At 44.6% G+C, this 60,013-nt stretch overlaps 1 protein-coding gene across 2 annotated transcripts; it reads right to left on the bottom strand.

The window, feature by feature from the left end:
• Nucleotides 1-1,804: 1,804 nt before the first annotated feature.
• On the bottom strand, nt 1,805-33,275 carry LOC119383407 (troponin T, skeletal muscle). Of its 2 annotated transcripts, none has more exons than XM_037651518.2 (12): nt 33,064-33,275; nt 25,445-25,493; nt 23,832-23,948; nt 21,438-21,524; nt 19,501-19,689; nt 18,459-18,680; nt 17,394-17,464; nt 16,227-16,248; nt 14,608-14,688; nt 11,636-11,758; nt 8,588-8,843; nt 1,805-2,000 (listed from the first exon to the last, which is right to left on the bottom strand). In XM_037651518.2, the coding sequence occupies exons 2-11, from the start codon at nt 25,469-25,471 to the stop codon at nt 8,607-8,609; spliced, it is 1,176 nt and encodes a 391-aa protein (XP_037507446.1). In that variant the 5' UTR covers nt 25,472-25,493; nt 33,064-33,275; the 3' UTR covers nt 1,805-2,000; nt 8,588-8,606. The 2 variants fall into 2 exon arrangements, with proteins under 2 accessions (XP_037507446.1, XP_037507445.1); XM_037651517.2 differs by lacking the exon at nt 14,608-14,688 and adding an exon at nt 14,306-14,386 and having other exon boundaries at nt 33,064-33,273.
• Between the last annotated feature and the right edge of the window lie 26,738 nt (nt 33,276-60,013).

Below are 60,013 nucleotides of genomic sequence, written 5' to 3' on the forward strand. Positions count from 1 at the left end.
CCCTGTCTCGTGTCTTCCCCTGCGCTGTAACCGCAATTTTGAAATGGAATACGAACTAGCCCGTACTCACACCTTGCTTCTCTAACGCTATCGCGTTAAAAACTCCACAGGTGGGTATGCGCCTCACGAATTGGAGAAGCCCCACTACCGAGTACAGCAGGTGCGAGCGTTAAACGAAAACTTGGTCATCGCGGGGGAAGGCGACGAAGGCAGTGCTCAACTTCTTGAAGGCATCAGACCTGCACCGGCGGTTATAGACTAACGACGTTATAGCATGACTGTGAGATGTGTGTGACTTTTTGTGCGTGCGTGCTCTCCTCCTATCCCTCTCTCTCTCTATCTTTATATCTCCCCCATCCCTTCCGCCAGTGTAGGGTAGCATACCGGTCCTTCTAGACTGGTTAACATCCCTGCCTTTCCTTTCTCTCCTTCTCCTCCTCCTCCTGCTCGGCGAAGTGGAGCACGTGAAACACGTGAAAGAGAGACAGAGTGAAAGAGAGAGAGAGAAAGAAAAAGAATGAAAGAGAATAATAGAGAGAAATAAAGGGAATGTAGACATAAATAGCTGGAAAGATGTAGGAAGAAACATACACAACAAAGACAAAGAAGGAGAGAAATAAAGAAAGAGGGAGAAAGAACCAGAGAGAGAGAGAGAGAGAAAGAAAGGGCAGAAAGAAGAATGAAGATTGGAATAGAGAGAAAGAAAAAGAAATAGAAAGAAACGGATACAAAAAAAAGATATACAAGAAACAGAGAGAAGAAAGGAAGAAAAAAGAGAGAGAAACCGGAAAGGCCACCAATCAGCGCTCGTCCTTCAGGCTTTGCGTCACTTGTGCGAAGCTGCCAAGATTTGATTTTTCTATAAATGAGGTGCCCTTGGCGTGGACTCTGTCTGCTGCCAAGATTTATTGTAATAAGGCGGCCATGCATGTCCGAAAGAGAGACGGCTCTTATAAAATGCATCGCCGATACGTCCAGCTGCCTAAACAGCCCAGCAATGATTGCTGGGCGTTATTGCAGCAACGTTTATTCACCCCTGTTTGAGCGAAATATGGAACTTCTGAATTTCTAAGCTCCGCTGTAATCAAAGGATAACACATATTATCAGTGCTGACACAAAGCTTTGAGAGATAGTCGTCTGAATAGCCCGATATGAAACACACTTCGTTACATGAAGCGTCACTCGGTAGTAAACGAAAGCTGCGCGTTTTGAGAACGAATATTCGGAAACTGTTCAAAGTGTCTAAGCGGACGAGAGACAGAGGGATGGAACTTAGTAACACGTAGTAATATTTTTTATTGTGTCTACTTTTATAAGTTAATACTGATCAATCTCATTGGTCAATCTCATCAACCAACTTTGCCTAACGATTTGTTCTGCAAATAACATTTCCTTTATCAGCTCATCCACCCCCAATTCTGATATCTGCCAAGGACAGGACCCTTCTTGAAAAAGTGTTGGTAACTTGCAATCTTTGAACAAAACAAACTCTATATATGAAGTGAGTTCGCTTCTCTTTCTTCCTTTTTTTTATTGTAATCCATCTTTGAACAAACGTGAACAACATGTGTATGTTGAAACAGAAATAACGAAGCATGCCTTCAATCTTTAACACCAGAAAGATGGGCAGCTCGAAACATTCAGAGTAGTAGTAAGAAAAAAAAACAAAGAAAACGTCGCAGTGGAGTTGTTTTCTCTAAAAAACAAGCGAAAGAAAAAAATTGGGGTGCCAGTACAGTGCGAGCATTCGTTCATCGTGCTCGGTGGGGGTCACGTAACTGGGGTACTTATTCATTTAAAATGCAGATATGTGGCAACTTTATTATTTGGTAGTGGAGTGTTCGGAAAGTCGTCGTGATATCGTCTACATGCTTCCACGGTTGGGCGTAGCACTCCACATTTTTTTTATTATTTTTATAATAGTTTCAACTTTGCCGCTTGTATTTAAATAAGAGGTTTCGTCGATGGCCGTGGCGATGTCTTGGGTAAGGCAGGAGCTCTGGTAAAAAAGAGACAAAAATAGAAAATTAACGTGAGTCAGTGAGTCAAACAGCCACTTAACGGATACATTCGTAATCTCTAGAAAATCTGCGTGCATTATTTGTGGATATAGTACCATAAATATCTCGTTGGACTCAGCAATCGGCGCCGTGAAATAGGTCACTTGCTGCGTTATTCGGCGCATTATTCATTAGCGCATTCAATGGACATTATTCGGCTCCCTGTAAATTCGGAACTTATAATTACATATTAAGTATAGTCAAGCTTTATGAATACACGGAGGAATGAGCCAATCAGAAATTAGGATGCTCCTGTAGTACAATACATCAGGCTAAAACACTTCGTAAGAGGCGGTTCAAGTCTCTGTGCCAGACATATTGAAGTCGTGTGGCCAATAGCAAGCAACCCTAATCAAACGCACGGTAGAGGTCAGCTTTGTTGCGTGGGTTGAAGGGTAGCAGCAGTAAAATGCAATTTATAGATTCGCCAAAGTACTGTACCGCTTATAGGAATGACTTACTGATCTCCTAAGCTCCGATCAGTTTTCACAATCGTTCGCCATATCACCAGACAGGCGGTTCCTAATCTAAGCCTTCAGGACATGTCTGCACTCAAGAAGTGCTGGAAATAGGCTTACGTAGCTCCACTCTTTTGTATGTATTTGTCAATACACTTTCATATATACTGCCATACGTCATACGTACATTCGGTCGAAGTTACAATATCGAAGGATTTGGCGTAGGTGTCCTGACATTCAAAAGCATTAGTTCTTACTCTGCTCATGAAAAATGTATCGAATAATAACGATGCTCCGGGTCTGTCTTCACAATAATATTGGACCGATGCTCACAACCATGCAATACGCTCGCATCCTTGACTCCCTCCCTTGAGCTTCATCCACTTTTTCTGAGAAGATGTAAAGCAATCGACGGGTACTCTTAGTCCCCAAAACCCAACCTAATGTCGCGTTCATTTACATACTGCGTCTTTCGGCAGTTGTATCCGTATTTATATTAAGCCCACGTTTCGACAGCTTCAAGTTTTCTCGCAGTTTTACTTTTTTTTCTCCGTGCCTACGACCTTTCCACGCGAAAAATATTAGTAATAAATCGCACGTTGGACACCCTCCACTTGATGGCCCTAATGTGACCGCAGGTCACACGTAGTGGCTTTTCAGCGCCAATGTTACTCTATCAAAACATAATTTCAGGGCCAATGAAGTCAATGCTAGAAGGCAACTGCGAACTTTGTTTTAGGGGAAAAAAAAGAGCTTGCTTGAAGATGTGCGACGCCGGAGGTAATTAGAAAACTCGCCTGAAGAGTGAGCCTACAGGCCACTTTTGCTGCTCCTGTCACCTCAGCGTTTTTTGTTCCTCTTTCCTTTTTTTTTTTTGGTTCTACCTTGTTATGCTTGTACGCCTCCTACGTCGAGCGAAGGTTGTTCAATTAGCTTGAACTACCCGCTATCGCTCCACATTTCGAGGCAAGCTCAAGTGAGCGCGTTTAAAAGTTTTGACAGGGACCTGTTCAACGTTCATTAGGCTTTATGGCCGTGCCCAGCCAGCGCCCACGATATATATATTTAACCCCCCGAACCCCTGGCAGGCATCAAGTAGCCCGGGACGAGTGGCATAATTAAATCCTCCCCTTCGAAGGAGCTAATTTTTTTTGCCTTTGTCGGAAGTGAGAGTTTTTTAAGGGGTAATAAAATTCCTGGTCGTCCTATTCAAAAAAAAAAGAACAAAATAATGCAGATATACGGCCTAGAAACGCGAGACTCTCATTCGATCCCTTTCTTACTTACGACGTACGGGTATGGTAAGTTTCGTAAAACCCGATGAACAACGGAGCCGCGCTGCTGTTTTATATGTATATTTTTGCTTAAAGGAGGGTATTTAGCCTCTTGTTTCGTGTTTGTGCTCCTCTCTACGTCAACTCATCGGCACGTGTAACGATGAGAGTTATTACCCTATCTTGATTTTCAAGCTGAGCTTGTTAGGTTGAACGTTACGAGCCTGCTAAGTTTTCCCTTAGTGTGTGTATAAGCTTTGCGCTAGTTGAATGTGAGGGCTTGACGTAGTACCTATGTCTATCACGTTATGATTACGCGTCTTAATTTGTTTACATGAGCTAGATGAGAATCATAATCTCGAGAACATCAAAAGCTGTTTCCTCCGTATTTAAGAAAAACATCGGAGCTCGCTGCATTAGTCTATATCGTTGCCGGAATGTTGTGACACGCCAGAGCCATATTAAAATGCCGCTCCATAGATTTTTCTACAATGTTTACTAGAGGTAACTCTGGTGCTGCGATCCTTCGGCCACCACGGGAATGTTAGGTAGTACATGGATTTGCCTAGTTTTCGTGCTTGCGGCTTCGAAGGCACTTATGGCTTTGTTTGTTATTGTGTTTTGGCTTTTGTTTCGGGTTTGAAAGATGACTAGTTGTGAACCTCGTGAGCAGCTTCGAATTAGACAGCCTTAAAGAGTCGAGGCGGTGAAGTGGAACTGCTGATTTTTTGCTGAACTTCGTCTTGCGACAAAGCGGCTGTAGGCCACACGGAGCATCACGGAGTCGAAAGAACATAGCTTAGGCAAACCCATATACTACCTATCATTCCCACGCTACGTGAAGCGCTATGCGTCGAAGCTCCCATAGACACTAGCGCCAGATTTCCCTCTAGAGTACTATTATGAAACTATATGATTATCGCGGTTTGTCTTGTATAACCAAAGTGGTATGGAGGTAGGTAATATGTGCCGCTTGATGGTCGGAAACACGGCGCTTAGCGACGCGATAACTCATCGCAGAGATTACTGCGTAATACCGTGGTCCTGCTTGAGGAAACACCAATTTTTGCCACATGGGTATGGCTTCGGACCGTCTGTTACTGTTCAGTGAATAATACAGCAATCAAGCATGATTCGGCGCTGGAACACTGAGTATTCTTTCACAAACTCTTGTTTCTTCTGCATTAAACGTTTGCGTAACTTCCCTGGTTGTGAATGAAAGCGTGGAACTAGTTAAAAGCTCGATTTCGCGCCCGCGGATGTACACTCATCTAACTTTTAAGTGTCACAGTAGCCTTTGTAAGTTTGCAAGTTGTGTTCCCGGGAAGTGTCGCATTTAGCTAAAGTATGGATGTAGGTAAGGTCGAAGGCTGGGTCACTTGGTACATAACGCTGGAAGAATAAACCAGTCAAAAAGACGATGAACACAGGAGTTGTGTGCGCCACTTCTCTCCTGTCCACGTCGTCTTATTGACTGGTTTATTCTTCCAGCGTTATGGATTTAGGGTGGCGTCGAAAGCTTTTACAATTTTTCTCTTTGACACTTAACGTTCACTAGAAAAAAAAAAGGTCTTCTGGTTAGACCGTTAACCGTTTCGCTCAGTTCTAGTGTAAGCGCAGAAGAAGAAAAGCTGGCCTAATTTAGGATGCGGTAAACTCTTTGTACTATTTAATTAAACATGTTCTGTGCATCAATCCTCGTTACACCGCACACAGGCAAACGCTCACGATTACATTAGGTCTGTTATGTCGACAGGCCACTTTCGGAGCAGACAATGCGTGGTAACTTGTTTCTGGGTTAATACGTGGCGAAGCCATTGTGGCACAAAGAAATATACAAATATGAAACACAGAACGCAAGAATACAAGGTTTCAGTAAGACTGAGCTAGAATGCCGGTATATGCGGTCGTCGCATCGGAAGTTGATTAAAACTCTGTTGATTTTACATTAGACTGGCTTGTTAGGGAGGTGGTGATAGCGAAGGTGTTTCTCATCGCCTACACCTTTTTTTTTTTTTCACACGTGCCGTCAAATGAAACGCGTACAGCGGAGCACGTGGTCCAAGCAATAGCTATAATATAGTGCGCGCCATCCAGTCATCGCCATTGACGGGCGCGCACATTCGGTTTGGCAGCGCTGCGCAATCCTCCTTTTGTGCGATATGTTCGTTAGGTGGCATGGGATGATTTCATAACATTTTAACTCTGGTATTCTTAATCTAGATTCAGAGCATCAAGAAACACTGTTGAATCAAACGGGCAAAAAAACAATGTAAGCGCGTAGCCATTGACGCAATGACCCCGAAGGCGGTTCCCAGATTTACCTTCTTTCATCGATCGTCGGCCCACAAGGCAGTTAAAGCACTTTTGTGCATTTCCTTTTTTTTTTCGCTCCCCCCCTCTCTCTGTCTCTCCCATCTTTCCACTCCCCTTCCCTTTCCCCCGACGTAGGGTAGCCAACCGCACTGCTGTCTGGTTAACCTACCTGCCTTCTCCCTTTGGTATTCCCTTCCTTCCTTCACTTCTTTTTTTTTTATGAAACTGTCGCGCAAGCTCGGCTGCTGCCTAGCACATTAGAGTTCATCAAATCCCCAGAAGACTTCGCCACAATCGCTTCGTCCTGCTTCCTGAATACCTTTTTCGGCCATTTTCTTACCGGTGCCCTTTCACCTTCTCCCTTTTTTTACCGTTTTTTATGCATTTGTATGCTTATAAAGCTAGTAATATGCACTGATTGATGAATGTGGTTTAACATCTCAACGTCTGCGCTGTACGAGATGTGCCGGGCAGTCGTAAGATATACGATGCTTTAATTTTAGAGACCGGGTCGGTTTCTTAATGCGCGGTTGAATCTAAGTGCCACGAAGTCTTTGCATTCCGCGCTCGTTGTAATGCAGCGGCAGACCGTTGTGGGCCCCGAGCCCATTCTGGACGGTAGGCTTACTCCTTAAGCTGGAACGTCTCCTTCATCCTTAAGCTGTCTCTCAGCTACTGCAGCGAGATGAGAGCGCTTTATCCCCCCTTACTTGTGGCTTAATGGCCACATATACACGCTAGGGGTTGGCCTAGATTGGGTAGTTCAAAAGAAAATTAGGAATGTGAAACAGGGGAAGAAGTTTTTGTAGAGATGAATATTAAACGCTGCAGGGCTGTTTGGTTCGAGGTTATTTACCGAAATTTTGCCGCAGCAAGATACATGTTGCATCCGTCATGCCTTGTCTGCTGCACCACAATTTCAGTAAACAGATCGCATTTACCACAGAGCCGTACCTGCCCGTACGGCTCTGTTTTAGTGTTGCAAGCAGATGCATGCCATGCTATACGGACATGTCAACGGTTGCTATCGCAACGCTCGACTCTACTACTGCAAGCAGGCCTCTGCTACTGTGACGCGGCTAGCTATGAGCGCTGGATACATGATAACAGATTACACAAGACACCTGCTTCACTTTATACACACCGGCCTTACGGCACAAGTGTTACACATATATATACGCACAAAGTATTCTGACTTAAGGGCAAGTCTATAACGCAATGATAAAAAAAAGTTGAGAGGAGACACATTATAGCCAAACGACAAAACACAGGGAGTATCAATTTTTAAAAATGAAGGGAAAGTAGGAAGAGAGAGAGATTTATTATGGTGTAAAAGCTTAGTGGTTGGTCTGAGTTAATGTTCTGACCTGCTACTCAGTGTAGGGTAGATATAATGGTTGTTAGGAGGGAGAGTGAGATTGGGTACAGTACAAGGATGAAGATGAGTGCGGTGAATAAACTTAGACAGCCGAAGACACAGAGTCTCAAATCTAGACGGCTCTTGTCCAAGAACTTGTTTATAGCGTTTAAAACATCGCACCAACGACAAGGGTCTAACCAAGGTCCCAGTAGAACGTTCCGACAAATATGCCGTCAACTATCCGTCACTGCACAGCATGTCGCTGCTGGGAGACGCAGAAGACGTGTTTTTGTTGTCGCGTGGATATCGCGTTCCTCACAGTCCGGACTGTCTGCACTCCGATAAGGCGTACGTAGAGCCAAGCGAACGTCACATCTAAATATTTTGGTAGAATGAAAACGATTTATCAAGGCCAGATTTTTACAATTTTAGTGTACCGTTGAACATACAACAAACTCATAGATAACAGCGTAAACCGTCCTGTTGATACGCTTGATTGTAAAAACACACTGTTGGCAGCCTCACTTTTTCGTAGTTTATTAGTACCCGCATATAGAAAACTGGGCAACAGTAAGGCTGACTGCCACATCGATAAGGCCGACCGTCACGAAACCGTAGTATGTAACCTAGAGAATATTTCCCTTGGAGGTGGTTTCGCTTGGTGATGGAGTCAAACTTTTTTTATTTTCTTTTTTTTAATCAAAATTTTAGTAAATTTTTTTATCTAATTTATCGATTTTGGCAGGCAGGGCACAGATATATTTTTTTAATTTAAATTTCATTTATTTTTCGCCCAACTCCACTTTAACGTAATGTCACAATCATCCTTTGTATTCCAGCGTTAGCATATGGGGACAAAACATATTGGCGACTTGAAACCGACTTGAAATAGGGGCAATACTCCAGCATGTAGTGATGTCACAATTTCGAGTGGATTTTAAGGCATGGCGTCGGCTAGCTTCATCCCACTTCGCCAATATGTTTTGTCCACCTATGTGGACACTGGGATGCAAAGCGTTAAGATGATTGTACCGCCCATTTCCCCATAGATACCTACGCGTATTGCACGAACGAACAACGCGCGAGGTCTACAAGAATGTAAACTCGTCGGTATATACCTTTGGTTTAGAGGAAGGTCTATTCTTCCTCCTCTTCCTCCTCCTCCTCTTCCTCTTCCTCCTCCTCTTCTTCCTCGTCTTCTTCTTCCTCCTCTTCTTCCTCCTCCTCTTCCTCTTCTTCTTCCTGCTGCGGCGGAGGGGCGGGCTTGGGTGCCGGGGGCGCGGGCTTGGGCGGTTCGATGGGCTTGGGTGGCTCGAACACGGGCTCCAACTCCTCGTCGTCGTCCTCTTCCTCCACGCGGCGGCTGCGGCTCACCTGCGATAAGAAGAACGGATGCATGTCTTAACATTTCGCCGTGTTTATCGAACCAAAATAAAAGATACACAATTTAACTGAAAATGAATTATCGAGTTTTGCTTGCGAAAACCGCAACGCCACCAGTGAGGCACCCGTAGAGGGGTATTCCTGAGTAATTTTTACTCCCCACCCAGGGTTCTTTAACGTGCATTGAAATCTAAGTAAACAGGCGCTTTTCCAGTTTTGCTTCCATCAAAATGCACCCTTTGTTGACTGGAATCCAACTCACACCCTCGAGTTTAGCAGCTCTACACGTCAGCTGCTAAGCTATATACAAAGAGGATATGGCTTGTAACTCTGCGATATGAATTAAGCAATATATCACCGGTCTCCAAACAAAAAGTGGGTCTTATTTAAACATCACGTTTCTAAGCGAAAATTGTCTCGTTTCTCAGAAATTAGAGGGCAGAAAACTATGTACTGGGGTGTAGCGACCTCTGGTATTCCTTTGTGATGTTTGCCTTTCTTTCTTTCTTTCTTTCTTTCTTTCTTTCTTTCTTTCTTTCTTTCTTTCTTTCTTTCTTTCTTTCTTTCTTTCTTTCTTTCTTTCTTTCTTTCTTTCTTTCTTTCTTTCTTTCTTTCTTTCTTTCTTTCTTTCTTTCTTTCTTTCTTTCTTTTGCTTAGATGAAATGCATCCTCAGTTGCCCTTGGAATGGGGTTCATCGTAACGCGGCTACGTAAGCACAACACGAAAGGAACACTGCTTTTGTATATTTCTCCCTGTCGCCCTACAAATCATTCCTATATAATATGATTGTCCAGTCAACGTACGTCTGCGGCCTCGTCAACTTCGTTGTAAATAGTTGCTCGCTTCGTGTGTTTCGTTATTTACAGTACCTATCCTGTTTGTGCTGCCACTAACTGCTACGTATACGTTATCAATGTATTCCTGCCGCTGTTGTTCGGTACTGTCTTGCGTGCCTGTTTTCATACAGTAGGCGTGCGCGATAGAAAAGTTTAGTTTCGTTACGCACTCCACACCATGATAAATGCGGCTAATTAGCCTAACGAGCATCCTGTAGTAATTGTTTCACGCTCCCACGGCTGTTCGGCAAGTGCTGCGCGAAATGCTGTTGCATTATGAATCAATAGTTCAACCTTGATTAGCTCCGCATACAATACTGTAGGAAGAAAGAGGCCATTCCTATTCAAAAGCCTTCGTTTCGTGTGCGAACATGGTAAAACTGACGACAGAGAGTAGGGTTTTGCTATAAAATATTCAAGTATGCGCCTCTACTGCGTAACAGACAGTAGCAAGAACGGACCGGAACTAGTTGATTGCCGATCTTTGTTACAAAATTAACTTATCTTTCGAAATGCAATGCGAATCTTCCCTCCAACCTTTTAAGCCTTGGCAGTGAGAGAAATGCGCGAATACGCGATGTTAAGAAAACCCACAGGCTGTGCAATGGTGTCATTCGTTGCGTGGTTTGATCAAGACATTCGAACAGGAAATTTATACCCTGAATGCTAGTATTGCGCTCAACTAAATAATCTGCACTTCCCGCCCTAGAACTTGAAGCTGTGTCGATAACGCTTGGTTTTAATCAAGTGCCATTTTGCTTTGGATAGGAACGGGACCTACTGGGCTCGTCGAAATATCGAACCTCACTTCAGACATAGAATACTTTCGTCTGTACCCTCTGTCAAGAATAGGGCCGAGAGATGGAGACATATTATGGGATAGACGATGTTTTAAGAGGGATAAAGAGGCAAGGCCACCAGCGACAGCGACAACACCCACGTGACGTCACGTATTCTGCTAACCCGCTAAATCTAATACGCCAATGAGGCCGACTTTGACAAAGATAGGTACACTAATCGGAACGACGGTCAACCGGTCGAAGGCTGTTTACCCCGATTTGTGTAACATTCGACCCTTACAAACCTCTCTCTCTGTGCTTGCGCTTACAAAGAGCGACAGGTGCTTGACCTTCGTATTACGAAACTTCCTTCAACTCGGCGTTCCGAAAAATAGGACGGCGCCACCTCTTAGTAACGTTTTTCGTAATTTGCCGAGATTTAGTTTCCTAATCGGGATACGTAAGCGTGCTCTTGCATGTGCTGCAATTAATACATTCTTCTCAAGGAACTTCTACACGCTAGCAATAGATCCGCTTCGGCAGTGAGACAATACACAAAGTTAACCTAAGGACTACACCAGGTCCAGGGCACACGAATGCCGACGTGCGACTGCCTTTACCAGACATTCATTTGAAGGAGTAGGTTCGTTTAATGCTTCCAAACCATTACAAAGGGCTCAGGCATACTTCTTCAACGTCATCAGCCACAGCATCAACAAAGTGCACATAATTCCTTACAGATCTGTAGCGGGTACCACGCTTCTTCGCCGAATGACGAATAATAGCATAGTGGATGCTTCCCTACTTCACAAGCACAGCGGGGAAGCTTATTCCCCTACTTCACAAAAATTATGATGATTTATGGCGTAGTGGGTACCTTGCAAGTGTACCTGTATTAGTTGCCTCAAGAGAGCTTACAACGGGCTCTACGGAAGGGCCACTCTTCTAGCTTTCGCTGTGACTGCGCTGCATGTTCCGCGCAGGCCTGGTGTTTTTTTTTTTTTTCTTTTTCCATTGTGTAATTGTGTTCAAACCGGATTATGACGCTCGTAATGAAGAAGGGCGTCTGGTTTAAATGTATGTTTGATGTCGTTGTACGACTCGGCCGTAAAATAGTGTCTTTGTCAAGAAGAATGATACATCGGAGATCGCGTTTGTCGAACGTACCTGCTTGTTCTTCGGGTTCTCAGGGTCCCACTTGGGCAGACCGCCACGACCGGACTCCTTGAAGCTCATCATCTTCTCTTCCCACTGCTTCTCTGACTCGGCGTCAATCATGGCCTCCAAGCCCTACGATGTGGTATGGGAGAACGCCAAAGATCACATTACACCAAACAATTCGAATACATGGAATGTGCCCAAATTTACAAAACTTCTTTTTGCGTCTCCTCCTTGTTCAGCCGCCTTTGCTAGTGATGTGTGCCACATCGTGATTTTTTTTACACATGATGAACTAGTAAATGTCTAATGACGCGCACACCATCTGTTCTTTTTCACTGAGCTCACTGACACGCAGAATTTCTTGACGGAACACATCTTAGTTTCTTTCGAGTGGGTTGATTTATCTGCAGTATCGGCTTCGACGATGGCTTTGCTGAACAAAAAGTAATGAGAACGGTCTTCATCAAATGTGTTAGCCGCCTATCAATATATTATTCAACTTTTTCTATTGCAGCAACTTTAGCACGCTGACGCTGTCAGCGTGAAAAAAAAAGCGCATTAAAGAGAACATTACTGAAACTCAGTGTAACGAAAGTTCCCTGATACTCGCGTAACATGGCGGCACTTACCCTTACCTACGACATTAACGTTCGCTATATACGAACTGATTCCACTACGGTGAATTTGACGAGACTGCAGTTATGGTACATTCTTTTAACGCTTTGCACCTTAACACTCTTTCTAAAAAATTATCGCTAAGCTATATATATTCCTGTATTAAGCGAATTACTACAAAACTGAGCATTCAGACTATACTTCGGTGACGGAGATGCATTCGAAGAACTTCTTAAAATCTATATCGTTATTTCTTTCGAGTCATAAACGCGAACGTTACGTACGCTACAAACTGCATTGTGTACATACATACAGCTACATAGGTACAAGTACTGCATACTATGAATATGTCCGATTTTTCCATTTTAAACGTGATAGTTCACGTTGCTAAATCATCCGAAAAAAACAAATGCTTCGCGTCATATAGCAAAACACAGAGAAGCATCGGCATTCGTGCCAGTTGAAGAAAGGAAGAACGAGAACTTTCACATAAAACACAATAAAATCATGCAAGGGAGGAGAAATATTCAAATAAACGTGGCTTGAAGCTCGACTGCCAGCAAAACATGCAACGCGGCCGAGGGGTTTTGCAGCAAGCAATGTGTAGTTCACAGCCATGCGCACATTCTTTCATGCAGTTGTTTGTTGTTATCATTTTAAGTGAAACACAAATTAAGCGACGTTCTTTGCTGTGATATCTTTTGGGTCGTCTATTTCTTTTTGTTGACATTTTTTTTTACTATAAGCCGCACTGATAGGCCGAGATTCCTACTCGGTTTTGAAGCCAGGCTTATGAAAGTTAGCAAAATTGAACTTTTCTTTTGTTTGGTTCTAAGTGCGTTATTTCATTTTGGCAACTTTCTTTCTCTGTGATATCGACACGTAGGTACATCTCTATTCATCAAGGGCAAAGAATCATCAGAGAAAAAAAATGTAAATACTAATAATTGTCGGGGTTTTACGTGCCAAAACCACAATATGACTGTGAGGTACGCCATAGTGGAGGGCTGCGGAAATTTTGACCATCTGGTATTGTTAAACGTGCGGCTGTATCTAAGTACACGGGCCTCAAGCATTTTGCCTCCATCGAAATGCGGCCAGTGCGGCAGAGGTTCGATCCCGCGACATTCCGCCCAGCAGTCGAGCACCATAACCACTGGACCACCTCGGCGGGTCGGATAAAATTTTTGCTAATGACATTTCATCTCTAGGATACGCACAAGGCCTCATCGTCTTCAGGTGTCATGTATGAGTATTTTTTAGTAAGGCTTGTAAATCCTCCGGCAAGTTCAAGCACGTGAAGCTGTTAATCTCTAGGAAGTCTCTCTTAAGACTGTGCAGTGGTTAGCCTTGAGTCATTTATGCGCTATGGTTTAAGTCTGGTTCGGTACAGTTTAGAAGGTTCTGGATGAGTTAAAATTTACGGCAAAGAGAAGCTGCAGGCAACTGCCTTTTTTCGAGGTTTTGAAGGCTCTTCGACAACCGATACTCGCTTTAGATACGCAAAAGTATTTCATTCATGTCGAATTTCCGTCTGCATGAGAAAGGTTACATGCCACCTGCATGCCTCGTGCTTAACGTAGTCTTCATTTTTGTTCAGTCAAATTTCTCGATCGTGTTGTGACTCGAAAGTTGTTCCAATAATGCTTGCTGCCATGATGACAGACGTCAGATCTGGCTGCTCTTAATGTTTTACACTTTCAACGAAGGTTTCTTTGAGGAAGCTGTTGAGCAGTGGTGACTGTCAAAAGCACGACTTCATGACAGTCATGCAACATAGGCATAGCTTCCCAGTATTGTTTCCCACTATTTCACTGATATTGATTCTACTTAAATGACGCGAACGCCATGGCCAGTACTGTTAGTCGTCTGCGGCCATTCGGCTCAAATGAAATTTTTTTTCATGGCCTTAACAGGCACGAAGTAGAAATGCAGCTTCTCGTTTTCCAGTGTTAATTTTCAAATGGATGGCAATAAATGTCCGTTTGTTACTGGGGTCGCGGCTAGTGTGAAGCGAAGGGGTCAAGAAGTGCGCGTCCCTTCTTATAGAATCGAACGTACGCCAGAGAAGAGTTCACGCTTGTCGGTGAAGGTGCGGCGATCCGTCCTACGCTCGTACTTGCTGGCCACCTGAATCTTGGGCTGTTGCCACCACACGACGGGGCAGCGAGCACGGAGACGGGCACAGGCGACAGCACACATCGCAACATTGTGCGAACGTTGACGGGAGTACACGTGGGATGGCGGGGGAGTCGAGGACAGAGAAAGAGAGAGAGAGAGAAAGGAGGAGAAGGAGAGAGAGAGAAAGAAGAGAGAAAAGACGACATGGTGAGCGAGGCAATGGTCCACGTAGCTCTACTCACACCATCGTACAGCTCCCGCTTGTCCTCGAAGGACCGTCTGTCCAGTCTCCGCTCGTACTTGCTCGACACCTGGATCTTGGGCTACCGTTCGCGCATTTCAGTAAATGCCCTTTACATCATCGACGTCAAATTTCCCTACTTACACTTTCATTTAAATAAACTTTTTATTCGGGAATTAACCGATTCACTCAAATTTTCTGAAAAAATGTTTACACGTCACATCACTGAATATTTTTTTCCTGTTTTTCTAGGAAATTGATATTATTGGGAATGAGTCAGGTCACATCTCTTATTGCACATTTTAGGTGAGTTTGAATGCTCTTATTAATATTCGTTCTTATTCTGCTTGTTCACGTTCTTTTTATTTGGTCCACTACTTCCACACATTGCTCTTTTCATTAGTTAGCATTACTATTGACATATGTATTTACTTGCTTATACAGAATCAAATTAATTATTATTAATATTATGCACATGTCCGTCCTTTTCCTGTGTTTGAACAATTAGCCTTTTCATGTAATCACAGGAGCTCCTCTTTGCAGTTTTTTTTTATCAGAGCTCTGAGACCTCATGCTCTAATATTCCTACATCGTAACACTGGCATGATTTGAAATAAGCATTTTGACGTTACGTCCGTTCTATCGATAAAACTTCAGCCACGGTTAAAGGAAGTGTTTCTTTCGGCACGCAGTGCCTTTGAAGTAACCCCCGCATTTCCCGGCCATTGCCAGTCTTTGCGAGTCGTGTTCTTCTGCCCATGCAAATAAGCGACTGCGAGCGAAGCCTCACGACATTTAAACGTGTCAATCTCTATGCGACGGACCGTAAGCCTGTCACTTTTTCACGGAGCGGCGACCGAGCTCTTTTCAACTTCGGGTCGCTGTATATGTGGAGTGGCGATCGTTGAACATCTTCTTGCATGTTTTCCGCTACCTGCCTTGCCCTACTGTGTACTTTGACTCTTTGAGTCAAGTGCTCATGAACACTTCAGTTGATTATGGCCGAACCTTCTAATGCGAAAATCTCTCACACATATTGCAACTTTCTTACTCTCAAGAAAGAAAATGGTCTTAAAGTTTTCTTTTCCTTCTGCAAAGCAGTCCTTTTCATACCTTCTGTGCAAAATTAGCAGCTTTACTTTTTCTTAAATCAAATACGTACGGACATCCATATTGAATTTTTAATAAGCAAGAGTAATTTTTATTTCTCAACAGCGATGTGGCAGTATTCGAAGCCAAAATCTTTTATCAAACGTCATTCATCTGTAAACAAGAATCTATTGGCGCTTTTGAGAGAATATACCAAAACTGTGCCTGAAAGGGGCTTGAGAAATACTGCGTTTGCTATATATACTAGTTGGAAACCTAGCGCGGGTTGCGTTCGCGATAGATGTCTGTTTTGCCAAGTTTTAGCTGGAACGTCATACAGCTCAGCATATCAGTACATATAGAACTTGATATAACGATAAAGTAAGCTTGTAACTAGCTTTTTTTTAAGTATTCATACCAAGCGTGACTTCTGCGACAAAGCTGTGGTGTTTAATTTTCTTTTGAGGATGCTTCTTACGTTCTTAAGAATATTATTACTATCTACAAAAATAAGAAGCATTGAAAACTTACCGGGTGCTTGCCCTGCAGAGCTCTGAAATGCAAATGAAGTTGTGCATAAGGTATTGAAGTTGGTTTTGTATTTCAAATACAAGATATTTCTAAGATATATCGAAATACACGCACGTACGTGGGCATGATGTACGTATAGCGCATAGTCGGCTGCTACTCGGATCCCGGCTTCGAATGGGCTGAGTTGTACTAATGTGAGCCCTGATGCCAAATTACGTGTTAACTTTATGTTGTTACCTCGAAACGATAAAATCACTGCGGGAACCGTAATCGCGACATGAACTCTCATTACACAAAGAATTGTTGAGAATTTAACTCCCTAATTGTTCCTTAATGACACATTCTAATTCACTTGAGAACCTACGAGGACGCGCCGTCCAATTTTAGTGCGCTCTGCTCTAGTTCGTTGGAATTAAGACTTCTGTCAATAGCAAACTAACAGGGCGAAAAAACGAGAGACAGAAGAAGAAAACGACACAGGACAAGCGCAGTTTTCTTTTTCTGTCTCTCGTTTTTTCGCGTTGTAAATTTACTATGAACGCTTACCAACTAGCCTGGCCTAGCACTCTTTTGAACTTCTGTCAAGTCGTTCAACAGAAGTAATGGGATTATTTGCGAGCCTATTCCCGCCCACTACCACCTGTCTGGTTTCCCGTTTCACCTCGAAACAAAGATCACGGAAAAAGAAATTCATCCTCTGGAGAGGGTCATCTCACACAGATCTGAAGCGTATACAGTAAGTGAGTAGTTATCCTCGGCGTCACGTTAACAGTAGCCACTGAGCTCGGAAGTGCAGATATCATTTTTTAACGCTTAGCGTGCCGTGATGGTTGTCTTTGTCACGACAGAGCAAATGAATAATGTTATTGTGGTGGTCAGACAAAGTGTTCATTTACTGTAATTTCGATGCGGCAAAAGTCGACTAAAAGGCAGACGAGGGGCCAGAGACATCTGTTGTCTTTCGCCATTTTGCTGCGCCGCATTTCTACGCATTAGCCAGGCACCAACTAACCCAGCAACGTTTTATTGGAATGCTGTTCTCTTACAGCAAGTGTGTTTTTTATGCGTGTATGGAGAATGCTCTCGCTTAGCTTTAGCCATCGCATATTGGCGCACTCAAGCTATTTTCGTCGTGTTGTACAGCAAACTGAGCTGCAAGGCACTTACTCGGGGTCGAGACCCTTCTTGAGCGCCCTGCTCCTGTTGATTTGCCGCTGACGCTCGGCCAGTTCCTTCAGCTGCATGAAGAGAAGTAAGCAAGTGGTTTTGAAATTGCGTGAATTGTAGTGTTCCTACATTTCTCAGCTAAACACTCGAGGTTTCATCGAATTCACGCGCTTCACTTTTTTAGTTATGCTGCAAAAGGGCCTGCACCTCATCTTCATAAGCGGTTGGCTCTGTTTTGTAATTTTATTCACGAGAACGCGTTGTATCGATAGGGACTAAGATATTCAATTGAGTAAATAGCAAATGAAAGTTTAGTCACTTCGTGTGTTGTGCGCGTACTCACAAAGATCTTCGTTCGTAAGTGCACGGTGCCTGCCGCCGGCCTGCCGCCTTCGCTAAGTATACGTTCCTAATTGTTCTTTATCTGACACATGCTACTCTAACAACTTCTAGCGTGAGTAAATCTTATTGCGACAACAATCATGTGTATCTAGGAGAGTCTTTGTAACTGTCTTCACTATTACAAGTTATTTTAAACAGTACAGGGAAGCAAGAAGTAATATTATCTCTTTAGTTGGGCTAAACTTTCAGTTTAAGCACAGATATTACAAAGGTACCGACATTACCTACGACGGCTTCTTCTTAATAATCCTCAATCACATGAATATTGAACAATTTCTTGCCAACTTTGGCATTATGTGCCGTATTCATACCTTCAGTACCATCCCTAAATCATATAGTCCTACAAGTGAGTAACTTTTATAAAAATGTCAAAAGTGGTCGAAAATTCAAGTCGAAGTCGCGTAAGAGGTAACAACTGTTGCCCTAACGAAGGAAGGTATCCCTGTTTCTGGGCTCAAACAAATCGTGTACGGCCACTGATGTTTGGACACTTCCATCTCCATAAATCTGCTCGCACATGTCCTGCTCTGTTTTGAAAGTTGTAGGTTGCGCACACAGGAAGCAGTAACTTGTCTGTGAAATGCCTAGCTTCCAGTAAGTGTGCCTTTCCATGCGATGATGCAGTAAAGAAGCTGCGAAGGGGGTAAAGTGCACGGTGCTCACATCGTAGTCCTGCCTCTTCTGGCGCTCCTCAAGATCGTACTTCTCGGACTCGAGACTGACGACCCTCTCCCAAAGCTGCTTGGCCTTCTCCCGCAGCTGCTCGACGGTCAGGCCTTCGATCTCCAAGGGCTTGATGCGGAACGACAAGATGGCCTTCTTGTCCTCTTCCATCTGCTCCTTGGTCTTACCCATCTCGCCACGAGCGTACATGATGTTGGCAAACTGAAAAGGGTAATGACACCAATAAATATAACAAGCCGGGGAAGAATCGACACATCAGCTTCAATCGCAACCGCATAACAGTTCCCTGATGTATGCAGTAATGTGGCTGCGCATCTAGCTACTTTGCTGTATTCCGTCCTGCAAAAGCACTTCTTACATACACTAAACGTTCCTTATGGTCATGCGCTTTACGCGTACATTGCAAATGCTCTTGATATGGATTTGATGTGTTACATAACGGTCATAAAATGCCACAGAAAACATTAACTTCACGGACCAAGTTCAATAAGGTTTCGAGAAAAAAATTGTCGAACTAGTTGCCTTCGACAGCCAAATACTCGAACACGCCACGTTAAAGCAACACTGAAAGTTTCGCAAAACTTAATTCTTCACGTCCTCCGAGAGGCCCGATGATTCTGTATCAGGAAAGTGTAGGACGCTCGAATATTCCTGCAACCCGCTAATATTTCGTAACCTGATCGCACAACCTCTGCCCCCGTATAATCTCTGCCTCCGTTTTGGTTGCATATGCTACGACAGAATGCACGCACCCCGTGCCTTCCAAAGCTACAACCTATCACGCGTCAGCTTCCAGCGAGCCTCTCACGCGTGCAGCCCATATCCTCGTTACAGAAAAGAAGCACTCGACTGCTCGTTTCTTCCACTCTCGCCACCATGCTTATCCCGCAGTACAGCGAGCTCGCCTGCCCCGCCCATGTGGACCAACTAGTGAGGTAACAGTTACGCGACACTGCATTGACCCTTGAGTAAAAGTGCGGCCACGCTGTGTGCGACGGGTTCAGACTCGCGCGCGGCTAACCTTGTCAAATCCGGAGCTTCCCAGCGCCGAGCCGGCCATGTCTTCACCCTCACGCTTGGTGATGACGAAGTTGGGCTTGACGGGCTCCTGCTCACGCTTCTCCTTGGCAGCCAGCATGGCCTGTCGCTTCTTCTCAGCCTCTTCCAGCCTCTTGCGCTTCGCCTCGGCTTCCCGCGCTTTCTTCTCCTCCTGCGAGACACGCGCGGTGCACGCAAGTACGTAAGAGACCGTGCCCGAAACCCTATAAAATGCAATGAACAGCGTGCGGGGTAAGAAAAAGGAGGGCACGCGTCTTCATCATTATCATCATCACTAATTCAGCCGCGCGCTTGGTGTTGGCTCGAGGTTTGCGGCGAAGTACACACACAAAGAGAGCACCGACGTCTTTAGTCAGTTTAACCCTCGCGCCGAGTAATAGTGTGGAGAGAATGAAAAAAAAAGGGGGGGGGGGATGTCATCATCATTACAGCAGCGTGCTCAGACTCGTCAAGCGGGTAAAGCTCGGTTTCACCGCCGCTGGAGCGTCTAGTCAGTCGCCTGGGACTCGAAAGACAAGATAGAAAGAGTCGTTGCAGCGGATGAAAAATAGTGAAAAAAAAAAGAGGAAGGAAATAAGGGAATTACTTTTTCGATGCCTATCTTTGTCAGCGGAAGAAAGTGGATCCCCTTCGTTTGGCTTTCCGTTTGTTGCTCGTTTCTTTAGCTCGTTTTTGTTCCGGGACATTCTGTTTTGTTTTGTGTGCCGATTCCATAGATTAGTTTGAAGGATTACTCGTTGAGAACATCTCCGCAATCGCGACACCTGGGCTCCCCTACCCTTGGCGCTAGCTCGGCGTCACCGCTGCTGTGTGGGAGGAAAAAGTAATTAAATATCGAGAGTAATAGAAACCGCTGCCAGGGAACGGTGAAAAAAAAAGAACGCTCTTGTGTGATGGAGTCGTTGGTTCCCTTTATGTAGTTCGTCTCTTTTGTCCCAAACAAAAGAACTTATCCCCAGATGTTCCGTACAACGTTGGTTCTTTCCTTAAACATGACGATGGAAGGATCCGTCAGTGATATCCCCTGGGCGGTGTCACCTTTCTGTGTTTGCCGACTATTTCCCCGTGCCTCTTAGACCCCGAGTGTGCGCATGAAGGATTTCCTTTACGATTCGGCTCGGTGTTTGTATGTACTTGCCATGTATTGTCGAACTTTTTTTTTTTTTAACAGAGTTGTGGCTTGAAGCTTCGCGATAACGAAGAAATATTGATAAGCATTGTAGTTTTCGTTCACCAACATGTCTGTGATTACGATAGTGATAACGATGATGATTCACAATAGGACTACGTGAAAACTGCTCGTATACAGTTAGGAGGGGGGGGGGGGGGCACGCTTTGCTTAAGGTAGCCAATACTAGCATTAAAATGAACTGTTCTGTACTACAAGTGAAATTGAACGTACTTACAGCACTTTGTGAAAAACCTACCGGTACTTTTCTATTTATTTATTTTTTGTTCATTTCGACAGCTTGCGTGGCGGCATTTTTTAATCCAAAGACGCTGGCATGCATTTTTTTTCTGCCACTGACAGCCTTCTACTTTACTTTCGGCACGTTTACTGCCGCATGGCCAGTGTCATAAGCCACTTATTTTCGCAGCATGAAGTTCTAATGCTTTAGCGCTGGCTTTCTCTATACATACTCCAAGTGCGCAGTTCAAACTTTTGTTTTATTAACAAAATATAGCACTAAACCAACAAACAATGGGTCTTTTCACGTTTCATTACCTCTTTAGCCTTTTCAAGTGTACAGATCAGTCTTAGAAAATTGAAAGTGGATGGCATTCTAATAAGTTTTTGGTACGGCTAAGTGCGGTGCAAATCAGCGGCACCTTCATAATGTACAGAAGTGCAATGCCCGGAAGCGGCATCGACTGAGGAGTGAGCCAGCTCGTACGCACCATTTCTTTGATTCTCTGCTCTTCTTGTTTCTTCTTGAACTCCATCAACTTGGCCTCTTGTTCGGCTCGCTGGGCTTTTCTTTTCGCCTGCGATGAAGAACGTGGTGTCAGTGAAAGTGATCGGCATCGACTGCGCGCGCGGTAATGGATTCGCCTTATTCTGCAGCCTCAAACAACGCGTGCTGGAAGTAGGAGCATTTATAGGCGGGAAGATTGTTCTTCTTAGTTTTTTTTTTCGTCCCGTGATCGTGGAAATACGACCGATAACGTCTCTACTTTAAGACCAATGAAACGGCCACAAACGTAAAAATTCGCTTCCGTCATTATCGAATAACTTCTCAGTGTAAACTTTTTCCCTGAACCTGGGTCAGTAGGTGGCTTCGATGCAAAGCAGACTCGGATCACTTAATCTGCGAAATGAAATTGTTTTCCTAGTTATCACTAGTTCCGCTCTTTATTTAGACACACGCGGCTTCTAATTGCGAATACTAGCCAGTAAACGGTAAATTAATTGCACTATTTTTGCTTCTCTAGCAACAGATTTTTTTTTCTCAGCCAATCCAGCACATGTGAGGTGCTTAAGGTTAAGTTAGTGTGAAACCAGAAAGGTTTTCTCGCTCGCTCTTTCTAACAATAAAGAGAAAATAAAGGAATAATAGCATTAGGGTTCCTTTACATAAAGACCATTTGAGATTACCTAGCCTTAACAGAATGCACCAACATTTCTCTTGTAAAATGAAGATCGCTGTGAACAAATATTGTAATCGTGCGTGTAAAGTAGCGCCTAATATGACCTGCAAAATGCGGCCCGTGGTCAAAGCGGTGCCAACACTGCAGGGTGGCGCCTACAGAGAAAAAAATCGGTGACGTAAACACTGCTTCGACTACTCGTATTTTCAAATCCAATTTCACGTTTCCCGATGTAACAGTATAGTCTTGGGGCCCCTTCAATCATGGCCACCATGTTGAAACTCGTATGGAGCACCATTGTACGTCCTTGCACGTTGAATGCATCAAGTCGGAATACAGACGTGAGGCCTCAAGGTTATTGGCGCAGCGACATAGACAACGAGGGTAAGTTGCTTCGTTGTCTTTATAACTATACAGCGATGCCTTTTCGAGCTACAGTATGATCCCCTTTGAGTTCTCATTCTCCTGTATTTGCGAAATTTGAAACAGCTACTGAAAAGAAAAAAAGAACAAGCATTTTCTTGTCAGGGCGACAGTATGGAATATATATTAACATTGTTATGAGCCGATCATTATGAGGATCAACCTAGTTATAAAAGAGCACACTTAGTAAGTAATATAAACGTCCATTTGTCATTCTGTCAGTCGCTGGGTAAGACGTAACTTGTTGATACAAGCAGTGGCTGTTCATGCCAGGTTATTCTCGCATGATATCCTAGTTCTTTGTTTCAGAAGTCTCGCATGTTAGTTCACGTTTATTTACATAACCCGCATTCAAAACATCTCCATTGCTTCTCTTGCACACACTGTTACTACCAGTAATTCGCTCACAGCAAAGGCATCGACATTGTAATTAACATTATCTTTGTGACAACGCTCCAAGCGGCTATATGGGGTTTACGCGAACACTGCATACTTTGTAAACGTATAGTAGTGAAATATCTCAGCAGGCTCGGAGAGGAAGTGGGAAAATATTGGAGCAAGAGCTATCCCCGCACCTATATGAAACCCAGTTCATCAAGCATACTCCCATGCATCATTCCCAGGGCACTCCATGCAGACAGAGGGCGTAACGTTCCGAATTTTTCGCGCGTGCGCACTCATCCTCACCGCAACTATTTGTATTTAGAGAACATTGGTTTGTTATGCCGTACACGTTCCTGTCGCAATTTATTCTTTTTCATGTTCACTGCCTGTAGGTGATCTTGTAATAGTATTTAAAATACCTGCACATTTTTTTGGCTCTCCGTGAATTTGAATTCGCGACTTGTATTATCGTATCATTTTACGCTGTTATTCGTAGACTACTTGTCGATCTTTGGTTTTTTAGTTTTCTTTTAATAGGAATTCTCCATGTGGAAGCTATGTGCATTTCTAATGCTATATAATGAGTCGAAACTGCCTGAATACAATGTACTGGAGCGCATTTAATCCGTTGTGCGTGATCTGTTATATAATGCTTCACAGAATAGACGTCATTTGCAAGTGAAATACGCTGCGAGGTAGGCGTCGAGAAGCTGCCACTAGAAGGTGTTACGTCGCTCAGAAATTAAGCCACTACAGCATGTGGGATCGAGAAAGAATGCCACCGGCTGTTCTTTGTACACATCCTTCTATGTCGGTGTTGTCCGTAAAGCGGTAAGGGTATCATGGCTCGTTCGAGAGAACTAAAAAAAAAAGAGGTCGCTGGTACGCGTCCTTCACCTGTCGTTCTTTTAGTTTCCGCAGTTCCTCTTCTTCCTTGGCGCGTTGTTTCTTTCGTTGTTCCAGGTACTCGGCCCACATCTCCTCCTCCTCCTCTTTCTTTTTGCGGAGCTTCTCCTGCAAACACCACGAAATGGCAATGCTCAGGGTCCGAACGAACCTCAGATTGTGTATACAAGCCGGATAAACAACGTGTCCTGTCGTAAAAAAACAGATTGCTTAACAGCCTAAGAAACCTGTAAACCTGATGACTGTAGTCTCTATAGCAGGCGGGAACAGAACGCCGCTAAAAAAAGAGCCTTGAAGTTGTTTACAAGCAATCGTTTCCTTTGGTAGTGCGAGTAGGTTTACACGAGATTGTCGGGCTAGTTGTGTACACCTTTACTCGTTACAAAAACGCGCAGTGCAGCTGTGTTTGATAACACAGCAGCTGAAAACGCTGTATTACTATCGCGTATACACCCATTTTTATCGCATTTTTTTAATCAAACTGGTACCTTGACAGAACAGAGATCTGGGCAAGTTGGTTGGTATTCATCTTGAAAACAGTGCCCGTCCCATTGTTTCTTTCTTCGCCCTCGTGTTGCTGCGCTGTTTTCAAGATGAATACGTTGACATTGATTTGAAACCATTGGTGGGAGGAATGCGATTTCTTTGTGAATTCTGTCATTGTCACTTAAAACTTAAAATTTCTTGCTTTAAAAGATTCCCGGACAGAGAATCTCATAATTTTTCACCTCCAACCACTGTTTTATGACCTCTGGGCAGTAGTCCATCGGAGCCCAATTGCAGCATGATAAGCGCAGCAATGTCCTACTAGTGATGTTTCCGTTTTCAGTGCTTTCATAATTACTCAAGATCTCTGCACTGCTAAGTTACAGATGTCTACAAGATTGCGCTGAGAAGTCCTAATTGGTTATCCCTAACGATGGCGGGGAGAGATAAGGCGCGTAGATTGCATCAGAAGCAGAAACAAACAAAAAAAACCCCTGCGGGATTTATAATGTCATTAAACTGGTGCAACAATAGCTGTATTTGCTACCACGGGCTTATAACGTGTCACCTAATGAGTATGCCTTTGTGGAACGCACAATCAACCTTAAAGAGGCCCCGGATACAAGCTAGTTTTAATGTGAATTCTAATGCAAGCCCGCGCTGAAACAACTTAAAGCCTCCTTAAAGCTCTTGATGACAGTTTTTATTATCTGGACGTTATGAGAAGGTGTCTAGTTTACACACGCAGGTTGAAGCTACGGTTTGTTAAGGACACTGGGGTGCAGAGATTTTTCTTCTCTTTTTTTGACAAACTGAAGTGCAAGTTGCAGAGCGCATCACATACACTTTGGCGGTAGCATGAAACAACATTGGGTCAGTGCAAATTACACTCCTACTTTTGTTCACGATCTCGTCAGCAACATTCTTAAATATTTATGAGGTTTATTCATCCATATTAGCGAAAAGCCCGGTGATTGGAACAGGACCTCTCAATTATTACAGAGACTAAAAAAACCAAGGCCTATAGGATCCTTTCAGATACAAGCTAATACTGAGCTTTTTTTTGTATTTATCAATTTATTTTTCTAAATACCGCCTATTTGAAATGTGTAACTTACCTCCATCAGCATCTCGGCTTCCGTCATCTTGGTGCTTTAGTAGGGGCTCCTGAAAGAAAGGGAGCACAAAGCCAATTAATATATCACACTAGTCAAACTCTCGCAATCAAAGCAGCAGTACCACTCCAGGGGAAGAAAGGATTGTCATTGGACTTCATTTGTGATAGTGGCCGCCTTTCACCAGCTGAAACTCGCACACACGTTGTCGTTCACCGCAAGTCGCACTTTCACGTATTCGAACCTTCTCGAATGTTATCGTCCATTTCATTCGGATAGAATGAGCAACGCGAGTAGCGGTATACATTCTAGACCTTATCAGAGTAACAGTGATAACGCTGCATTTTTTTATAAATCACGTATAAACAGCATACGCGTTTCAGCCGCAGATCAAATTTCGAAGAGCGACGACCGTGGTCGACGCTGTCGTTCTGCAAGTGTAATATAATAATTGTTTGGGTTTAACGTCCAACACCACGATATGATTATGAGGGACGCCGTAGTGAAGGGCTCCGCAAATTTCGACCACCTGGAGATCTTTAACGTGCACCTAAATCTAAGTACACGGGCCTGGCCTCAAGCATTTTCGCCTCCATCGAAAATGCGGCTGTCGCGGCCGGGATTCGATCCCGTGACCTTAGGGTCAGCAGTCGAGCACCATTACCGATAGGCCTGCGTGGCGGGTATCGTTCGGTAAGCGGTTTGTCGTGCTGCGGGCCAAGTTCGGCCGCTAAATGTGGCCCGTATTCTACGGAAAGGACCTACGCTAATGTTGTTTGCAAGAGAAACGTTCAACCAATCGTGACGCTGGACATCTATCATAAGCGAAGTCTGCATACTGCTAACAATGAACCTATGTATCTTGTACGAATAGTAAACTGAAACTGAGACTGAAGCTGGGCAGCCAATCTCAAAGAGCAGGTTCGATGAATCGCGAATGAAAAGAACACTCGCTTCACCCGCCGATAAAATTTCGACCACTAAAGGCAGTGCTCGCCGTTATCATTTTACTGCAGCCAGTGTCAAATAGCAATCGCGAAGTTTTGCCAATTCGGTCCAGATCAATCTGTACTGGTTAAGCATAACCAGTAAACGTTCCTAAAGGTCCCAGTAAAGGCTAGGCTGTTATAAAGTTCATTCTCCCAACCACATGAGAATGTGTTAATTTCATTCTCCCTGCAAACCGAGTACAGTGAATATGCATTCTCATCCTCTAGACTGAACTAATTACTGTGTTCCTTTAGTGAAGGTCAGTCCCTTGTTGAGCTGCGTAGGGCAATCCTTGTGGCTGAAAATACTAAAGAATAGCGCCATTGTTCGGAGCATGCTCTTACGGAAAGCGAAGGACGCCAAGATTTGCGACGCACGCAAGAAAAGAAAAACAAAACTTTTCTTAGGGCGCGACCGTCGCATTTGCTTTTTTGTTGCTCTGCACTGAAAGGACAAAAACTTCTCAGTTATGAACTTTTAAGATTTCAGCGAGTCCAACAGGAAATTTCAAATGCTAACGCTATGTATAACCATGGGAGTGTGTATTTATATGGATGTTTCGCAAGCCTGTAATTATGCCAGAAATGGATCCCATAGAACATACCTAAATTATTGCACGTTAAGGTGTTTTATTCGCTGGGACAGGGAATCTCTTTGATCTATGCCGGAATTTTGTTCTTATATCTGCTATAAACAGAAACTACACTACACCCCCATACTCTACACCCCCATTAGACTGCATTGCGAAATTCCTGCATTGAAAAACGTGAAAAGAGCGGAGGTGTACAAAGCATGCTGGTGAGTCCTATCAGTAAGGCGAAAATTTAATTACGTGATGTTCCGGCTATAATTTTTTTTTATTTAGCTGTGAATTTTTCAGCAGTTGCAGTCTAGAACTTCCGAAGGGTAAGGACGTCGTAGTTATGATGGAAGAAATATTGAAGTGGCTTGAGTATATTTTAATTGTTAAGCCAAGTGCTACGCGCTGGTCTAAATATGACTTCAAAAGTGGTCCCCACGGAATGCAAAAAAAAAAAGAATTGTATAAAAATATCAAGCACAGAACCAATTACATTACGTTCCCATTTAGAAGAAAAGCCCATCACAGTTCATCAGCCTATGGTATAATGCAGTTCTGAGTGGTAAAGTAATGTGAACCAGCTGTTAGGTAAGAAGTACAAGTTTTACGCGAAAAGCGATTCCTTCAAATTGTTTACCGCGTGCTGTAAAGTGCACGTTTAACTATGGCACCTTGCTTCACGCGCCATCCGCGTCTCTGCATGGCATAGTTGTTTATGCCCTGTTGTTACAAAAGGAAACTCAAGAATGCATTCTCTTTTATCGAAAACAGGCACTCACACAAACGCCAATACGCGGAGCAGCGTATGTAGTCCATGTTTTGTCTTCACGGCAACGAAGTATGTAGAATTTTTTATCCATTCAGAAGCCACTAGGCCGGTAATATGTGTGATTGGGGTTGTTTGATTCCACCTGTCCTCAATATGTCGTTTTCTAGAGGTCAACATGTGAGCGAATACTAGTAACATGCATTATGAAAGAGTTTGCACAGCTTGCTTAGAGACGTAAGTATTTACATTCACGGTGCTTTGAAGCGTTACGAAGAAAGCTACATGCAACTATGAGAAGTGCCATTTATATACTGCTAATTTGTTCTTTCCTTATTACAGAGTGAGATCACTGAAACTTATTTTCGCGCTAGATCATAAAAATTCCAATCACCAACTGTCTTGACCTATGCACGGTAACATGACCAAACTCTGCTTCCATTTTGCTTATGTGATGACATTGGCAAACATATCTGATATCTCTCCGATGTTTACAGCCACATCACGCGGGAGAGCGTTGCCCTGTTTTTGTGCCGGTAGTAAAGCCACATTTTCTTGTTTATCTTATTTTTTGTTCCAGAAAGAACAACGATCCAACAGTTTCGCGTTAATCGTTCTTTCGGAACGTGGGTGATGCAGTTCCGCCTGCAGTTCGGTGACCACGATGTCGTAAAGACGTTTTTTTGGGGGGTAGATATTAACGCGAGCGGTGTACGGGGATTACGGGTCGCAAAACAAGGACGGGTGTAGTCGTCACATCGCGGGCCGCGAGGAACACAGCGTTCCGGAGACCGACGCAGAGGAACGAGACACCGCGTCCATAAAGGGTGTTCCGACCCGGGACGTCCCACTAGCGGGCCGGCGGCGGTGGTGCGTCGGGGCTATTCTGGGCCCCACGGTGCCCTCGGGCACGGGCTCCGACGGCGCCACCCGCCCCGCCGCCGCCGCCGCCGCCGCCGCCTTGCTCGTACCTCGCTCACTCCCCCCCTTTTTCGTGTAGCCCGCTTTTCCGAACGGGCTGCTCGGTTCCTACGAGCGTGGGCCGATGATGACGGACTACGAGCCAAGAGCTTGGTGCTCGTGAAAGAGCGAAATTGTTGGCTTCTCTGATCGTTTCTCTGTCTCACTTCATGGTTGACACGGTGGTCGAGTTTCGTCACCATTTATGTTAGTTTTATTGACATCTTGTGTTTTTTTTTTACTTGCTGGCCCTCTCTGTGGTAAGTCATCGGTTGCTAAAAGGACGAGCAGACTTTTGTCTCAACTGCGCTTGAAACTCGGTTCATCGTATACTCCACAGTATTGCTATTTTAAAAAAATGTCTCAAGGTGGCACCTACAAATAAGATTTGAAACGTGTCGGTGGAAATGGGTGTTTAATACCATTGCAAGTAATCCCGCTTGTCTAGGGAAACTCGGGAAAATCACTGGCGTAGCCAGGGTGGGTTTGTGAGCTTTAAATACCCCCCCCCCCTCATCCCAAATATATTCAATTTTGCATGGGTACGTATACGACACACTTACGACCACACGCACGACCATACATAAAGGGTGGTTGAACTCCCCTTCCCCTACTTGAAAAATATTTCTGGCTACGCCCCTGAGGGAAATGACAAAAGAAAGTGACCTTGTTAAAGGCGCGTCAAACAGACAATGAAAAAACAGATTCTTCAGTTGTGCCGGACATAGATTATACCGCGAAAACAGAACGTTACCATCCCGCGTCTGAGATAATATGCTATAAAAGTGTTTCCTACCCTAATTATCGCAGCCTTGCATTGCGTGTGCTACCACTGTTCACACATAATCCTTTTTAAGCGTGCGTTTTGGGGGTCTATCTTATTTTATTCGTGTAAGTGTCCTGTGCTTTCATATTGCTTTCTTCTCGTTTGACGTGGCCTAACAAAGTGACCTGGCACGCAGAAGTAGCTGTTGTTGGAAAATTCCTCCCCCCCCCCCCCCCCGACCTTTCCCTCCTTATGTCGTTGTTTTGCGTTAAGTGGCCGTAGCTTTTGTGGCCAGTAAGACAGACCTGGCACAGTTCATCAAGACACCGTGCTGAATGAAGAGAATTTTGATGGCTTGTTTCTTTGTTTGACACAACGTTAATGAAGTCCAGCAGATAATGAAGCCAAGGAAAGTTTTTTTTATCTCTCTAATTGTGAATAATCTTTTTATCTGTGCTTTTAACTGTCCTTTTCTATATGTGCTGTTTGATCCACTTGGCCACGCACGCTTTCTGTTTGAAAAGCCGCCTATAGATCCGGACTGTCTTAAAGGTTTGCCAAATACTCTTCATTGCGTAAAAAATCCAGTCGTATAACCTTACTGTATAAGCCTGCTGTCCAGTTGTTGTTTGTGGTTTGCAAATTTCTGTGAACATTCATGGAGTCGAAACAAAATTGAAATGATATTTCTACGACTTTTCCGTCATAGACATTCACGAAGGCTGTTTAGAATGCAGGAATAGGCAGTCACATTGACCGTTATGCTTGAATGTTCTTGGGCAAGTTTGCCGTCTAATGACATTCAGAACACACTAAATTTTCAAGCACAGTGACACTTGCTACGCTTAAGAGACGCTTCTTTTGTTCATAATTTTCGGTTAGTTTTATGTGCTGGCATTCCTATGTTAATCTTGTGCCGGACAGTAGGCAAAGCTGTTTAGAATATCATGACCTTTAGCATTTATTACTGCGTTTTCGTACCGTACAATGTGTCCAGCGAAGATATTCATACATATCTATAACGATGTCTGTAAAACAACTGCATACACAGCATATAACGCCACATTTTATCAGCGGAGGTAAGTTAGCGTATCGAATACCGTGTGTGAAAAACTCCGTATGCACACACAGATATATTTCCAATGCATGTCATTACGGCTTTTGTTTTCCCAAATACATGCTCGTAAACGACCAGGCGCGTCTCCCTTGAAAAAAGCACCGTGAGTCTCCTTGATATTGTCTTTTTCAAATAAAAATAACGCGAGATGAGATAATGCGATGTAACATGCTGTGACAGAATTCCGTACCGGTGCATTTCAAATGAAGACAGTGAACTATGTTCTTCAAATCCAGAAAACTTCAAAAAAGGTCAGTGACCAGGCGATGTGATGACACGCTCGTTAGGTTAGTGCTACGTTCGCAAAGAGTTCACTGCTCGAGCTGAGCAGGATGATGCCTATCATTTTCAAAATATAAGACACTCGGATATTCTAAATGCGTTTGTTTTCGCTTTTTTTTTCTACTGTATTTCTTTCATCTTGTTTTCTACTTCGCAAGCTTGGTTTAGAATAGCAGAAGTAGCGACTATTAGGATCAGGATTCGAATCTTGTCTCCAGAAAAATAATTACCACAGTTGTAGCGTTTTCATCTATTGCGTTTAGCTTAACTTGACGCAAGCGTAAAGTCAGGTAAAGGTAGGTGCATTAAATTGTGGTTTGGGTTGTGGGTTAAGTGATGATATGCAAGACAACGCGAATTATAATTTCACACTTCAAATCTTTGGCATTCGTGCTACTAGGGTACGTTCAGGACTCAAGTAATACTGCTCCTAAAAGCTGGGGCTAGCACAGATATACGCACACATAGCTGACGCATCACCCATGGTGTTCAAGTATTTACGGTTAACCAGGCATCATTGACAAAATAATAAAACCTCGCCTGTAAATATGAAATGTGAGACCGCAGGTCACTAATTTAGCACACCATTTAGTTGACTGGCACTGTATCTGCAAATATCGCCAGTAAATTTGATTTTGTAGGAACTTCATAGATTTTCTTTTTTGTGTTAAAAACTTAAAAATGAAACAATGCTATGCAAATTCCAGAGACGCTGTCGTTAGCAATAATGCAGAGATAACATAACATGCTACATTTGCTTACTCTACATTTGAAAAAAAAAATGTTAAAGCTTAGGAATCGATGAGGTTGAGAGTATTTCAAATGTCAAAAACAATGGTCGACGAAATGTCGCTGGTAAATTTTGACAGAACACGGTAGTTAAACGGCACATATTTCTTTTGGTATTATTTACCAATTCTACCATATCCCCTACTTGTTACCTCAAATGATGCAATACGTCAAGTGTACTCCAAGTTGACCTGTACGCAATGCCGCTGGAGTATTATAGCAGCTCGTGTTACGACATATGCATTTCACGAAAGAGCCAGGTAGAGTAAATCAACAGTCATGAATGTGAAAACCGTATGTGCAGAGCTTAATTCGAACGAGTTAAAAACAAAAGACTAATCACATTACTGTGCCTCTCTCTAATGTGCGAAACATGTTCTGTGTCTCGTAGGGCGCTCTCTCATTATTCTATGGACGGCTACAATGAGCAGGCTATATTCCTTTGGGAACAGTATTCAACATATATACATATGCAATCATTTGTGCTTTAGGTATTCTGGCCTCACGTGACTTTTCACTCTGGCCCAACCGTGAAACCTGTGGTATATTCTGGCGAAATCTGTTGAGCACTCTCGGTTTAAGTATGCTGAAAATTTCTGTTTGTGAAATTTCAAGTCTCAGTTTCAGTTACAATGTGACAACATGTACTGCCCTCCTCCCTCCCCCCATGCTTTTTTTTAATGTTCACCTTTGACCATGTTTAGACTTTACCGCTGGTTCGAACAAAGATGTTAAAAATGATAAAACTAAGGAAGTTGTTTCCGATAAGCCTAACGTAAAAAACCGATTTCATAAGCTTTTTGTTCAGTAAATAAAGGCCCGCTAAATTCGAGATTCCTTGGAGAGAGGGCAATATAAATAGCATTTCTTTTTTGCTCTAATCTAGCATCTCTTTTATCACCACAATTAGGGCTATAAACAAGCGAAAAATCCGTGCTCCTAAAAACCAGCAAGAAGTACATGATTTCACAGCGCAGGGTTGCAACAAACAACTGACGCCAGAACCTATATTTTGTATGACTGTATACGGGCTTTAAACAGCAAATTCCCGTTTCGTGTAACAGCGAAACCGGGTTGAGGTAATCACCTCACTGCGCATACGCGTCACTGCAACGTATAAGAACGAAAGGGGTAACATTCACGTTCACATCCAACCAATTCCAGACGAAGTTACTTTCGTGATCTCTCCAACTCAGCGGCAGAGTCGGCGTTGCTTTGCCCCGAAGAAAAAGCACACCGCGTAAAATCGAGAAGGGAGACGAGACCCACGAGTCAGAGACCGCCGCAGTCCGGCACGCGTCGGGCTCGAGCGTGAGCACTACGGTTGACGGCGCCGACGGTCAACGGCAATCCAACACAGCCGGCGTCTCACCTGGCCTCGGTGTTAGGGAAGAGGAACGGTGGTCGAGGCGTCCCGTTGGTCGAGTGGCGTCGAGCTGTGAGCAGCCCAGGCGAGCACACACCACCGTAGTACGATCCTTGCGCGCCCACAGCCGCTCCCGAGACTGCGCCGTCCCTTCGCTATCACCCGCTCCCTCCTCCTCTGGATCCTCCGCGAAAAGAAGAAAACACACCGAGAGCAAAAAGAAAAGAGAGAGAAAACGAATACCGCGCTGTCCAAGAAACAAGCCAACGAAAGTCATGCTCCTCCTCATCCCTTCTTTCCCACCACCATGTCTGAGAAGGGAGAGAGTGAGTCCTGGTGAGGCGTGTATACCTACACCCTCCTCCTCCCTCCTTGGAGTGAACAGCCAAGGGGAGCAAGACAAACGTAAAAGCAAGCAAACATGGACAGTTGGCTCAGAAATAGGAACCAGCGCCCCTGCCGTCTGAGGAGGAGAGAACTGCAAACCGGAGGCAAGCGCGTGCATAACGTGTGCCAGCGTTTTGGAAAGCCCAGTGCTGGGGGCTTCTGGAGTCGAGGATGCCAGCACACGTCGGTTCTTTTGCCTGTTCTCCGATTGACCTCCGTGCTTCGTTGGCTGCGTCTCTGGTTTCGTTTGGCTACCTTTTATTTTTGTTCTCGGTCTGCTGGACATTGTCCGGAATTTGTTTACAGTACAACGGGCTGGGTTCAACTCCTGGTCTCAAACTGTCGTGTAAAAATGGCATTGATAGAGTAAGGAAGAGCGATAGCTTTCTAGAAAGACGCATAAGTGGCCATGGTGCCAGTTTCGCGAAGCATAATAAGCAAGTAACGTTCATTTGTAAAAACTAAACCAAGAGTGTCGTTTATCCTAGGACAAGGTTAGTAACTCTTTAGCCCTACATCATAACAAGCCCGGCAGGCTGCGACCTAGTACTTTTGTATTTCCAACGCGATCAGATGAAGCGGCATCATGAATATCAGACGCACCCTGATGTTATCTCGTGATCTGCGGCATGCAAATTACAGGCTGCGTACATTCTGACAGTTCCTTCATAGTCGTGAAAGAATATATGGGAAACAAAATGGCCTGATCAGCCGCAACAATAAAAGCACTCATCTACAGCAGCAACAACTCCTGCATCATAGCTGCTGGCAGATTGTTCAATGGTTCATTTCACGTGGTCTGCTGTATCTGTTCCACTAATCTTACCAAATTGAAGTATATGCTTGTACGTTCAGTTGTCCCTCGCGCTTTCTTTATTTATATGCATCCGACAGTGCGACTACTTTCATAGCTTCATTGTTTAGCTACATTTTACCGAACGAACACTAATCATAGCTTTTTTTTCTCTTATCAATTAGCACACTGCAGTGTCTTCACCGAAGATCTTTCTTAATATTTACTCCGATGTGCAACGCCCGTTTATGTATGTAATGTCTTATGTAATTTAGCAAGTATTTCTGACATTGTTATGCGCCTTTACTTTTGTTTGAACTGTACTGATTAACGTTGCAGGACATGGCGATAATACAAGACGGCTCTAAAGAAACGCTGTGATCATATTTGGCGTCTCAGTGTTTTGATTTGCTACAGAGCACATCTAGTCGTTGTCTGCAAACCTTTGTACTCATTCCTTCGAGTATAATATCAACACATTCGAACGTTTTTATTGCATTACTTTGTTCAATCTGTAGGGCATCTAGCAGACTTCGTTTATTGAGCTTCAAATCCATCATCGGCATCGCCATCACTACCATGTGCCGCGTTACGCGTAGTGCAAAACAAATGAAAAACACAAATAATAGCCATGACACAGGTGGCTTCCAATAAAACAAAGAGCTAGACACCAAGTGTGTTTAGTGTGTTTGTTCTCTGTTTTCCACCTGACGGTTTGGCGCAGCCATATACACATTGCTCCACTAACCTGTTTTTCTCTCGGAGCAAATTTGGCATGACAATGACTATGACTGGTTTACTGTTTGCCTTTTCCATCAACTTTTCCCAGCGAGCACTCAAAACACGTCACCTTCCTGACCTGTCCATTGCGTTGTATGACCACCATATATGATCAACTTTCGCGCCACCTTCAGCTGGACTCGTACCAATTCCGTTCAGCTGATTCACGCTTGGGTCATGTTTTGTTATTATTATTTCAGTCTTACGAGACGACATCTCTGGACATGCAAAAAAAAAACGAGGATTACTTCGTATATACCCTTAGAAAAAAGCCCGAGCTGCAGCACAGCTGGCGTTAGAGTGGCTAACTTGCGTCAACCGCGAATTTCACGCTGCCGCGGCGCTGCGTGGGGCGGAGGGGGGCTGAGAGAACGAAGCCCGTGGTGACGTCATCATAAACGCCTGGACGGAGCAAGAAGTTGGTGCAGTAAAAGTAAACCCGCGCGCCCGTCGTCGTCCAGCTCCGTACTGAAACCGTCCGAAATAACCAAGCTCGCGGCAGCTCTTGCCCGTTGCGTTCTTACACGGTTTTCCCACCAGGCGCGGTTGTCGGGTCGGCGCAAGCCTCACACAGGATGCCTCGCGCGGGCCCCCCAGAATAGACGCCGGTCGAGGAGAGAGAGAGAGAGAAGTGAAGGAAGGAGAGAGAGAGTAGCTGTGAGGAGAAGGTATTGTGAGAGGAGGAAAGGGTAAGACGTAACTGGCTTTCCCCATAGGAGTGGAAAGCTCCCGGGAGAGGAGGGTCCTCCAACCCTAATATGGCTTTGGTGGCCGGAGATGCTTTGTGGATCGCTGGCCGTTTAGCTGACGCCTTAGGTGGAGGAGGCGCCCAGCTCGCATCCTTTCAGTTTTCTTTCATTGGTTGCTTTCTTTTTCTGATTTCTTTTTGTTCGTTCTTCAACTATTGTTTCGCCTGTAGTAACTTCGCTCCTGTTTTTCGTTTTTCTATCCGTCTATATTTCTCTGCGAAATTCGGCTGATTTGCTTGTTTGCTTTTCTTCTTGGCCTTGTTAGCTCATATTCAGATTTCTCACATCCCATCAAGAAGAGACCACCGTTCCGATTTCTCTTTCCAGGACAGACGCTGCAAGGCAGCTTCGTCACCTGGCACGTAGTCTCTGTTTGCCGGAGTGGAACATGCCAAGTATAAGACGTACAAGACACCACCAAATAAACCCTACGCTGGAACTCCGACCTCCATCCGGACTTCGTCGACGTGAAGCTTCGCTTCTTTGTCGGCTTTGGTTAGGAGTTGCCTTCACGAAGGCATACACAACGTTAACTGAAGTGACCGACAGTGAAGCATTCGAGGTCTGCAGTACTGAGGAAGACATCGATCATCTGCTATGCCACTGCCCTCGATTTGCCTCTGAAAGACGAACTCTTTCTGATGCGATGCGACGATTGGATGATCGGCCGCTCTCCGTGCAGATGCTGCTGGAGCACCGTCCCCATCGCACGGCGGCCCACAAGGCAGTTAGAGCACGTTTGTGCTTCTTAAATACTACGAGCCTTTGTGAACGCCTATGACTGTTGTACAGTGCCACCGCCACATACGTGTCAGCTCATTTATTGATCATTTCCTTTTTTTTCTCGATCCCTCTCTCTCTCTCTCTTTGTCTCTCCCATCTTTCCACTCCCCTTCCCTTTCCCCCGGCGTAGGGTAGCCAACCGGACTGCTGTCTGGTTAACCTCAGTGCCTTCTCCCTTTTGTGTTCCTTCCTTCCTTGTTTCATATGTCCTTCATTTAGTGCTGTCTTTCCGTAAATCTTTTATCAAACTTTTTCTTTTACAGCAGAGCAGTTATGATCGAGGTGCGCCGTGTGTTGTAGATAGAAAACTATCATCAGTATGAACTGACACGCACTCAATGACCGCCCAAGCATTCTGTACAGATGGTTAACACGAGAAGCCGAAACGTGCCCACCAGCTCTTCCATGACCCAGCCTTGCACGACTTAGTGCGAGCTGCGTTAATTCTTTTCTATTCGTACGCATCGTCCTATAAATGACTCTAAGCGTAGGTTGCTTCCCACCCTAAGCCCCCTTTTTTGGTGAAAAAATTTTAACATTTCCTCATAGAATCGGTGAACTTCAGTGTAACGAACACAACCGAAACCGCTTCATTTCCTTGTGTTTTTTTATTTGCTCAGGTAGAGTTGACAACACCGTTGACAATATCGCTGACAATAAATTTGACAACATCGGAGTTGCACATAATCTTACATGTAGTTCGAAAAGAAAGCTGTACTAAACCATAACAGCTCCGGTATTTGTCCAGTAACATATCCTCGCATGTTGAAGTGTCATACGCGCTGTTTACATGCATCAATACACAGAACGAGAATTGATACAAGGAAGTGTATAGCCATGTCTTTCTGTTACTGCAGCAATATTTGAACACGCGTCGATTATGCTTATAACTAGAAACATTTCAAATGCTTTTTTTTCTCGCCCTATTGCCACAATGTTTATCTATAGCATCATTGTTGGTCAAATAACATAAGATGCCCACCGTATACATAATAAAGGAGGTTTTGATACTTCTCGTTTCATTTCTTTCTTGCTTTTTTTATCACAATTCAGTTTCGCAAATTTATGATCCATCCGCAAGCTATTCTTGCTATACTTCGCGGATAATCATTTGCATTTGTAGAACATTCTGTGGGTGTCGCGAACGCAACATCTCTCCAAATCTTAAAATTGAAAAACAAAGTAAACAAGGTCGATTATACTTCTTTTTGTTCAGGTTCTGGTTGTCGCCATACGTAAATAATGAAGGCTAATATATAGGAGACAAACTCCTGTATCTCAGCTGTCCGATGTTATTGAGCTATATTTAGAATTTCAGCACTCTAATGTCTGATGAGATATATGCGATGCGGAATTCGAAATCTTGCAATTTAATATCTCTTGCTGCCTCCACGTTTCATCTCCTCATTCAAAAATGTTATGCTAAACTCGGCTCATTTCTTCTTCAGATCCTGGCTAAACGAAATTACAATGTTGTCTCTATTTTCCTGCCGGTTATAGCCGTATTGCAATTCCTTCCATTCTAAAGAGTGACATACAACAAACGTGCTGTATTGAAAAACGAAACACTTTCTACAAAAAAAACAAACAAAGAAAGGACCGAAGCCGTAAGGACTTGTTCTCTTGCCTTGTGTTCAGCCTCCTTTAATGAGCTCTCATCGCCACAAACGTCTCGGAGAACTTATTTAGGATATAATGACAAAAACAACACAGTTTAATATGGGCCCTGATGTACTATTGTGCAAATCATCCTCAAATATCTTGAGGACATCGCAGTCGATTGGCGCTACTGAACAGAACACACACATGGAAGAACGGCAGCGAGACATACTACAACGAAAACAAAATACAAAACCCTATGGAGGACCATTAGCTTGGTTTTCATGTCATAAATATTATGGCAGCTTTGCACTAGTGGTGCCAAACCTGAAGGAGGAGCGGATCTGGGTGGCCCTCTTTGCTTGTCTTTATTTTTTTCTCTTTCTCTCTGTTTCTTTTATCTCTTTTTTGTATCTGTAGCTTTCTACTTCTTTCCTTCTATTTCTTTCTTTCTCTTTCTCGCTTTTTCTCTCTTTATTTCTCTTTCTTCCCTTCCTTTCTCTCTCTATGCTTCTTTCTCTTTCTTTGTTTCTCTTTATTTCTCTCTTTCTCTTTCTTTCTATAGCTTTCTTCCTCTCTCTCTTCTCTCTCTCTCTATTTTCTTTTTCTATCTCTTTCTATCTCTTTCACGTGTTTCACGCGCTTCCCTTCGCCGAGTAGAGTTTTCTTTTAACGTTCGCACCTGCTGAATTCGGTAGTGGGGCTTGCCCAATTCCTGTGGCGCACGCCCACCTGTGGTTTTCTGCTGACACCAAATTTTTACGGCCGGCTTGAATAGCTCCGCTATTAAAAGAACGCTGACTACGCTATCAATGCACCCTGATATTTATTTCATCCTAGAAGAACAAGCTTGCATTAAAAATTAATGACCAACAATCGATCATAAGTTCATAACTAAGCTTTCAGTCATGTGATTGAAAAATCTGCATAACAGAACGAGCTATCCTCTACGTCACTCTTCGATTACCAAATTGTACTCAGTTGATAAGAGGTAACATTTTCGAGGAGGAATTGTCTGTCAAGAAGTAGAGAAGGCCCGCCCGGATACTTCGGAATGTGTCTACGGATAAAGCAGCCGCGCCAATTCTCAGTCGCGAAACTATCGTTATGCAATGGTGGGTACTGGTTAGCAGGTGAGGTTGTAAAAGTACACTTTTTAATACATTTGTCTATGTTGCTAATATCATGTATATCAAATGAGCTGTATATTTCCCTCTTTTCAGTATAATTGTTAGAAATATTCAGAATTCTACGCAATGTTATATTAAGGGTAACATAACTGTTGGGGTTTGACGTCCCAAAACCACGATATGATTATTAGGGACGCCGTAGTGGAGGGCTCCGGAAATTTCGACCACCTGGGGTATTTTTCCACGCACCTAAATCTAAGCACACGGACCTCAAGCATTTTCACCTCCATCGAAAATACGACCACCGCGGCCGGGATTCGATCCCGCGACCTTCGTGTCAGCAGTCGAGCACCATGACCACTAGACCACAGTGGCGGTTAATTAAGCGTAACTGTCAAAGGAGAATGTCTCAATAAACTCTTGTTATTAAATAGCAATATTGTCTCCCGCAATGGCCCCTCATGGCGAACATGAGTCATATAATGTATCTCTCTCTCTCTCTGTCTGTCATATCATGAAATCATAACGTTTAGATAATAACGCCAAGAGATTTGGCTAATATAGGTGTATAGGTGGCTAATATAGGTGTGGCTAATATAGCTAATATCGGTTTGGCTTTTCGGACACGTTGTACCAAACTGATACGAATTCAAGGCCTACCTTGACTTCTCTTCTCGGGAAGGTATGTATAGCGTTTTGGATATGGGAAACATTAACTGTCTATTGGTACTGTTTATAGGCTCAACTGTCGTTTTCCCGACAACTTGCTAAGTTTCACTGCATACCAGTGAAGCTTTAATGTTTTTTTTTTAATAAAAAGTTAGACGTAAAGCTTGTGTCAAGCTAATCAGAATTCTGATTAGCTTGTAGAATTCACTAATTAGGAGGGCGCTGCGCCTTGAAACGTGGTAATTATAGACAAACCCGGCGTCTGATAGTCAACAGGCGAACAGCAAAAGAGCGGCGGCGTCGTCGTTGTCCACTGAGTCACCACATCTCTTTCTCATTACGCGTAGTTATTTTTACAATTTACCTACATAAACTGCCTTTTTCTCGCTTCATTTTGTACTGACATCCAAGCTCATTGCAGCAACTTTCTGCAGGCGGCCTCTCGCAAGTCGGCTTTGTTGCCTTGCATCTAAGTTAGGGTGAATGCACCCTTTACAAAGGGCAAATGACTGCTAAATTGAACTATTGGCAGGCATTCGCCTGACACGCGTCATACCTCTACTCCCAATATTTAATCTTGCAATTCGTAACGAAAATTTTCATTTTAAGTGTGTCTTATATGTTTCTGTTATTTAATACCGCGGCTAGGGGCAGTGAACTCGGTTCTTGGAGTTATGCAAAAGAAAAATGAATGAAGGCACCTTCGTGCTTCTTATATTCGACGGCCTCATATAAAACTGCCAGGACGCGAGAACGTTCGGGCGTCCTAATTAGGGGAGGACGAGCTAATAGATTTCTAACTCACCATTAATTGTGAGACATTCGCGTTAGTATGAGTTACTATAGATAGCGCCAAATATTCTCCAGTCTCGCCGTGCGACGGGCTATTGTACTCGGCAGCCCTCTCTTAGTTATGCAGTTTTGTCTCTTTAGGCGTAATTAGGCTCCTTGGTGGCAATAAAGGTATGAAAAGAAAATTGCATCGAAATTAAACACCAGTAATGATTGAGGAAGTCTGAAGTGCTACTTTGATTTAACATCGCTTGAAGCAAGAAAATGGCGTGGTTCGAACAGGCGCCCTTTATACTAATATATATATATATATATATATATATATATATATATATATATATATATATATATATATATATATATATATATATATATATATATATATATATATATATATATATATAGGAAAAAGGTATACGCTTCTAAAAAACTGTTTATTTGTCGACGTTTCGATCGGAGGCCGATCTTCATCAGGATGAAATTTACCAGGCTTCGATGCGCTTTTATATCATCGTTCTCCGAGCCGAGAGAAAGAGGAAAAGGTTAAGAAAAAGTACATACAGAAAAAAATAATAGAAAAAAAAAGAAAAGAGAGAGAGAGGTAAGAAACCTGCCGAAATAAGTCGCGAATACGCTTGTGCACATACTTTGACTGATATATATATATATGTATGTGTGTGTGTGTGTGTGTGTGTGTGTGTGTGTGTGTGTGCGTGTGTGTGTGTGTGTGTGTGTGTGTGTGTGTGTGTGTGTGTGTGTGTGTGTGTGTGTGTGTGTGTGTGTGTGTGTGTGTGTGTGTGTGTGTGTGTGTGTGTGTGTGTGTGTGTGTGTGTGTGTGTGTTGTCTAGTGTTTGCGCTAAATATCAATATGACTACCATAAGGACATATTACCCTTATAAAAGAATATGCCTGCTTTGTCGAGGACCATAGCGAGTGATTACCTCGCTATGTTCCTCGCTGTGTAACTATTTCGGATGTGTGACATGTATTTTTCGTAACAAATTATGATGTTCTAATTTCGTGCGTTCACGTTACCTAAACGGAGGCGGCTGGGGAACTGCGAGGCACTTGACTTGTTTCGATTTCGCTACGTACGCACTGGCTCAACACAACCATCTAGGGACGCGTCGGCGTCTTCAGCTGAAACAATTCATGCAGATGTCAGCTACATTCTATTGGACTTCTTTCTTTTTTTTTAGAGCGCAGCTCTTAGGCGCCCGTCCCTGCGTTGAGCGGCGTCGCCGTGACCATCGCCGTCGGTGGCGTAACCGATAGTCCTGAAAAGGTAACCGATAAACACGGAAAAATGAAATGAGAAAGAAATACCCAAGAACGAATGGGATTTGAATCCTTTCCCTCTGCGTGGCAGTCGAGTGTTCTACCACAGAACCCCACTGGTGCTTGAAACTCATTTGCACGCGCCGCGGTGGCGTAGTGGTTATGGTGCTCGACTGCTGACCCGCAGGTCGCGGGGTCGAATCCCCGCCGCGGCGGCCGCATATTCGATGGAGGCGAAAATGCTTGAGGCCCGTGTACTTAGATTTAGGTGCACGCTAAAGAACCCTTGGTGGTCGAAATTTCTGGAGCCCTTGACTACGGCGTCCTTCATAATCATATCGTGGTTTTGGGACGTTAAACCCCTAGAATTATTATAATTGTGAAACTCGTTTGCAAAAAGATCCTATACAGGCGTCATGTCGGGCAAGGAATCGCGTTAACCTATGTAATATAGCGTGGCAGAAGAGTAAAATAACAAGCGGTCATCACACAATTGCACAAGTTTCGCTGATTGCGCAACGAGTGTGTGGTTTAATGCTTCCCACCCACTACAAAGGGTTCAGCCATAATTCTTCATCGTCATTAGCCACATGCAGCACCAACAAAGTGCACACAATACCTTACAGATGTGTAGCGGGTACCTCGGTTATCCGCAGAAAGACGAATCTTTGCGTAGTAGGTGCTGTCCTTCTCGACAAAAAAATTATGATTTCTGTCGTAGTCGATACCTTGCGGAAAGCCAAAACTTAAAACACAGTTGCCCTTGTCCTAACACGAAGCTGCGCTCATAATTCGCATTAGTCATTATCGTAATCGTCGGTGAATTTTTTTTTTACTCACGCGCGCGTGCATTTGAGCATGTTGTCGTGGTAGATGTGAGCGATTTATTGCCAAGTGTAATAGTAATCTGGACCCGTATTCGCAAAACATCTTGCACTAAATATTGTCATCAAAGAATATTTCAGCCAATCACGATTCGGGACATATCATTAGTGAAGCCGGCTGACCAATGGGAATACGCGCCTAAGAAAGAGAAGTTTTATGAACACGGCCTCTGGTCTGTATTCGTAAGGAAACTTCGACTTTCCGATCACTCATTTTATCAGTCCCGTAATCCCGTGATGATTTCGGCTTGAATTGTCACAGAGTTTTGCCCTGATTGCGATGCCTAGAAACGTTGCTTCTGCTTCAATATACACACCAAAGCTGTCGGATGAGCACCCAGTTGACGCGTCGTGGTCTATAGACCTTATGCAAAATTGCTGCCATCTAGCGGCCGCCGTGCGCATTTCCGCCATGTTCAAGGCTAAGCGCGCTCCGCATGTGCACACACGGAGCGTGCGTATCAACGTGTGGCGGCTGGTAGGAGCGGCAATGCCACCATATTTTCTTGTGCCATGTTGCTCAGATTGAGGAAACTGCGGGGCTGAAAAAAAGGTTTGCAGGAAACTAACCTTCATGTTAATGATTTCCTCACGGCCGACGAGAATCAGCAGATCGTTTCGTTGCTCCGGCTACTGCTTATGACTAACGCCGTGTTTACGCTCGCCGTTCTTAATATATTCGGTATGTGACAGCATCGGCGCTCATCAGAGAACACTCTTTCATGGCATGCCGGAACGAGACAGATTTCGCGCCGTGTGCTTACAGGCACAGACAAACCCGCTTCGTGTACGAGCTTCAAAGCTGCATCGCGCCTACTCGCGCATGCCTGCGCTGCTGTTGACATTACCTTGTTTATTGCATTGCGATAGCGATTACATGTTGGACAGGTAGCTCGTGCGCGTCATTGATTGTCAGCGAACGGACCGATTGTGCTGCAGCGTGTTGTTTGTAGTTTGTTTTCGATTGTGGAGTTTAACAAGGTAGCGTTCGGTGGGATGCTTTGCGCGCGTATTGCTTCACTATGCGTATTTTTCAAGCATTCCATGTGGTATCACTGCCTGATTCAGACGGGTGGCCTGGATATCCTGACCGCCCCCAACCCCTTACTTGTTTTGTTTATTTTTATAGCCCAAGAAGAGCACATCAGTTGCTCCCAAAAGCTGATCACCCTTCGGAAAAGTCCTGTATCTGTAGGTGCAGGTGCTTCAAGTGCGTGGCACTTTTTTATGAAACTAAAAAAATGCTATTCCGGGAAATGTGCTGCATTCGACCGTGCGTGCGCTACCGCTGGTGGTTTCGCAGGCGTTCAGTCGGCGACGCAAAACTGCCTTGCCGCTACGGGTTGACATTGTAAGGCACCAGTAGGCCCCGGAAGCGACGATGTGCACGTGATTTTGGCGTATCGTGTTACGTAGGAAGACATGTCGGAACGATATTCAATAAAACACCAGCTGATCGGCATCTACTGCTTGGAGACACAACACTTTTCATGTTCAATTTTCACGTGCGTGAGATGCGCACATATCTTACATTTTAATCGTGCAGTAATTTTATACATAACATACGTCGGTGACTAAAGCTGCGAACTATTTTTATTTAAAAAATAAAAACAAGGACAACGCCTTTAATTTAAAATTAGATGCACAATACATCAGCTCGACATAGGCTGTGCCTTACGAAATACGTTTTAAATTGGGTCTACAGCACTTTCTTTCCGTCATCGCTGTGCCTAGCCGTGTCGCGCGTTAACGCTTCTTCCTATCCATCCTATACTACACGCATGATATTCAGATAGCTACCAACGCTTTACTCGCTACATTGAAAACAGACAGACCAAATTTGTAACCTAGCGCAAAGTTTCATTCTTGACGACGGCATGCCTAATTGTGACTCGCGGTGTCAAACTTGTTTTCTTCTCGCTATGAGGCAGTTATTTACACGTAATAACTGGGAAATGCCGGTAACGTGTACAGGTTTTACACACTCGTCTGACGTTTTTATGCCCCGATTGCCCACTATCAAAGCAGATACAAGCAAGAAGTTATAGCAGCGACAGCAATACCATTCGGCCACAAGCCTCCAACATGGCGCCGAATGGGTAGCTTCATCAAACCTCCGACAGATGGCAGCAATTTTGCATAAGGTCTATATCCACCCAGCATTCATTAACTGAGTTCACAATCTGAATCTGTGTGTTTAGACATAAGCGCTTAATCAAAGAAGATTAGCTTATAAAACACTTCAGTGCAAGCAGAGCAGCAAGTAAGGCTAGCTGGTTGACGTCCATCCTAAGGGTTTTTTTTTTTTACTGCGTTAACAAACACGTCCAGTCTGCTAGCCCGTTCTTTGTCCGTATTTATTAGCGCACTTAACCCTGTAAAACCCAGTGTATCATATATGATACATTAAAAATGCCTCAAAAGAGGTAATAAGCCCGTCAAAGCTTCATGGAAAAGCCATTATTGCATATTTAACATGTTATAATGAAGTTACACTGAGTTATTCATTTATTGAAATTAATTAATTAATTTTAATTAAGAGTAATTAAGTTATGATCAAAATAAAATTTCACCCTTTTTTTTCTTAAAATGAACTCTACAAGAAGAGTAATTATGCTGAGTGTTTTTTCAGAATTTTTCTGAAGGCAGAACACCTCTTGGGCATTACAGGGTTAAGAAGCCTTGGAGATCTCAGTGTACGATTGACTTACTTCACAAAGTTTCTATCAGCACAAAGCCGATAAAGTTCTGCCAAACTTTTTTTTGTCCTCTCAGTAACTTTCGACACTTCTCAGAGGAAATTCAACTTCCTTCCTTCCTTTTCCTTCCTTCCTTTCTTTCTTCCTTCCGTCATTCATTCATTCAACTTTTTGTTCAATTATTCCTTCAAACAATCATACATCTATTCATTAACACACAAAACGTCGTTTACTATGTAATGCTTTAGATTAGTACGTGCATTTATGTGCTATGTACTCACTAAACAACCCAACGATAACTACCTAGACCAACTCTGATCACTCTGTGTGTGACGCTGATTCCTTCCTGCATAATTTGCCCGAGGATATATATGCAGCCCGACATCATTCTCCGGCGGAGATTAAAAACGGTGCGATATTGCCAACACGTTTGGTCCACATAAGGCGAACTTCTATCAGCAGAAGTTGCCAATTAGCTGGTGTTTGTAAATATCAGCTGTCATGCTTACTTTTGTCTGAGATTCCTTTGTGTTGACTCAGGAAAGCTTATTTTTGACTCGGTCATTTTGTGCTCGCTGTTGACCAAGTGGGCACTTTCGCGAATATCTTGCTCTTATGTCCTCTGTGTAAGCGCAAAGTGCAGCTGAGGAGTCAAAACTTAATTACATAGGCATATCAAGGATGCTATTTGCAGTGTACGGTGTGCGTAGTAAATGCCACTTCTTCTCCGTACGCTCCCAAGGCAAACTAGCGGACTCTACTATTTTCAAAGAGACACCAAGCATCGAAACATTGCACAGGCATAATGTTTAACTTGATATATTGGTCAAAAATGAATAGCATCTGGAGATTTACGTGCCGAAACCACGTCATGATTATGAGTCGCGCCGTCGTGGAGGGCTCTGTAAATCTTAACCACCTGGGGTTCTATAACGTGCACCTATATTTAAGTACGCGGGCCTCTTGCGTTTCGCCTGCATCAAAATGCGACTGTCGCGGCCGGGATTAGATCCCGCAACCTTCGGCTTGATCAACCGAGGGCCGTAACCATTGTACTACCGCGGTGGCTTGGTGATAAATCAGATAACCCCAACAAATAAACTGTAGGAGGTCAGGCAGAATCCTACTTCGCGGGTTAAAATAAAAAATCAAAAGCTGGCACTGTCGAGATATTTCTCGTCAAGAAGCGTACACAACTCGCCACAAAAAAGTATGAGCTCATAACTGACATGCTTAGTGTCTATTCACTTAATAACAATGAATGCCTATAAATCATGTATTCGTGTTGATCGTTATGGCGAAGCATAACAGGCAATGCTTTTACAAGACTACTTGCTACTAGTTATAGCGCAAGCACCTTGCATGTTGCTCGATATATTCTAATTAAATGGGCACTAGAACATTAAAAATAGTTTAACTCAAGTCCATTGCAGATTTTTGTAGCCGCTGCTATTGTTTCAGAAAAGCATGATCTGTGCACAGCGCTAAGCCGAATGGTCAACGCGCGCGCGCGTGTGTGTGTGTGTGTGTGTGTGTGTGTGTGTGTGTGTGTGTGTGTGTGTGTGTGTGCGTGTGCGAGACAGAGAGAGTGAGTGAGTGAGTGAGTGAGTGAGTGAGTGAGTGAGTGAGTGAGTGAGTGAGTGAGTGAGTGAGTGAGTGAGTGAGTGAGTGAGTGAGTGAGTGAGTGAGTGAGTGAGTGAGTGAGTGAGTGAGTGAGTGAGTGAGTGAGTGAGTGAGTGAGACAGAGAGACCTCAAGAAATTATCTACGAATAAATGTATGACGTGTACGCACTTCCACTGCCAAAATAGTTAACTTACACTGCAATAAGCTTTGATAGCCCTCGCCGATCTCTGACGCAATATCATGACATCTGATGCATTATGCCATATCGAGTAGAACAGTTGCATGCCTGCGCTGCCAACCTAAGAATGCCCTGACAAAACGTAAACAACGAAACCCACAATAGCAGCGCTGTGTATACACAGAGTGCTCGCACAGAATCACATGGTATCTAAGGGCAGAAGAATAGGAACACTAGCGAATCGACGCTTCACGATGTCTTGCTGACTCAGAGAAGTGCGGGACCCTTCATTGCAATCGACTGAACGCAATGGAAATCAGTTCCATTTGTACGGGCCACTTGACCGGAACAATCCGAGCCGGCGAGCAAACATGCGCCACTGGAGTGTTGGCTGTTGTCTCCGCCGGCCGCCTTCTCCGGCCGTGTGCTGCGCCTACGCAGCGATGGCACGCTCCCGACTTGATACCCTTGGCTACAAAGAATGCACCGCGGTGCCAATGCGAAGACAAGGGTTTAATTTCGAATCTGGGTCAAAGCTCCGGACCCGTTGTTTGCCGAGGTGCACCCGAAATAAACTTGGCGGCAAGGCGGCCCGGCTGCGCAGTTAGCGGCAGCGGCGCCATCGTCAGGAGGATTTGGGAGGCATTGCAGTGAAGCTTGAGCTGTCCCATGCAGGTGGCGCGCTACGCCACCTGCATGGTTCCTGTGTTTACAGCCCGCGAAATTCTTCCGCGTAGTCTCCATTTTCCGGCATAAATAGCAGTAAAGACGCCACTGGTAACACGGAAGCAAATGATCAAATGCTCAAGCGTGAAAGACATTTAATTGAGCTCAAATGGATTAACGTGTTGGAAATATCAATACGTTTTTCTTGTTGCAAGAAATCTATTGTTACGTGGCTGGCCTCGGCGGTACAGTGGTTACGGTACTCGGCTGACCCGAAAGTCGCACGTTCGATCCCGGCTGCGGCGTTCGTATTTCGACGGAGGTGAAATGCCATACAGGCTCGTGTACTGTGCGATGTCAGTACACGTTAAATAACACCAGGTGGTCCGAGATTCCGGAACCGTCCACTACGGCATGCCTCAGGATCGTAACGTGGATTTGGTGCGTCACGTAACGTCACATGATGCCGTAACTTGGTCAAAGGTGGGCCGATCACGGAGGCAGTACAAAACCAGGTGAGGTACCTCCGATCCTGGAGGCACTGCAATACCACGCTAGTTGCACAAAGCTTTCGGAGGGTGGTGGCGCAGGGTCAACACATCGACTGACAAGAAAAATAAGATTGATTTCGCCGTCGAGTCGTCTTAGATGAATGCATAAGGGACCCTGCGAGTTTGTGAAATTGGTGGTCGCGGCATTCAGCGTGTTATAAACTAGCGCTATTGAAGCTTTATGTTCACGCCTGCTAAATGTGGCCCCACAACTAATCGTCGATGCAGTCGCGGTGTACCTACCTCAAGCCTTCTTTCCTCTTTGACTGTCACTGGACTCGCTGGATTGTTACCGGAGATGGCACGCTGGCATAGTTTCATATGGTCTTCGAGCGTGGCATAGCCACTAGGACATGCAGGATTTCAGAAGATGCCAAAACTTTCAACCTTGGCCGACAAAAACTGCAATAATCATATTACATTACAGTGATAAAAGTTCCTTTACTGAGAGTTCAATTCAATTTCAGTTCAATTTGATGTTATTTACTAGAAACACACTCTGGAGAGAGACCTGGGCAAAAAGCTGTCGCAGCGGCTTGACGATGGCTCAGGGTCCATTACAGGGTCCCTTACAGTTCATTTAACAAGTTGCCTTACTTCTGTTTCAACAGCTACGGATAAAGTTTGGAACACAATTACACGTCTTTAAGAGAATTATCTTCGTAGCACAAACTGAAAGGAAGAATATTACTCTCAAAATTTTCGCTCTCCTTGCTTGCCTTAAATATTCTCTTTCCTGTCGAACCTTTCATATTGGCATAAAAGTTCGCCATAAATCTGCTTCCTATTCGTTAATTAATTCTATCTCAGAATCGACTGTGCGTATTAAAATGATAACTTTCCAATGGTTGGTTCAACATCCCTTTTTAAACCATCACTGTCGTATAACTACCGCATGATCGTCACGACATCCGCTGACGTGCGCCTGGTATTTTTTCTCGCATCGACCGAAGACTGAATTGTGCACAACCGCTTTTATCTCTTGGCCTATCTGTGAACGTGCCCTTCAAGTCAAGTTCATTTTCTAGGGAGCCACCCCGCCGATTCTTGAAATAGGAGGAAGCATAGAATGCCGCTGTCTAGCTTTCTGGGGTGCTCCTCCACGAGCTCATCCTACATTCGGTGGTGTGACCCGCGTTCGTGGGTCGAAGCAGCGAAGCCGAGCCTGTTGCGTTTCCGAGCCTCGGAACGTGATGCTTAAGGGGCCTGTGACCGCAAGGCCAAGGAGGAGGTGCTGTCAGGCGGAACGCGTTCATTGGACGGCGTCCAAATTGCTGGCTCTTCAGAACGTAGCATGTCTGACTGTGGCAGGCAGTGCCTACAACTTCACGGGCCTCAGGACTCACAGACAGATGCTCGACATCAACACAAACAGATGCCTCACAAACAGATGCCTCACAGACTGTGCGACCGTGAATATTAACAACGCGATACGATAGTTTCTGCAAATCAGTTTTGCTGCAAGGCATAAAGCGATTTTGTCCATATTGAGAGCTTTTTCTGCGGATATCGAATCACTCAAGTCAAGTGGGAGCGTCCTGTTTCCACATTCAAGTGAAACAGAAACAAAGCCTTGCTGTGGTGCGTAAGGAAACTGGATATCAGTAGTGTCGTATTTTCTTGCCATCGAACTTTTATTACAGTGCGCCCGTCATTGTCAACCAAGCTTACGCTTAGCAGAAGAAGAAGGCCTTAACAAATTGTCAGGTGAACCTTTGTATGCTTGTTTATGTCTTTGATATTCAGCGGAAGTCATTCTCTGAGACAGGGCGACAAGTTATGATACGGCAAAAGGCATAAACGTGCTTGCAGTATTCGTAGGTGCTAAGTCTGCCAGAGTAAGTGAATATTACTTGGATCGATGCACATAGTAAAAATGAATAGAAAAATAAAAACGGTCTGCCCGATAGAAACCCTACAAGACTATTTCGCCCGTAAGTGTTGATCGTATGGCAATGATGCTTACGTAAACGAAACCTTCCTTAAATTAATCAAAAGGAGCGCTACCAGGAGTTATTGTCCAGCGGTCCTGCCATTCTTGTTAGCGTTTCCGTTTTGCCTCGGAAGGAAACCGACTGCAACAGATAGTCCTAAATATCACGAACGCCCTTTTAACCTGGACCACTCGATCATCGCATGGAGCCGCAGTTCTCGCGTGATGAGGGTAAGGACGTTGTAGGCTGCCGGCGGATCTAGGCTTGCGAGATTTGCAGGCAATTACCCCGGTCGGTGACGTAGGCTGACTGTACCTAACTATTACGGTCGACTATTACGGTCGAAAGAGCAGACGAGAAGTTTTTCTTCTCGCCTGCTCCTTCCACTAGTGCAATAAGCAAACAGCGCCGCAGTGGCAAGCATGAAAACGATCCGAAAATTTACGTGCTTTCAGTGCGCTTACGTCACGAGCACTAGGAGTAATGTGAAAGTTGCGTCACTGCGTCATGCATAAAAGTAATGCATATATACATACATATGACTCTTGGGGTTTTACGTCCCAAAACCACAGTATGATTCTGAGGGAGGGCTACGGAAATTTTGACCATCTGGTGCTATTTAACGTGCACCTAAATCTAGGTACATGGGCCTGTAGCATTTCTCCAGCATTGAAATGTGGCCGCCGCCGCCGGGATTCGGTCCCGCAAACTTCGGGTCAGCAGGCGAGCACAATAACCACTAGACCACTGGGGCGGGTATATACTATAAAGGCCGAAGAGCAACGCGATATAGTAAATACAGATTCAGCGACGACGACGACGGCGACGACAGTGGGGCAAATAACGACCAAAGTGACAATGACGATAGAGACAGTGACACTATAAACCAACAATAATAGCATCAATGACAACGGCACGAGGCAACAGGCCCCCCGGACCCGAGGTCTAATCCTGGCTGAGAGCGCTAGGCTAACTACGCCGCATCTAGAGGGCACGCAGTAACCTCCAGGACTGACATGTATATTGTAACCATTGCCTTATTTCGCTTCGCAAGATTCAGATCGCAGAAGAGTGCTTAAAGGTTACTGCACTGCGGGCAACGGCCAACACTACAAATGTTCCTTTGTAGTCACTCGTACGTTACTTACTCCTTTTCGCACTTACAGAATGCGGTACGACAACCGCGAAGCAAGTCACCTTCTCCAACATAAACACTGTCGCTGCCTGAACACACGAGGGCCGGGACACTCACTCGATCTTCTGCCCCTTCAAAATAGACCGCTATGTTTAGCAGGCAAGGAATAATGGCAGTGTCCTGTAGTCTGAAACTAAGACATCAGTCGCCAACGTACACCGCTGCGACTCAAATCGAGGTTCACAAGAAGCACTGCGCAAATGAATAATAGTAATAATAATAATATAATAATAATAATAATAATAATAATAATAATAATAATAATAATAATAATAATAATAATAATAATAATAATAATAATAATATCTGGGGTTTAACGTCCCAAAACCACGATATGATTATGAGAGACGCCGTAGTGGAGGGCTCCGGAAATTTCGACCACCTGGGGTTCTTTAACGTGCACCTAAATCTAAGTACACGGGCCTCAAACATTTTCGCCTCCATCGAAAATGCTGCCGCCTGCGCAAATGAACGCATTGAAGAGTTGGAAGCTAGGTGTCCATCCCTCGTGACGTAACAAATTTGCATTCTCAAGGCTGTGTGATCGAGAGTTTTCAATGGCCGCTAGGAAGCTGCTGCACTTGATAAAACGGGGTCTATCGGCAGAATTGTAAAGGGTCGAGACGATGGCAATGCGTTGGACTAATGACTTACATGCTACAGCTAACTTATTGGTTACGTACTTAACTGCCTTGTAATCCCCTATCCTTCTCTCCCAACTTTTACACTCCTTCTCTTTTACTTTTACCCTCTTTACTTCCATTAGTGTAGGTCTTCATACCTGCCATTTCTTAACCTCTGTGCCAGTACAACTTATCCCATTATAAAATCGTATTGATTTGCTGACACGCTTCTCATTGTTCAATCCCGATTCATCAAACATTGCATGGTCAACATAAGCTGTATTCGCTCATACACAAACGTCAGTTAACATTTTAATAACCTTGCCCAATCTGCTGAGTGATCGCTCAACGAGCGTGCACTCCTTCGAGCAACACGTTCTAGGCTTCCACCCAGGTGAATGGGCGGCATTCTTAGTCGGCCTCTCTCGCTATGCCTACTTTATCACCCGCATAGCGAGACTCAGCGGGTCGTATATTAATAAAACTGGACGTTCATCGCAAAGCAAGAATAAGAACAAATGTCTCTCGATCCAAGAGTGGCACAACCGCGAGCGTCCCACATTAATGCTCCGGTGCTACGTGCCTTAATTATGCCTTACGCACTCGTTTCTTTTATGTTTTCTATTTTAAGACAGCATCACCGCCATCACCCTTGCCAAGGAGCTTCGCACTGAGCGCAATACGACACGGGGTCAGAGTCACGGCTCCGGCTCTAAGAATGCCAGCCGGCCGGGAATTCACGCTGTAGCTGGCAGCGAGACCCCCGGTGGCTGCTTTAAAAGCCTTCTCACACACGAGCCCACCACTGCGAACGACCACTCAGCACAGCGACGACCACCGCTGCTGCGGCACCAGACTTTCGCCTTCGCGAAGCAGAGGCTCCCGCTTTCTAAGTTTAACTAGGCGGCGCCGTCTCGTTTCCGCAGCTGCCACGCCTTTCTCTCTCTTTATTTTCTTCTTAACTTTACTCTTGAGTCTACTTAAGGAGCCGCTAAGGTGCTGGTACGAGCAGCAGCAACACTAAACGTCGAGCTGGGTAATACATCAGCCGCTCAACGGCAATCATTCAGGAAAAGATGCTGCACGTTTTGAAAGCGAGGCCGTCACGCTTAAATTAAGCGTGCAACTATATCCCAGGCCTCTCATTTTCTTACGTCTAAATTTTGTATTGCTTTAGTTTTCAGGCCAACGGTTGCTTCTTTTGTTATACGTTTTGCTTAGATGTATTCCAGCGATTTATAAAATTAAAGGAAAAAAACGCCCAATTAAGGATTGTTATCAAATGAGCAAAGCTTCGTCAAAAAATTGAGGCGTGAAACTGCTATTCGGGGTTTAATTAAAAGAACATGTGTTCAAGGTCGCGTGCACTCTTAATCAGATCATGGTTAAATGCTGGCTATATCCAGGAAACCAGGCGAAAATATGACCGGTTTCCTGGCTATATCTAGCAGTTTAAGCGGGACCTGATTAAGAGTGTATATGTTCTTGGCATCATACGTGCCTGCCTGTCACACGTAGTTTCGCCCCTTAGTATGGCACTATACGCATGGGAAACGCATGCGTCTCTCTTGCGCGCGGGAGGAATCTATCAAGCAACTGATCTTATTGGACTTGTGGTAGCGCTATCAGAACGCCACGCATAGTTAGGACTCTCGAATAGAGCCGTGAACACCATGGCACGGTGCAAATGTATTGTCGTCAATCATCTTAATGCAGTCCATTGCTCAATCGTTCAAGGCGACGTCACATTAGTGTGATTGACTGTGGGATCACATTGACTGTGCGTTTTTAGCTTTGGGCTTCTAGTACCCAAGCCATAGGCTTTAATCCCCGCGCCATCGGCGCTTGCCCTCAGTCAGGTGGTATAGAACACTTCAATAATGTCCAGCGTACTGGGACGCCTGGCACGTTTTCCACAGCACATACATAGGTTCTCATAGGTTTCCTTTGCGCGTGTCAGCACAATGAGATGCCTTTTGCAGCTTTATGTTATTCGCATGACCCGGTCAATTTAGGCCGTAATTATTTACTTAAATTATACATGTAGTTCCCACAGACAACAATCAGCGGTGGGCTATTGAGTGCGCACATAGTAACAGCGAGCTTGTTTGCGGTACACCGCGCCGCATTGCGATGCTCGTGGACAATGTTTGGGTCTGACGCTCCTTTTTATTGTGATAGCAAATATACGCACACTTCACGCCCATTTTGCTGTCGCCGTCGCCGTGAGGTTCCGCATAGAGTACAAGAGCGATAACACCACCCCGCGTGTCGTATATTCTGTGTGCAAGTGAAAGCGTGCGAGGCAGTCGAAGATCTCTTTTCAAGCGGAAAAGAAACACGCCGGCCGTCTTCCTTAGCGCGTAAGGTCAGCCATGCACCCCCCCCCACTTCCTTAGGGGGGGGGGGCATGGCTGCGACAGAAAATGCGTACTGCGATCGGCCGGGATCCTTGAGCGTTTATATCTATCTATCTATCTATCTATCTATCTATCTATCTATCTATCTATCTATCTAGCCGCCTACGTCTGGGTACTCTCGTGCTGACCAAAATTGCATGGGAGGGTCAAAGAATTTGACGAATATGACTGTCTGCTCATTACATGGATAACGTGAAAATCTTGCCGCGTACGTCATCATCCCCTTTCCTGCAGACACGTGTGGAACATACCCGCTTACCACGGGTCACGGTGTACAGGTATGCGGCAGAGGTGATTTACAATTTATATATACCCAGATGCGAGAGCGTTAAGGAAAACTGACAACGGCAGCGTTGACCCGACGAATGCCAAGAACAAAAATTAGAATTCCAGCAGGAATCGAACCCAAGCATTCTGCGTGGCAGACAGGTATTCTACCCCAGAGCCATGCGAGGTCTAGAAACGGCGTTGTAAAAACAGCCTGTGCAGGTGTATTGTCGGTGCAACGTCCGTTGTGGTTGTGGGGCTGGCTATCTAATTTTATAACAAAGCAGTAAACAATCTATTGCCACCTGCCCAACATGACAGGTACGGCGAGCGCGAGCCAACAATCCACAAGAATGGAAGAAGATGTTCTGGGACAGTGCGCGCTCTCGCTCTGAGTTGTTGTTGTTGTTGTTGTTGTTGTTGTGTTGGCAGCCATCTTCCCAGTCTTGTGTGCGTCTCTCTGCCGGTGCAGTACTTCCTAGTTCAAGTCCTTGTGTAGCACGTGACTCGCTCGAACTCTCGAAAGAGTTCGACAAGCGTACTACTGGCCCAAGCTACCCGCATCCGTTAAGCGGTACGTAAAAAGCTGCCGTGAATGTCAACGCCGCAAATCCCCGCCACTGAAGCCCGCGGGGCTTCTGCAGCCGATCACGCCACCTAGGGCGCCGTTCGACCAAATAGGAATGGATTTGCTGGGCCCATTTCCGTTGTCATCTGCTGGGAACAAGTGGATCGTAGTGGCCACAGATTATTTGACGAAATACACTGAGACAAGGGCACTACAGCGCGCTACGGCTTCCGATGTTGCCCAGTTTTTATAGACCAGATCGTTCTTCGACATGGCGCCCCGTCGTGCGTAATTACAGACAGAGGACCAGCTTTCACGGCCCAGCCCATTGACGACGTATTCAAGCTTAGCTACACGAGCCATCGCAAGATCACAGCATATCATCCGCAAACCAACGGCTTGACAGAGCGTCTGAACAAAACCATCGCCGATATGTTATCCATGTACGTTGATGTCCGGCGTAAGACGTGGGACCAGGTCCTACCGTACGTCACATTCGCGTACAACACTGCCGTCGAGAAAACTACACGATTCACGCCTTTCCGCCTTGTCTATGGACGTGAGGTCCAGACTATGTTGGATGCTATGCTTCAACACGATTGCGACGCTTTGCTGACAGCTGACGCTGTCCAACTTCCCCAGTACGCTGAAGAAGCGCGCCAGTTAGCGCGCCAGCACATTACACAACAGCAGATTGCAGATGCATGCCGCTACAATTATCGCCATAGAGAAGTTGAATACCATCCGGGCGATCAAGTTTGGGTGTGCACTCCAGTTCGCCGCCAAGGGTTGTCTGAAAAACTGCTCAGTCGCTACTTTGGACCCTACAAGGTATTGCGACGCGTTAGTAACGTAAACTACGAGGTTGTCCCCGATGGAGCCTCGTTGCCCCGGCGTCGAAAGCACCCCACAAAGATTGCGCACGTTGTACGACTGAAGCCGTACTCCACGCGGTAGTGCAACTTGACCTTGTTGCTTTGTTTTTGTCTGTGCGTACCTTCTGCTGGTTTGCTCTTTTTCCTCTTTGTATATTCACTTGCAGAGCATCGAAAGGATGCCTGTTTCTTTTTTTTAAGAGGGGAAGTAATGCCACCTGCCCAACATGACAGGTATGGCGAGCGCGAGCCAACACTCTTAAAAAAAAGAGAGTCAAAAGGGAGTCACGTCTGCTTGACTCTCTTTGTGGCAGCCGATGACCACCTTTTTTTCTAAGGGGAGTCACAATGCTCTGGTCGACGCTCCTGAATGAAATAGATGACTCCCTTGCTCCAAGGGAGTCAGTGATGGTTCTGCATATACAGGGTGGGTTTTTTTTAAAAAGAAAGCTTCACTGGCTGCGACCAAGATACAGTTCGCTGCTTTGGCTTGTGGTATACCGAAAAATTTTGGTTGAGAATATATAACATGGATTCGTAAAATGTGGAATTACGCACGTATTGTGTTATGGCTTCAGTTACGATATTGCTGAAACGGCGCTTCGAAAACGTCTACAAGTAAACAGGGTTCTTAAAAAATCTTGCCCCCAAGCGAAACATTCAGAGTTATGACAACGTTTAACAATGGCAGCGCTGACAAATTGGCGAATCTTCGCACGTTTGCAAGCGAGGTTTGTAGATTCCTACGACAGCATGTATGGCAGAAAACATACATTTATTAGTGAAATGGACGTGCATGGTGTTGAACGCACTGGCGATCGGGAACACATCTAACTCGACAGCCGTAAAAACATGTGCCGCAAAGCTGGCATGATAACCGCGCAGACCGGTTATCAAGGCGACGCTTTACCGCGGCTCCTAAAGAGCGACAATACTACCAGAATTATAGCTCGCGTGGTCATCATTTCTACCCGCCACAGCTAAACTATATCTTCACGATAATCCGCGCGGGCCACCAAATCGCTCAGCAAACGTTGAGCACAGCTAGGCACGCACACACGGCCTCACCGCACTCTCCGTAGCACCTAGAGCAGGGGATGCACGTTCACCTGCGCCCCCTCCCACCGTACAGCCCTTACAGACACACACAGGGCACGCTTCGCCTCCTCCACCCTGATATTATTCAATAGAGTTTTAACTATGCATGGATGTGTGTTCTATAGCACCAAAACAAAACCGAAACCATTTAGGCGTTCGTGGAGGCTACTTTAATCCAAAGCCGAAGCCATCAATACGAGACAGCCATTTTGGCCTGGCGTCGTGAGACGGCATTGTTCGTGATCCGTCTCGTTGTGGTCGTTCTTTAGTCCGCCAGAATAATCTGTGTCGTCAGGCGTGATTGCAAGTGATTGTTTTGCGTGACTTTCTTCGTGCTATGCATTCGTGGTGTAGTATCGTGTCGTCGGCTCACGCTTGCCGTGACTGGCTGAAGCAGTGTCACTCAGTGTTTGGGAAAAGCAGCCTCCGGACGGAGAAGTCCCTGCAGTAAGCTTCGTTTCGTCGTGAACTTGCCTGAGCAAGATGGCAGCGCATGACGGATCCCAGTGGCACCGACAGACGAAGCCTGTGGACGACGCTCCTACGGTCGTTATAGATTTCAGGTGAGTTCTGCCGGCTTCTGCCTACAACTCTTTTATTCGCTTCACACGTAGCTTTGCCACTTGTCTTTCTGATGTTCCAGTTGCACTGATTTTGCTATCGTGTTTCAATGGCTTGGCAACGACGAAAACCGCACTGGACTATCCAGTAGCGGGTAAAACGGAGTGGTGCGCGCCAATATCGTGTTTCCTTATTCCATACATGCCAGAAAAACATGAAATTGCGAGTTGAAATCTCGGTTGCAAGTCGAGTGTGGTGACACGTAGAGCAACGTTGCACCGATATATATTTGAAGGGTAAGTAAGATCAGCTGATCAAAATCAATCTAATGCACCCGGGCCGGCCCGAACATGCCTGATATCCAGATCATGATTTTGGCTCGTGAAACTCTAGAATTTAGTGTTTCTTTCCTTTGCTACCCAGACGTTGAAACACGTTTAATACGTATTTATTCGCTGCATATTCGAACTTCTCGCCGTGTTTGCTTGTTTGTTTGTGTGTGTGTGTGTGTGTGTGTGTGTGTGTGTGTGTGTGTGTGTGCGTGCGTGCGTGCGTAACTGCTATAAAACTTCGATGCAATAGCTTTTGTAGCACAGTTTCATTTAATTGAAACAGTGGTGACTTGATCTTATGATGCTAAAAAATATCATGCAACAAAGGTAAATGTGAGTTCACTTCAAAGTTGTAGTTTTTTTTTTTTTTTTCCACAAACTGCATACGAGCATAACCTCATCCTCCTGTGATACTTGCTTTGTCTAATGTGGTGTGGTGCTAGTACCTAATAGTAAACACAACACCGGCTAGTAATAATGGCAGTAAACATACTGCTCAAACGCTGTGTTTCGTGGATATTGGATGCCTTTGTTATACCAGCCGTGGTTCAGTTCGTTATTATTTTCAACACAAAGATACAGTCTACAGTGATGTTGTGGGCAGTGGACAAAATCCCTTAAAATGGACTTGGAAGCGTTACGCTGCGAAGCCCAAGGACGCGGGTTCTATTCCTGACCCCGGCAGCTGCATTTAGAAGGGGGCGAGATACAGAAACTCCCATGCCCTCTGATTTGTGCACGTTGAAGAACTCCAGGTAGTTGAAATTAATCCGTGATCTCCCACTATGTAGCACCGCTTAATCGCATTGTGCTTTTCGCTCATAAATCTCTAGCAATTATTGCTTCGTCATTATACCTCGAAACACTCGCTGTATCCTATTTGAATTCTATTCGCCATAGTCTGCAATGAATATTTAGCACTTTTTACAGCAGGGTACCTCATTTGACATTCTTTTACAATGCACCTTAATTGTCCCAATTTCGTGCCATAATCAGCTGTTGTTTTTAATATGTATATGTCACTTCAGCACTGTTCCTTTTTGTTTGACCGCTTCTCATCACCTCGATTGTTTGAGGTTTCAGGTGATGTTTGTGCTGCACAGTTTGCCCGAGTTAGCTCCCAACCCTCTATACTGGTCAACGCTGGCTGGTGGGTTGTCCTTCCAGACAAACGGAAAAACGAGACCTTTGCCTGTTGATATAGATCTGAAGAAAAAATGGCACATTAGGCCTTTAGAATAGCTGCACCTTCGTGCAGCTGTTCTGAAGCCAGGCACTAGAAGGGCACGCTCACAATGATGCGACAGAAAGAAGGCAGTGAAGGCAAGCCTAGTCTTGTCGTACATTCGCCATATTTCGTGTAGCTGTATACACATTTTGCCGTTTTCTTCGTTAAACTAATAATAACATTTGGCGTTTAACATCCCAAAACCACGATATGATTGAGAGACGCCGTAGTAGAGGGCTCTGGAAATTTCGACTACCTGGGGTTCTTTAACGTGCAGCTAAATCTAAGTAC

Source organism: Rhipicephalus sanguineus, chromosome 2 (assembly GCF_013339695.2).
Source record: "Rhipicephalus sanguineus isolate Rsan-2018 chromosome 2, BIME_Rsan_1.4, whole genome shotgun sequence".
NCBI classification, from domain to species: Eukaryota; Metazoa; Arthropoda; class Arachnida; order Ixodida; family Ixodidae; genus Rhipicephalus; species Rhipicephalus sanguineus.

Coding starts and splice junctions, on each gene's coding strand:
- LOC119383407 (XM_037651518.2), bottom strand. CDS start 25,471: ATGACGGAAGCCGAGATGCTGATGGAG. Junction 17,465..18,458: donor AGAAGAGGCAGGACTACGAT/GTGAGCACCGTG, acceptor CTCTTCATGCAG/CTGAAGGAACTGGCCGAGCG. Junction 16,249..17,393: donor AAGAAGGGTCTCGACCCCGA/GTAAGTGCCTTG, acceptor TTTGCATTTCAG/AGCTCTGCAGGGCAAGCACC.